At 44.1% G+C, this 71,102-nt stretch overlaps 2 protein-coding genes across 5 annotated transcripts in view; both read left to right on the top strand.

The window, feature by feature from the left end:
* The window catches only part of ZNF341 (zinc finger protein 341), a 30,847-nt gene extending 4,543 nt beyond the window's left edge, over positions 1-26,304 (top strand). Inside the window, exons 2-16 of one of the 3 annotated variants that reach the window (XR_006275374.1) lie at positions 5,680-5,790; positions 6,783-6,970; positions 10,376-10,528; positions 11,319-11,558; positions 12,701-12,896; positions 13,188-13,272; positions 14,158-14,348; positions 15,054-15,247; positions 17,122-17,330; positions 18,383-18,479; positions 20,659-20,791; positions 22,232-22,343; positions 23,417-23,631; positions 23,704-23,774; positions 25,255-25,297. Coding sequence is in view for 2 of the 3 variants with exons in the window: in XM_038370328.1 (XP_038226256.1) it covers positions 5,680-5,790; positions 6,783-6,970; positions 10,376-10,528; positions 11,319-11,558; positions 12,701-12,896; positions 13,188-13,272; positions 14,158-14,348; positions 15,054-15,247; positions 17,122-17,330; positions 18,383-18,479; positions 20,659-20,791; positions 22,232-22,343; positions 23,704-23,774; positions 25,255-25,766 (2,492 nt within the window). In the remaining variant the exon portion in view is untranslated. Of the gene's footprint in view, positions 1-5,679; positions 5,791-6,782; positions 6,971-10,375; positions 10,529-11,318; positions 11,559-12,700; positions 12,897-13,187; positions 13,273-14,157; positions 14,349-15,053; positions 15,248-17,121; positions 17,331-18,382; positions 18,480-20,658; positions 20,792-22,231; positions 22,344-23,416; positions 23,775-25,254 lie in introns of those variants that run through there. The other 2 variants (XM_038370328.1, XM_043495800.1) reach the window with 2 other exon arrangements.
* A 9,832-nt stretch (positions 26,305-36,136) lies between these two features.
* On the top strand, positions 36,137-70,148 carry CHMP4B (charged multivesicular body protein 4B). 2 transcript variants are annotated; one of them, XM_038370191.2, is made up of 5 exons: positions 36,137-36,560; positions 61,467-61,644; positions 64,033-64,147; positions 64,563-64,689; positions 69,327-70,148. In XM_038370191.2, exons 1-5 carry the CDS (start codon positions 36,371-36,373, stop codon positions 69,392-69,394), a joined length of 678 nt encoding a protein of 225 aa, XP_038226119.1. In that variant the 5' UTR covers positions 36,137-36,370; the 3' UTR covers positions 69,395-70,148. The 2 variants fall into 2 exon arrangements, with proteins under 2 accessions (XP_038226119.1, XP_038226120.1); XM_038370192.2 differs by having other exon boundaries at positions 36,142-36,560; positions 69,135-70,148.
* The last annotated feature ends 954 nt before the right edge of the window (positions 70,149-71,102 follow it).

The raw sequence follows: 71,102 nt of genomic DNA, 5'->3' as shown, positions 1-71,102 counted from the left end.
TGTGAACTGCCCCAACCATCTCAAATGGGTATTAATTCTTAAGATTATTGATTACATTTTCAGATAATTTAGGCAATTGTGTACCTAATTTGTGAAATTACAGCAATTATATTTGCGTAACTGGTAACTCCATGGGCAAAAGATCAGATTAATGAGGAGCAAAATGGTGGTCTTAAAATTGTCTTGCATCACTTTTCCCACTGAATGATGCTAATTGCAACTTTAACATTATTGTAGTCAATATTCTACTCTTGATCTCTGCTCGCTCTCCTTCTGTTTTCTCTGGGATCAAGGGTACTATGTGGCTCTAACCCAGAAGATCCGGCCACAGACTATCATTAAAAATTAGGTCTGTCAAGCAATTAAAAAAATTAATTATGCACACTGTTAAACAATAATAGAATACAATTTATTTAAATATATTTGGAAGTTTTCTACATTTTCAAATACATTAATTTCAATTACAACACACAATACAAAGTGCTCAGTTTATATTTTTATTAAAAATATTTGCACTGTAAAAAACAAAATATTTTTCGGTTTGCCTAATACAAGTACGGTAGTGCAATCTCTTGATCGTGAAAGTTGAACTTACAAATGTAGAATGATGTACAAAAAAACCTGCACTCAAAAATAAAACAATGTAAAACTTTAGAATCTACAAATCCACTCAGTCCTACTTCTTGTTCAGCCAATCGCTCAGACAAACAAATTTGTTCACATTTGCAGGAGAATAATGTTGCTCTCTTCTGATTTACGTCACCTGAAAGTGAGAACAGGCATTCACATGGCACTGTTGTAGCCAGTGTTGCAAGATATTTACGTGCCAGATGCGCTAAAGATTCATATGTCCCTTCATGCTTCAATGCGTCTATGCTGATGACAGGTTCTGGCTGATAACGATCCAAAGCAGTGCAGACTGATGCATGTTCATTTTCATCATCTGAGTCAGATGCCACCAGCAGAAGGTTGATTCTCTTTTTGGTGGTTCGGGTTCTATAGTTTCCACATCAGAGTGTTGTTCTTTTAAGCTTTCTGAAAGCATGCTCCACATCTCATCCCTCTCAGATTTTGGAAGGCACTTCATATACTTAAACCTTGGGTCGAGTGCTGTAGCTATCTTCAGAAATCTCACATTGGTACCTTTTTTGCATTTTGTCAAATCTGCAATGAAAATGTTCTTAAAATGAACAACATGTGCTGGGTCATCTCCGAGACTGCTATAACATAAAATATATGACAGAATGCAGATAAAAGACAGAGCAGGAGACATACAATTCTCCCCCAAAGAATTATCACAGATTTAATTAACTTATTATTTATTTAACAAGCGTCGTCAGCATGGAAACGTCCTCTGGATTGGTGGTTGAATCATGAAGGGGCATACAAATGTTTAGTATATCTAGCATGTAAATAATTTGCAATGCTGGCTACAGAAGTGCCATGTGAACACCTGTTCTTACTTTCAGGTGACGTAAATCAGGAGCGGGCAGCATTATCTCCTGTAATTGTAAACAAACTTGTTTGTCTTAGCGATTGGCTGAACAAGAAGTAGGACTGAGTGGACTTGTAGGCTCTAAAGTTTTCACTGTTTTGTTTTTGAGTGCAGTTATATAAATAAAAAAAATCTATATATGTAAGTTGCACTTTCACAATAAAGAGATCTCACTACTGTACTTGCATGAGGTGAATTGAAAAATATTTTTTATCATTTTTACAGTGCAAATAGTTGTAATAAAATAACAAAGTGCACAATGTACACTTTTATTCTGCCTTGTAATTGAAATTAATGTAATTGAAAATGTAGAAAAACATCCACAAATATTTAATAAATGTCAATTGGTATTCTATTGTTTGACAGTGTGATTAAAACTGCGATTAATTTTTTAAATCACTGTTAATTTTTTTGAGTTAATCGTGTGAGTTAACTGTGATTAATTGACAACCCTATTAAAAATGTAATCTGGCCCCCCTCACAGCCTGATCTTGGCATTCCTGGCATGAATATTAAGACAGGAATTAGGTTTTTAAAATTTTTGAGCTTCAGTAATTTAAGGTGTTTTAATTATCAACATAAACTATTAAAATAGAATTCTAGGTGTCTAATGCTCTTCTCACTATTCCTGCTGCTTGCTTATTTCCACTTGGACATTGCATTAGACTTGTAAGTTTCACACTCTGGTTCTGATGCAAATACTGCAGGGAAGAAAAGGAGTACTTGTGGCACTTCAGAGACTAACGAATTTATTTGAGCATAAGCTTTCGTGAGCTACAGCTCACTTCATCGGATGCATTAGCTCATGAAAGCTTATGCTCAAATAAATTTGTTAGTCTCTAAGGTGCCACAAGTACTCCTTTTCTTTTTGCGAATACAGACTAACACGGCTGCTACTCTGAAATACTGCAGGGGAATAATTGTAAATGTATGCGTGTATTTTAAAATATTGGTTTCTCTTGAAATAAAACAAAACAAAACATGCATTCTCCTGTAATATTCTGTTCCCTACAGTATGGAAAAGAACGAGTGGTGGGTTTGTAAAGGAGCATGAATTGAATAACAGCTGCTCTCCCCTCCCTTCCCTGGAGTTGCAGAGCCATGCTGTTCTCACGGTCTTCCCTCCTATGTGAATCTGATAGAGGGAGAAGAGTGTGCAGCATCTGCCACTGATGAGAAGAGGTGCAGCTGACACAATGACTTATAGATAAGGCTAAGATTTTGTCACAGATATTTTTAGTAAAAATCACGGCCAGGTCACGGGCAAAAAAAGGAAAATTCAGGGAAGCCGTGACTTGGCTGTGACTTTTACTAAAAATGTCTGGGACGATATTGGGATCTGCAGAGTCTCACACTGTCTGAAGCAGGGCAGCTGCACAGAGGCTAGGAGCCGCCTGCAGCAGCTGGGAGCTGCGGGGTACCCCCACCACCTGCAGCTTGCAGCTCCAAGGGCCCGTGGTGCCCGGGAGCTTGGGGGTACCCTGCACCTCTTGGCCCCCTGGGCGGTGGGGAACCCTGTAGCTCCTTACTGCTGAAGTCACGGATGCCGTGACTTCCGCTACCTCTGTGACTAAATTATAGGCTTACTTATAGATATGCTCCTCGATTGAGGAGTGAGGGAGGGGAAGGCGCTGCACCCACCCTTCTCACCTTTATTCATAGGGGTACTTCTGAAGCAAATTGCCCGGCTTCCAGCTGTGCTGTCTGCCCAGCAAGTGTAGGAGATTCTTCACCCTATATTCCGCCTACCCACATACAGCAACAGTACTGGGATTCTGGGGGTTCCCATGCTGCTCCCTACAAGCTGGCTTTTTAGAAGGGGAAATGAGGAAGAGAGACTGTATCTCATTACACGTACAGAATGGTGGCAGAACTTCTGGGACTCATCCTATCTGCTTCCTGATGGGAATGTGATGAATAAAACAGACCATGCCTCAAAATCAATTTCTGGGGCAAGGGCTACAAAATGGATGATCTCATCTCCTATTTAACAGTTAAAATAATTGTTTAGAAAGAACACCCCCAAGCTTCCATTGGGGTTGTTATTAGATATATTGTTATTTGTTGCAGTGCTATGAAGTGTGATGGGTACTTTACAGACACAAGTAAAGAAACAGCCCCTCCTCTGCAGAGCTTATGATATAAGGTCCCAGTCCTGCACGTGTCACTGAATGTAGTAGTGCTTGGGACTGTGAGTAATCCCATTGATGTCAATGGTGCTACCCCCAAGAGTGAGTCCTATGCTTGGCAGTAAATGTGTGTAAGATGGAGCCATAGGTTCAAATGAGACACAACAAGGAAGTTTAATAAAAGGAAAGGAAGGGGAGAAATTGAATGGGTCACAGACAGACTGATCAGGTTACTCAGTTAAGGCATCTTGATAGTTCTGTTACTTGAGTATATTAACTAGCTCCATATGGGTGATACAGGAGTAGTGAGTTCTTACCTAATCTTTAAAGTGCTGTGTATGTGTGCAGTTGGTGACAGTCCCTCTCTCTCCCTTGTGGAGGCCCCTTGGCACCTGGGATGTCACCGCGGCGGTCCTGGAGAAGTTATATCGTGCAGATCTAAATACTCTCCTTGCAGTTTCTGTTGCACATGATGTTCTTCACTTCCTACCCTAAACCCTGGTGTGGAGAGGATCTGTAGGAGGAAAGCAGAGCAGCTTCTCTGTGATGATTCCTTATGTCTTTGCAATCAGTTTCAGGATTTTCAAGCCTCTCCTCATGCTATTTACTAATTGGCTTCTCATCAGGATCTGCCCGTTAGCTGTACTGCTTGAAAATGATTTTACCTTGTAAGATTATTTGCTCTTTTTTATTGTGGTGCAGCAGTAGCATCACTATAGTTAAGACTGCATTAGGGTTCAGTATTAACAGGAGCTTTAAACCTTTAATTTGTAAAAATCTCATGGAAATGGCAAAAAGCCAAAACACAGAATATAAACTGAGTACTGTTTGAATTTTTCATGGTTTGATGAAAAACGAATTGAATCACACCCTTTTGGGCAGTTATTTCACCCCTTTTACAAGAAATCTAAACCACTCTGGGAACTGTCCTTTGGCTGCTTTTTGTTCCTAGAGTATCAGTTATACATCATTAGTGGTTGTCTACAGAGTTTTTAAATAAATAAAGCTTATGCTCAAATAAATTTGTTAGTCTCTAAGGTGCCACAAGTACTCCTTTTCTTTTTTTAAATAACATTGTAGCTGCAATGGAAAAAAATATATTTGTGCTAAGGTGAACCTGCCAATTTTTAATTGAATGGCAAATCTGCCTCAGTGTGAATGCCATCACTGGCTTCTGGGGAACGATAAAATGAGAAGGACACTAACTGAGGGATTCTTTATAAATGTTGCTGTAGCTGAAGGGAAAGTTCCTTGAGCTGGCAAAGCAGAGACCACAAGTTCAAATCTTACCTCTTCTAAGTGCTGTTTCAATTCCCTACCCTTATTATTGACTCGAGCCATGAACCTTGGCCTGGAAGACAGGGAAGAACCGCTGCACATTCCTTCCCTTTTTAAAAATTTGTTAGCAGAGAGTTTATGCAAGCTCACTGCAGTCCCAGAGCTCAGGTCTCTTAACAAACTCCAAATCTCAGCCACTGCAGCACATGGCTTGTGAGTAACTGTACTGGCCTGAGTTACCCTCTATGTGACAAAGTGACCTTAAACTAGTCTGAGCTTAAAATCTATGAAATTCCAAATGTTCCTGCACCTCCAAGTGGCACGTGCCACTGATCAGACCTCCTTCTGCAGCTAAAACTCTTCGCCCTCTCTGGGAATAGCTTCCCCAAAAACCAGCTCTCTCCTTCAGCTGTCAGATCTTCTTTTGCCTCTTCTTACCCACTCCTCCCATGACCATATAAAGAAAGATGAACTGGCTTTCTGCTCTTAGGATCTGGTTTCTCTCTTAGGATAACTAGCACACAGAATAGGTGGCGGGGTAGGGGGGAGCGGGAGCTCAGTGAAGGAAGAAGAGCTAAGCGGGAGACATGGGGCCCCTGAGAGGGAGCCACTTTTCAGTGTTACTCGTTTAAGTTAGGTTTACTGTAGGATACGTTCAGATGGTGCAGAGTGAGATTTCAGACTCAGTGAACCCATTCTTTTCCCGGAGGGCATGCTTGGATGTCCCAAGGTAGGGCTGTGCTTTCCTGCAAACGCTTGCTTCTGTTTCTCTTTCAGGAATGGATAATCAGACAGTGCTGGCTGTTCAGTCCCTGCTAGATGGTCAAGGAGCAGTGACAGATCCATCCGGTCAAAATGTCAACACCTCCACTACCATCCAGTCCATGGGTGAGCCCCTCTCTTCCTTGCATGTGCAAGCAGAAAGAGACTCTTGTGGGCTGCTTTTCCGGCTGTGCCCTCTCTCCCAGCAGCCATCAGAAATGGTATGGCAGAACAGTTGTCCGCAGATGGATGGTGGAGAGTCACTGCTATGTGCTAATTCCTAAGGGCTCATGGTCAGTTTAGCTAAACAAGGCAGAATGTAAGGGGAGAGAGGGACCCGACAGAACATTCTGTGTGCTGCCTGTCACAGACTTGGTGCGGGTGATCAGAGGAAGAGAGGATGGGTCACGTTTGGTCTCAGCAGCCGGTCCAGGCCGTGCACCTCAGTAAAGGCATGAAGGGAGGGGCACTTTCTGTATGTCACAAACACCCCTTGCTGCAATGAACACTCAGGTTGCTCAATTATTTGGGGACAAATCATTGTGTAGCTAATTTAGGTGAGCAAGCAGGGTAGTTGCTGGCTTAAATGCTTATGAAAGTCAGGCTTTTCACTTCAGCCCTTTATCAGCAACACCGGGCTCCAGAGCTGCTCTCCCCAAAACCAGAAGGTGTAGGCCAGACAGTGTTTTATCAGGGCTCAATTGGAAGATGCAGAATTATTCTGTGACCTTTCCTCAAACACACAAAAGTGAACACTGTGTAATCAGCCTCTCCCGCCTCCATGCATTGTGGCTGATTGTTCTATCTAAAGACAGCCCAGGGTGATCCATGTGAGCCTTTTTGACGTACTCGGAAGGAGCTAGAGGAATGCAAAGTTCAGTTACTTTTTTCTCATCCTCAGTAGGACATTCTGCAGCTAGAGCTCAGCTGACAAAATAGCTGAAGCCGCACAAGGCAAAAGAGAATTCAGCTCACCCCTCCCCTAGCTATGACTACAGGAAGGCACCAAATTGTATCGTCCCTTTTCCGACCCTAACCGTAGTTGAAGGTAGCTCCATAGTCTGAGGAGGAGAAGGATCTTGAAGCCAGATCAATGATCCGCTCCCTTCTGATTCCAGATGACGAGGACGTGTTCCTGTGTGGGAAGTGTAAGAAGCAATTCAACTCACTGCCGGCGTTCATGACCCACAAGAGGGAGCAATGCCAAGGAAACACCCCTTCACTGGCCACTGTCTCGTTGGCTACCAACAGCGTGTACACTCCGTCCATCACATCCGTGCAGCAGGCTCAGAGTGCCAATCGGCAGGTAGCTACACAGCATGCTTGGGGGTCTCTGCGCCACTGACTTTGGAGGGCAAGGGAACCCAGGGGTGAACATTTACTGAATCCAGTTACACCTGGCTAGTGATATCACCCTAGGGAGGCCGGGTTCGACCCACCTTGTTCTTATCTCTTGGAATCTATTCAAAAAGTCCATATAATCCCTTTACTATGGTCTTTCCTTCAGAACAGATTTGTCACTGCTCTTGAACAGCGGTCAATAAAGAGTTTAATCTTTTGTTATAGAATCACAGAAAGGTAGGGCTGTAAGGGTCCTTGAGAGGTCACCAAGTGCAGCCCCCTGCACTAAGGCTGGACCAAGTAAACCTAGAAGATCCCTGACAGGTGTTTGTCCCACCTGTTCTTAAAAACCTCCAACAATGGGGATTTCACAACCTCCTTCTGAAGCCTATTCCAGAGCTTAACTGCCCTTCTAGTTAGACTGTTGTTCCTATTATCTAGCCTAAAGCTCCCTTGCTGCAGATTAAGCCTATTACTTCTTGTTCTACCTTCAGTGCACTTGGAGAACAATTGAGCACAGTCCTATTTATATCAGCCTTTAAGATATTTGAGGACTGTTATCAAGTCATAGAATATCAGGGTTGGAAGGGACCTCAGGAGGTCATCTAGTCCAACCCTCCAAGTCCCCCCCTCTGTCTTCTTTTCTCAAGACTAAAAATGCCCAATTTTTTTAACCTTTCCTCATAGGTCAGGTTTTCTAAACCTTTTATGGGTCTTGTGCTCTCCTCTGGACTCTCTCCAATTTGTCCACATCTTTCCTAAAGTATGGCACCTAGAATTGGACACAGTACTCCAGCTGAGGTCTCACCAGAGCCAAGTAGAGCCAGACAGTTACCTCCCGAGCCTTACATACCCCAGAATATTCGCCTTTTTAGCAACTTTATCACATTGTTGACTCATATTGAATGTGTGATCCACCATAACCTCCAGACCCTTTTCAGCATTATGACCACCAAGTCAGTTACTCCCCATATTGTAACTGTGTATTTGATTTTTCCTTCCTAAATGTAGTACTTTGCATGTATCTTTATTTAATTTCATCTTACTGATTTCAGACCAATTCTCTGATTTATCCAACTCCTTTTGAATTCTCATCCTGTCCTCCAAAGTTCTTGCAACCCCTCCCACCTGGGTGTCATCCACAAATTTTATAAGCATACTCTCCACTCCAATGTCCAAGTCATTAATGAAAATATTGAATAGTACTGGACCCAAGACTGACCCCAGTGGGGACCCCACCAGATATGTTCTCCCAGTTTGACAGCAAACCATTGATAACTGCTCTTTCAGCCAGTTTTGCACCTACCCTATAGTAAATTCATCTAGATCACATTTCCCTGGTTTGCTTATGTGAATGTCATGTGGAGCTTGTCAAAAGCCTTACTAAAATTAAGATATATCACGTCTGCTGCTTCCCTCCTATCCACTAGGCCGGTAACCCTGTCAAAGAAGGGAATTACATTGGTTGGTATGATTTGTTCTTGACGACTCCATGCTGGCTATTTCTTATAACCCAGTTATCCTCTAGGTGCCTACAAACTGATTGTTTAATCATTTATTCCAGTATCTTTCCTGATATTGAAGTTAGGTTGACTGGTCTATAATTTCCCGGGTCCTCTTTGTTCCTTTTTAAAGATAGCTACTATGTTTGTCCTTTTACAGACCTCTGGGACCTCACCCATCCTCCCAGAGTTCTCAAAGAATATTGTTAATGGTTCTGAGATTGCTTCAGATAGTTTCTTAAGTACCCTATAATGAATTTATTCAGGCCCTGCTGACTTGAATACATGTAACTTATCTAAATATTCTTTAAACTGTTCTTTCCCTATTTTGGCTTTTATTCCTTCTCCCTTGTTTTTATTATTAATTGTGTATCTGGTCACCATTAACCTTTTTAATGAAGACAAGCAAAATAGGCATTAAAAACCTCAGCCTTCTTGACCTCAACAGTTTAGCTCTCCTTCCGCATAAGTAAAGGACTTACACTTTCCTTCATCTTTCTCTTGCTCCCAATATATTTAAAGAATATATATATAATATACGTCTTTTTATTCCTTTCATGTCCCTTGTGCCTTAGCCTTTCTGATTTTTTTCCCCACATGCTTGTGCTATTCTTTTGTTCTCTTCATTAGCCATTCATCCATGTTTCCACTTTTTCTAGGATTCCTTTTGTTGTAGGACTGTAGTTCTAGCTCGGGGTGCTAGTATTGTGGGTCTGTCTGGCCTGCTGCTTCCTACACGACTGGCTGCTGCTTTCCATATGTGGGGGTGGGGGTGGGCCTCACTCCCACCCTTTAGCTGCATCTAGCTCCCGTACATAGAGAGAGGGTGTTGGATGTGGCATCCTTATCTCTGGATCTGCCTCCTGGTTCCTTCAGCGCCCGGTCTCCACGCACGACTCCATATATCCCAGTGTGCCATGTGTGGGGAGAATTAAAAAAACAAAAATTGCTGGAATTAAAAAAAACAAACATCTTCTCTCTACCCCAAACCTACCTTTCACCGGAATTGAATCCATGCAGCTGTTCTTCTGCCACAGTGCTCCTGTATCCCCTCATACACACGGCATACTTTCTGCTCCTCAAATCAACCAAAAAGATGAATTCTCCAGTAATAAAAAAAATGTGTTTTTTTCCACCCTTAAAGTGAATCTAGTGCTGGGGAAAGGTGCTGCCGGCTCTGGAGGCATCAGTTCTCACCATAACCACAGAACAGGGACAGTGTGAGCAAAATCTTCCCCCATGCTGTCGCCCGCAATGTACCTCAATTGTGACCTGGTGGGACCACCTCTAGGAGTGAGAAGGAAGTACAGTCTTCCTGGCCATCTAGACCCTGGCTTTTCTGAATTCACCATGTCACCTGGTTAGTCAACATTCCGCTGAAGGTCTTAATGCAATTTGTTCCTCAGGTCACCTTTAATAACCATCATGGTTTGAACTGTAAACCCATAGCCAACTCCCTATCCCATCTCCAATCCGCTGAGCCATTAGGTCTCCCAGGATTGAGTCGTTCATAGATTCTGAGGCCTGAAGATACCACTGTGATCATCTAGTCTGATCTCCTGTATAGCACAGGCCAGAGAACTGCCCCCAGAATAATTCCTTTTGAACTAGAGTGTTAGAAGGTCTAGCTCTCGTTTTTCTGAACAGTGCCAGTGTGGTTCCCGATGGCAGAATAGACCCATAGGTGAAGAGACAAACAGTAGCAACCAGTAGATCTCTAGTGTGGCCAGTCGACTGAGGAGAGCTGGAGGTAGCAGAGACTCATCGGTTTAGTAAAGAGCACATCCTTGTTCCTTTCCTGGGCATTTCAGAGATTATTTCTCTTGTTCTAATGTTGAGCCCCACCACTCTTTTTCCCATTCTTTCAGCAAATTTCCACATACATCACAGTTCCTCCATCTCCGCTGATCCAGACGCTTGTGCAGGGGAATATCTTAGTCAGTGACGAGGTACTGATGTCAGCCATGTCCGCTTTTACATCCCTGGACCAACCAATGCCCACGGTGCAGCCCTCCGTGCAGGTAAGGGGAGTGCGTTTTCAAACAGACTGAGTCCCTGGCTGAATAGCAGATGCGGCCAAGAGTTCTGGCTAGCAGCGCCACCTGCACAATTCAGAGAGCTGCTTTGATGTTGGTGCCTGGGCATCTTCTCAAAAACAACAGCAGAGGTCAGGTTGGAAAACAACAAGTGATGGGCCTATGCCAAGATCTGCTCACTCACACTGCCTCTCACAGCAGATTGTGCCACTCTTCATAATACAGTCATCCCTGCTTCTTTCTTGAGTGCTATGATCCCCCATGAAATAATGTGCATGTTACCATGTAATAATCAGGGACCATCCATGTAACGACCAGGGAGATCAGTGGGACACCTCCCTCGGAGATGTTGTTTAATGCTGTCTGCAGACTTGGGCAGGTGTCCCTGCACTGATTACCCTCTTCGCATTCTGAGGGGTTTCCTTGAACCCAGAAGGACTACAAAGAAAATGAAGCAAATGCTTGGATTCTAGAGCACAAGATGACCATCAACAGGGAAAAGTGGCAGTACACTGAGCTGCTGCATACCCTCTCAATCTGACCCCTGCACGGTATATAGGTGGTTGTTGGATTGCTCATTCCTTCCTTAGAAACTAAAGACTGTATTCAGTAAGGTGCCCACATCTGTGTTAAAAAGGGCATTTTGCCCACAGTTGGCTTTGTCTGCTGATCTGACAGTGAATTATGAATGATGTCATGAGTGAGGCTTCTGCAACTCCAGACCTGTGCTGCATTTTCAATGTCTTCTCTGTCTGTCTCTTGTTCCGGTTTTCAGAGCAGCTTGAGTATGCACACTGGAGCTGGGTACCTTTCCCAGCCCCCACCTCCACCGCCACCCCCACCTCCTCCCCCACCTCAGCCCCCACCTCCTCCCGCTCAGACCCTGGGAGCACCGGGACAGCCTAGCACTGGCGGCAGCCGGGTGGTGGAAGTGTACAGCACACCTGCTCCTCTGGCAGGAAACGGCACAGTGGAAATACAGACGCTGGGGATGCAGCCCTATCCGCCCATAGAGGTAAAGCCATGTCCCTGGCCTCGTATTGAGAGCGTGGCCATGGGTCATCCCTCAGATGCCGCTCTACCTTCTGACCAATACGCGACACTTAAGGCTCCTGCAAGCTCATTTCACAAGTTGGGGAGAAGATGCTGCTCATGAGTCAGCTGGATTAGAAAGGCAATTTATCATAAAATTCATCAGGGAAAGATGTGTTAGGTTGTCTTGTAGTCAATGAGTATTTCCTCTGCGGGAAAGTCGTGATCAGAAAGATGTCAACAAGCTGAAGGGAATTGGGAGAACACGAGAACGATTAAGGGACTGGAGGGATTGACTTATGAGGAGAGATTAAAAGAGCTGAACACATGTAGATGTGTTTAAGGGGGGGATTTCCTATAACTGCCTGCGAGTATTGGAAAGGGTATCTGCTGGGAAGGCAGAGACTTTGCAAAGGGATTGAGCTAGGAGTAGTGGGCCGAAACTTAGCACAGGAAAGATTAGTCTGAATATCAGAAAAAATACCTTGACAGTGAGATTCCTCAGGCAGTTAAATAGTCTCCCAGGGAAAGTGGTGGCAGCCATGTTACTTGAGACCTTGAAATGGGACTGGGGAGTATGCGGTAGGAGATAACATGCCAAACTTCTCCAGAGGCCTTTTCAGAAAGGGCCTCAAACTGAGTTACTCAAGATTGATGACTCGGTCTGCTTTGCTAACTAAATCCTTCGCCTTCCCAATAATATTGTCAGTTTGTTTAACTGGAATCTGCACAGAAGAACTTCCTTCAGAAATCTTCATGGGGTTGGTAACAGGAGCTTGAGCTTTCCACCTTCAGGGTCACAGATTTGAATCCAGACCAGGCTGAGGGTGATCAGCTCTGGAGAGCAGAAAGGCAGTTGCAAGGGCTAATCAGGACTAGCTAGCTCTTTGTTTTGAGAGTTTATACTTTGGTGTCCAAGTCTTGCTAATAACTCCTGAATACTTGGCAAGGTCAGTCTGAGAGCTGCCCTTTGTGCATTGGTTTAGCCTCCCTTTGGTTAGAGAAACAGATTACTGGTTTGATCCAGTTAGGCAGGACCCTGGACTAGACAGACTAATGATTTAGTATGGCAACTTCTCCACGGATTTAGCAAACCTATTTTCACTGGTGATTGCATTATTCCAGGTGCCAAGCCAGTGTGTGGAAAGTCCTGTGTATCCCTCCCCTCCTGTGTACAGCCCAGGGAAGCAGGGCTTCAAATCCAAAAACACTAATATTGCTGCTTCTTTGACCAATGCATCTGGAGGAAACGTAGCCAGTTTTGATTCCACCTCGACCTCCAAAAATAGGCGTTCCAAAAATGACAGTGGGCTGCAAGAAGGTATGTCGCCTTATGGCCAGCTCCTGCTCTAACCCCATAGACCATCATGTCTCCATTGCATTGCGCTTTTAGACTGGAAGCTCTTGAGACTCTGTTAGCAAATGTACAACACAGTGTATTCTTGCTATGCTATACAAAAAATCCTATACAAAAAGTAGAATTGGCACCTATTATTGCCCCATGGGATAAACTCTTGTGTTGTGGCCAGTCATATCCAATCAAATGTTCTTTGGTCCTGAATGCAATTGAATTGGGGTAGCTAATTCCCATTATGCACTCTTTCTATTTCAGGGAAACCTAAGTCCCCCAAACTGAAGTGCACTTATTGTGACAAGGCCTTCACCAAGAACTTTGACTTGCAGCAGCACATCAGAAGGTAACAGTGAGATGCTAACCCAGATGTGGCAGGGATGGCCGAGTGGGGTGGGCTGTTGATTGCACAGGAGGCGTGAGCTGTAATTGCATCTTTTACTTTTTGAGTATGAGCTGGTTTTGGAGTCCTCTTTGCTCACTAGCTGATGAGAACGTCCACGGTTCCTGTTCCCTGAATGCCCAACCACCTTCACCTCCAGAGCTGCCCCTTGGGATTGAAAATCCAGAGCGATGCCTGAAGTGGAAGGATAAAAGCTCTAGTCTCAGCCCCTGAGCAAAGGTTTAAAAGCTTGATGGGCAGCTAGCAGGAGTCATTTAAACTCCAAGCCCATCCTGGGGCCCCTCACATGTTGAACACCAAGCATCAGAAGTGGCTTCTGGGCCTGGAACAGGAAGAGAGAGCAGAAAGATCTCCCTCCCTGTAATTTGGGGTGGGGGGAAGAGAGAGAGAGAAGAGGACAGGGTTCCCCTCTTCCTAGTCTGGAAGCAGAGTGGGGGGAAAAGAAGGGATCCCCTGACGCTGGAGCAGAAGAAAGGGGTTTTATTCTAAGCCAAGCAATGATGGTCAAGTGGCTTATTGGGGCAGTGCAGAAAAACATGATGATAAGTGTTCCGACTTCATTGCAGAGGTCCTCCCCACCCCCAGACTACTCCTGGGCTGTAACTCTGTGTTCTGTATGTAAGGCCTGTTTTTCCTGCTCCACCCACAAAATCCATTGACGCCAGTTGATCAGGTTCCCAGCCCTTTGCTGGGGATGCCCAGGGACTAATCTGCCAAGCAGCATGGTTCTCAGTTCACTCCTGGGACAGCTGTCCCCTGTGATCCATGCTTACAGACCACCATCTCCTGTCATGCATCTTCACTGATGTGCTGCGGTCTGCCCTGCAGCCACACAGGTGAGAAGCCATTCCAGTGCATCGTGTGCGGCCGAGCCTTTGCGCAGAAGTCCAATGTGAAGAAGCACATGCAGACCCATAAGGTGTGGCCGCCGGGGCTCGGGTGCACTATCTCCCGCAACTCCATCACGGTGCAGGTTATGGCACTGAACCCCAACCAGCAGGAGGACGAGGAGAACCCAGGTGTGCTACCCTTGGAAATTGCCTACTAGGAAGCAGAGCGACACTCCCAGGATCTCTGAACACTCCTCATTCCCAAAGCTCCTCCAACCCATGTATCCTTCATGTTAGCTTCCTCTGGAGTTAATGCCAGTGCTGCCACCATCTGGAGACCGAGCATTTAGCAGCATCTATTAGACTAATGCACAGATCAGACATGTGGGCTAATGCAACCCTGTGTGCTCTGGCTTGCCGTTCTGCACTGCTCAGGGTGGTGAAGTCTCGTCTAACAGGCCAGTCCAGAACTCTCTTGGTGTGGAGGAGCTCCCAGCTGGCATCCAGTGGTGTAGCCAATGTTTACACCAACCTCCTCCGAACACTGGCATGGAGGGTGGGGCAGAGCATGACTCAGCTCTGCTAGTTCTCAATGGGTATGTGCTCCTATAGGGCCATAACCAGATGGCATAAGTTACAGAAGTGTAGGGGCTGCTCTAATGTACACTGAAGCTAGGCAGCTAGTGAATCAGGGATGCGTAACTGGCTAGCTGATGCCTCTTGTCTCCTGCACTGAGCAAATCTTGATGGAGGAGTGAATATGGCCTTAGATCATCATAAGTGTCACATGGCAATGGAGGGCTGGGGCCTTAGTCAATTTTCAAAGCTGTTCAAAAACTGACCTCAGGAATGCTTCAATTTGTCTTCTCTCTGTGCCTCTGCCCGTTCCTCCAGGCTTAAGCCAGGCCTCTAGGAACTCTCCCCAGCAGCCTCAGGCCATGGCCCCCGCAGAAGAGAGTGAGGTTAGCAAACTGGAAGCCAAGCAGGTTGTCCTGATTGATAGCTCTTACCAGTGCCAGTTCTGCCCCAGCAAGTTTAACACCTACTTCCAGCTCAAATCGCACATGACGCAGCACAAGAATGAGCAGGTGGGTGACACATTGTGAGCACTCGTGTTTGTGGGGCCCGCATCGGTAATCAGACTGAGACGTTAGTTTGGCTCCAAGTGGCCTTGGTCTAATTATCAGTGAGGATCAGGTAGACGTGGAATGAACGTGGCAGGTTCTCCCCAGCACAAGGAGAGGCCTGTCTTTATAGAGTGCTCGTAGCTCTGTTATAATCAAGTGCATTCACATCATAAAACCGGCTGCTGCAGTGCTGCATTGTGCTTCTTGGCTCTTCTTTTGTGGGTCTGGATTGGAAAAGAGCAGCTTCAAGCAGAGCTCCAGCCCTGCTGTGTTGCTTGGAAGAAATCGGCCAAGGGGTGGGCTAGTTGGCAGCCAGGGAGAGCTGGAAAAACCAAATCCAGAACACTTGAAAATGGTCAGCAACCATTAAGTTGTGGACTAGTTGCCTATGGAATCATGTGATCTCATTTCTGTTACTCTTATCCTCCCTCTTCTGGCCTGTCCCACTCATTTGCTGTGTGTCTTAGGCAAAGACTGCAGCTTTTGGTGTTTACAACGCCCAGCATGCAGGGGCCTCGATCCTGACGGGGGACTCTGAATGCCACAACAATAGAACTGATCATAAAAAGAGGTGGACTTAGCCCAGCTCAGTGGGAGGGAGGGCGTTTGGATTTACCTGCTGGGGCTGCTGCCTTGCTCGTGGGTCCCCATTAGCCTCAGCGATGGTAATGTTGAGGCTGCATGTTCCCAGAGTCTTGGCTGCCCGTTGGGAGAAGATGCTATCAGGGAAGAGCTCCCCAGCATTTGGCTACCAGCTGGCATTCAGTGTGTGTGTGTTACTGAACAGCTCTAGTGTGTTTGGGCTAACTGGGCTTGGAGATGGCTGGTTTTCCTGCTGCGTGGGCACAGTCTGGCTGGAGCACCAACCCCATGAGTTACCTCTGGGGAAGAGTGAAATTAACTTTCACTCTTGCACTACTTGCTGGTAGGTGCTGTCAATTTCTTTAAATCTCAGATTTGACCCATAGTAACACTGGTAGTATGTGACTGTGACCATTATGTTGCAGAGCTGTTTTATTTAAAATCTTCTGCCACCATCTCCAAGAACTTCTGGACAGAAGGCAGTTAACACATTTAACAATGGCGTGTGCTCCTGCTGCTGGCACCAGGTGGGGGTTAGTGAATGGGTGCCACTTTTGCAGTGCTGCTCCCATAACTGATAGTGCATAAACAGCAGCTGTGGCATGATGAGACACTCTGGGGACTGAAATTGCTGCTTTTGTTCATAAACACAGCCAGGCTAATTTAGTGCTATCCAAAGTAGGGGAAAGTCCACGGGTCCAGCAAGAGAGGAGAAAATTAGTAGCAATAATAATTTGACAGTGTATAGTGTGGAGGAGATTTTCAAAGGCATGGAGGGAGGTAGGGCACCTAACGGCCAATGAAAGTCAGTGAGAATTAGGCACCTGACTGCTGTTTGAGGCTTTGGAATCTCCCCCTGTATCTTTAATTCATGGATCTCACAGTGATTTAATTAAACTCCCAGTGAGTAGATAAATATCACCATCCCCCTTTTACACATGGAGAAAGTTGAGGTTAAAGGTGGGATTTGCAAAAGAACTTTGGTGATTTAGGAGCATGGTTCCTAGTGGCTTTCAGTGAAAGTTGGGCTCCTAAATCACTTAGATGCTTTGGAAAATTGCCCACTCAATGACTTGCTGAAGGAGACAGTATCAGAGCCTGCAAGAGCATACAGGAGTCCTGAGTCTGAGTTTACGCCCTCACGCTTGAGTACACCACATCTGTTGGCAGGGGAATCGCATTGTTTTTATCGCCAATGTGCATCATTCTAGTAGCTCTCCCTTCCTCCCATAAACCCCTACCTCTTCCTCCAGGTGTACAAGTGCGTGGTGAAAAGCTGCGCTCAGACATTCCAGAAGCTGGAGTCCTTTCTTGAGCACATCAAAAACCACCAGGAGGAGCTGAGCTATCGCTGCCACCTGTGCAACAAGGACTTCCCCTCCCTGTATGAACTGAGCGTCCACCAGTACTCCCACAGCCTGCTGCCCCAGCACAGTCCCAAGAAGGACGTGGCCGTGTACAAGTACGGTAGCAATTCGAACAGTGGTTACCAGGCGCAGTAGGAGAGAGTGACAGCCTCGCGCTTCAGGCTGAGTGCGTGGGCGCTCAGACCAAGTGCTGAAAGGACACGAGGGGAAGCATGTGGGACCTTGTTTTCAGCTGCTGGGATTATATTGGGCTCACGTGGTGCATAGCTGCCTGGCGACTGTGGCCAAACACTTTGTGCACAGAATGTGAGTCTGAGGGCTTAGGTGCCACGGGTACAAATGTGGCTGTTGGTGTTCACTGTATTTACATATGGAGAGTGAGTGGGCTACCCGGGTGAATTAATCACAATCAACATCTACAGGAAAAGATGTCACTTATGTACCAGTGCAGTGGGCGTGGGAGCTGTGTCCAGGCAAACGTGGCCGTTCCACAACAGTCTCATTCTCTTTTTAAAGCATAGCGAGCTTTGTTGACCTGGAAAGCTGATAGATTGGTTGATGGAGGGAGCAAGTGAGACTCTTGTGCCTTGCTTTGTGTTCTGTGAACAGCACTTACAGTCCTATGGAAATGCTGATGGGAAGATTGCAAGTAGATTGAGGAGTACAGTGACTTTTTGGAATGCATCTGGGAGCCTTGTCTGGATTATATACCGTTATATTATGTGACTGCTGCTCCTTAGAAAGGCTTGTAATTTCTAGTTGTCCTTGCACCTGTAGAGAGGCTGGGGTTCATCTTGCATGAGTTAAGAGAAGAGTGATTTTCTCTGAGGGCTTGGCTCTGTTTAGGTTTGATTTTTCCCCTTGCACCTCCATTCTGTATTTCTTGTAATGGGGTAGGGGAAGGATTCTTAAATTAGCAGAAGCCTTGAAGTGGAAATCTGGGTTTGCAAACTCATGGGGTTAGGATGGGGGAGGGGGTTATTTCTGCTCTCCAAACACTTTGTGTTCTGTTCCTGTTTTTAACCAAACATTGGGAAAACTGAATAGAGAATGTACAGGGTGGATAACTGTCTGCAGAGAGAGGGTATGATATGGCTGCCATGGCTGGTCCTTGCTCACATGCTCTCTTCTGTCTCTCCTCATTCAGGTGTGTCAAGTGTGTCAATAAATACTCCACCCCAGAAGCGCTGGAGCACCATCTGCAGACGGCAACGCACAACTTCCCCTGCCCTCATTGCCAGAAGGTGGGTGGGGTTTTTTGCACGAGATGACCCTGGAGAGATGTTTGGGTTTCTGAGAGGGATGGGGAATTCGTCTCCCTTTCCTCTCCCTTTCTACCTCAGTACAGACTGGCAGGTCCTCTAGGACTTCTCAAGAGAGGGGGGAGTGTCCTAGCCCCCTTGTCTCTCTAGAGCAGAGTCCATTCCTCCCCACAGTGCCAGCTTTTCTGCTGCACCCCATTCACTGATCAATAAACTTTTCTCCAATTTCCTGCCATCCCCTCAACCCTGCAAAAAGAAAAGGAGTATTTGTGGCACCTTAGAGACTAACAAATTTATTTGAGCGTAAGCTTTCATGAGCTACAGCTCAGCTTATGCTCAAATAAATTTGTTAGTATCTAAGGTGCCACAAATACTCCTTTTCTTTTTGCGAATTCAGACTAACACGGCTGCTACTCTGAAACCTCAACCCTGCGTTATAGTGAGCCCCAATCCTGCAAGGGGTTGAGTGCCCCGAGCCCCAGATACTCTATTGACAGCGGAGGACACTCAGCACCTGACAGGATCTGACCCTTTTACGGTACAGGAATGCTGGATGTTATGCTGGCCTGCCTCGCCTCCCAGAGTCAGGGATGGCTAGAGGAACGAGGCCGGCTTTAGTGTGCTTTCCGTGGTTTCTTGGCTTCTTCAGCCCCAACGGTGACCATTAGCCTGTTCCCTCCTTCAACCACTAGGCACATCCTGCCTACAGGAAGAAGAATGTAGAGCCCCAGCCTTGCTAACCCATCGCTTGTCTCCCATCCAAATAACCCTCTATGGGCCCCTCCCGCTGTTGTCCTCTCCTCTTTTGGATGAATGCTGTGTGTCCTTGGAAAGGGCAAGCTTGTCCTGATAGCATGACTGGAGCTGGATGCCCAGGCAGCCTTTGGCTGGGGACGCTCCGATCGCATCCCCCCCCCGGGGGGTTGAGGGGCATCATTGTGGGCGTTGAATTCTAATACACTTTGTTTGAAAATCTAGACTAAAATATGGACCCTTGCTCCTCTGTTTATAGCTAAGGAGGTGAAAATCCTGCAGTGGGGGCAGGAACAATCTCAGAGGAATGACCACTTTGTACTGAGGTAGCTCGGGAAGGGGAAACGCACACCCGCCATGGTTAGTAACCCATCTTTCTTTATGTGTCGTCCTTTGTCCCTGAAAGAGACAGGTGCTCTCTGTGCAAGGCTGTGGCCATGTTAGGGTTAGCTTGCTGCTTTTAACATCTGCATGTAAGGCAGTCCATTCCCCCTCTCCCATTGATCCTTGGGGGACTTCCCAACACACAGGGACAGCAGCCTGTGACTCCTGCCATTGGAAAGCCCTTTAGCTGGGCAACTTTTTTTTGCTTCTGAGTTTGTGAGTTACTAAGATTGCTTCTGTGTGGAGGGAGTGTAGCGTAGTGGTGAGCATGCAGCACTGGGAGCTAGCAGTGCTGGGTTCTCTGCCTAGCCCTTGTGCGGACTGGTGGCATTGTCGTCAGCAAATCATTGGATTGGTGTGTTTTAGTTTTCCCGTGTGTGAAATGAACTGTTAATAATGTCGGCATGGCAAATGTCACCCGTTAATGGACAAGCACTTTGGAACCCTGTGATGGAAGATGATCGGGGGATGCACAATACTGTTAGTACGAAGTGCAACGGGCCCCTGCCACAGTTGGTCTCAGTACTACCCCCAGAAAGTGGGCAGAGTGGATGCTTCTCAAATATTCCCTTTCTTGTTATAAAAGCTGTTTCCAGGGGTTGCAGCCTGCACCGCTTTAGATCTGAAGCTGTTTTAAAACTGTATTTGTGTTTCCCTCGTGGAGTTCTGCAGGCCTCCCCTTGGGTTTTATCTAGGTGAAAATCCCTCACCCCTGGCACGTGCTCCCTCAGAGAGTGCTCCAGCCCCGTATGGGGAGCAGGCTTTGAGTCTGTGAGAGCTGCTGGGCTGGTCCCGCAGCCCAGGAGGGACTAATGCTATGCCCAGTCTGGTCAGGCCTTTTCTTCAGGGCACCATTGATTGGTGGCACTGACAATCTTCAGCAAACCCCAATATCTGACCCCTGACAAACTACCAGCCCCAACGCATTCTTAATGGGGCTGTGCTGAAGAACAGGGCTGTCTGGGTCCCTGGGTCTGACGGGCATACCATCCTGTTACAGTCCCCTCTTTTTCTGTGCTCACAGGTGTTCCCCTGTGAGAGGTACCTGCGACGGCACCTCCCCACACATGGAGGAGGGGGCAAATTCAAATGCCAGATCTGTAAGAAGTTCTTCCGCCGGGAGCACTACCTCAAGCTGCACGCCCACATACACTCAGGTACGTGCTTCCTCGTGTATCCTCTCCGCTGCGTCGGGCCTCCTTTCTCTCTCTGGGGAACCCCCCAAGGGGCAGAGCTGTCTGGATGGTATTTAGTGAGGATCAGTATTCAGTGCTCTTTTGATTCCGTTCCAGGCTAGCCAGAGTAAGTAGTGTATTACACAACCTTTGGTGCTGACTGCTTTTCAGAGTAATACCGTGCTGCTGAGACAGGATTAGCTGTTGATCCAGCTTGGCGATCTCACATCAGCACCAGCTGGGCTATAGGAGTGCAGCACACAGCCAGCCTCCTCCCTTCTCAGGCTTGCTGGTGCTAGCAGCGCCCTGGAGGAGGAGCACTCAATGGGAGGTGTAGCCATCCACCCATTGGCCAGCGGGAGCATTGCTGACGGGGCTTTCAGGGAGGAACTACAGCAGGGGTTCTCAAATTGGGGGTCGTGACCCCTCAGAGGTTATTATGTGGGGGGTCGCGAGCTCTCAGCCTCCACCCCAAACTCCACTTCACTGCCATCATTTATAATAATGTTAAATATAAAAAAGTGTTTTTAATTTATAAGGGGTGGGGGTGGAGGTGGAGGGGTCACAATCAGAGGCTTGCTGTGGGATGGGGTCACCAATACAAAAGTTGGAGAACCACTGAACTACAGAGATAGGTGTTGGAGTGGGAAGGAGTCACTTCTTTCTGTACTCACGATTCGGGCCTTCCTGTCCTGCTTTGAATCCGAGCAAACCCAAAGGCGCTTGGGCCTGATGGAGTGTGGGGGGTTCTCTCTCTGAGGCACAGTGCTTCACGAGGGCGGGCTGGAGGTGATTCACCTCTGGAGTCTTACCTCTGTTTTTATTGGGCTGGAAGATGATGCTTTCCTGTGATTCTTCTTCCTGCCCTGTCACAGCATGGGGAGCAAGTGACACTGACAGGCTAGAAAAGCTGTGCTGTCTTCAGAAAGTGGCAAAGGGACATGCTGTTTGGGGAGGGAAGTGGAGATTTGTCATAGTCTCCTGTGGCCCCTACCCTGAGTGTTGTTGCTTCATCACCTTTGGGCTTTCCACACAGCTATCTCCCTGGAACCTGCTGTTAACATGCTAGGGACTGGCCAGAGGTGATCTCCTGCAATCCCCTCCTCTGGGGCTGAGCACACTTGTCAGCCCAAGGGGTGAGGAAATACACTTGGCTCCATAACCAGCAGGGAATCCTTCTGCTCCTACAGCTCTGGGCTAGATGTAACTAGAGGAGAGGCCTTCGCACAGCATGGCTATCAAGTCTCTGTGCTGAAGTGGGTGACCCAGCTTGCAGGGAAAGCAGGGGACATCACAGAGCAGGAAGGTGGAGACTGACGCTGCTGCCCAAGTGGAGGGACTAAAGGGTTATTAGAACAATGATAAGCCCTGAGGCCCAGTGCAGCCTGTATGTCCCTGACAGTGTGTCTCTGTCCTGCGCAGGTGAAAAGCCCTTTAAGTGCTCTGTGTGCGACGCAGCCTTCAACCGGAAAGATAAACTGAAGCGACACATGCTGATCCATGAGCCTTTCAAGAAGTACAAATGTCCCTTCTCGTATGTACCAAGTGACCCCTGGCAGCCAGGAGCAGAGCTGGCTTTATTGTTCCTGAGATCCCACTGGGCTTTGGGAAGGAAGGTCTCCCTCAGTCTGCACAATGAAAGGGCTGTTATAGGCTCTCAGAGTGTGTGGATAGCCCATATTGTGTGGCACCAAACAACCCACTGCTTCTTGGGAAGGCTCCATGCTCTAGCAATTTTGAGCAGGGAGCTGGGAACCAGCAGGTTCTAACCCCAGTTCCTACTACTTGCTTGCCGCAGTCCCTTCATCTCTGCCTCATTTTCTCCCTGTGTAAGATGGGGCTGATCCTACTGCCTCCTGACGAGGTTGTGAGGTTTTATCACATCACACTGGTAGAGCACTTAAAAGTGCTATATATTATCGAGGGGTTGCCTGAATGTGTATAAATACCATGCGCTCCGCCCTCAAAGGCAGTGTTGCCTAATGCATGAGGCACTTGGGAAGGTTTCTTAGTTCCACTTCAAAATGTCTTTAAAACATTGACCGAGATATGCCCGTCCCACTCAGGGTTACATCGTGTTGGCAGGACAGGGTGGGAAAGATGCCCCTTGCTCTCTGCATGGATAGAGATCTTGGGGCACAGTCTGGTGCCTTTCACTGGCACTGTGTCCACTGAATGCATCTTCTGTTTAAAAAATGTGGAGCCTCTCAATAACTGTCCGTGGTCCCCAGGGGTGGGGGGGCGTCTGGCTTGGAATGTGGGAAATGGTTGCCCTCACTGCTTGGGCTGGAGGAGTCCCCTACCCTGAAGGGTAATTGAGAAGACATCAGTTACTATGACAGGCTGAATCTCTGTGTGCAGTCTCTTATCTCCCAGTTAATGTGGAGTAAGATGGCTTCAGAGCCTTGGTAATGCTGGGGCCAGAACTCCAGCCATAGGCCCTTACCCATTGGTGCTGGGAGGTGCATGTTTCAGATACCAGATACAAGAGAGAGGCCCCTGGCATAACATGGTCTTTCTTCAGAGGCCTCAATTCACTTGGCTTCTCCCCACTCCTCTCCCATCCCAATCAGTTTGCAACACTTTTGCCTCTGCTTCTGCCTGCAGCTGCTTTGAAGCCCTGTTAATACCTCTCTGTGAGGGGACCCATGACAGGCACCGCGTGACTTTCCAATGGAAGCCATGTGCATCCACATTGCAGCACTCATCTTATACCGCAGTCGGGAGGCTGAAATTGTGGGGCCCCTGTTGTAACATCCAGTGGATACACCCTGAGCTCTCCGCGGCACATGGGTGGTGAGGGATCGTGTCTGAAAGCTAATGTATGTATCTCTTTCTGTCCTTACCACCCCCAACCCAATTCAAGCTGGTTACTGGGATTTTTATTCTTACAGAAGCCACACAGGCTGTAATAAAGAGTTCAACAGGCCAGACAAGTTGAAAGCTCATATACTCTCCCATTCCGGTAAGTGGGACTGTAGCTCTCCCCCTGCTGCCCATAGCTGTGAATGAAAATGCTGCTTGAATTCAACCTAAGTGCTTAGAGAGCCTCTTAGGCAGGAGGCCAGTGTGCATATCTCCTGGCTTTATTTTTCAACCAGAGCAGTAGTAGGGGTAAGATGCGTACGAACTGTCAAGTGAGTGGATTACTAGTACCCTTTATAGCAGTGAATAGTAGGACTCTTACCCTTCTCGGCACTGTTCTGGATAACACTAGTCTACATTGTTTCCACCCACTAAATACATTGTCCTAGAATCCATAGAAGCAAGAGATGCCAAATCCCTTATGAAATCAGTCCGCTCCATTCCCCGACAATGCAGGATTCTTCCCTGAAGGATACTCTCCTGCTTTGTCCAGCTATGACTTGAGTGATGAGACATCCACCACCACTTCCTGCGGGAGATTTTCCGCAGTCTAATATAAGGAGTTTCCCATGCAGTAAAACTAATAGTGTCACTCACTGGTTCTGCAAGCAACCCCTGGCTTTGGGATTTCTACCTCTGCTCCTGCAGGCCTACTGGAAGAGCCCACGTTCCGTTTGCAGCTGTGTCTAAGATCCATGCACATTTGAGGCTATACAAATAATAAACAATGTGGCCAGCTTGGGATATAGGAATTCTGAAGCAGAGTCAGGATATTAGGTGTTCTTATTTGCATATTAATACACAGAATGCTCTTTCTGCCCCATACCCAATAATGTCCCCATGTCAAAAGTAATCTCTTGGGATTCAGATGAGCGTTTGTCTGAATTCCACATCCACTGCCAGACCCCTAGAAACAAGCTCCTAGGGAGCTCCGCAGTTCTTGCCTGACAAGTAGCACAACCGTAGATCTCTCCCTCTCTTGTCTCTGTCATGTCCAGAGCCCTGAACAGAGCAGCTGGATGGAGTATGCACTGAAGATGCAATTGATGGAGGGCATCAGTTTGTTCCTCCAATGAAATTAAGGAGTTTCAGAAAATCAGTTCATTTTCTTTACGGTTCCTAAACCAGAAAAATCTTAAGTTTAAGAGCATGTGTTTCACTTTTGACTATGCTCTTGTGAAATTGCTTTCATGGTATGTTGCTCAACTCCCTTTAGGGGCAGGAGCAATGCTGTCCTTATGATAAACCCTGAAATTAGGGTTCCAGATCACTTCAGGCTCCAACCTGCCATACACATTCTCTGCTTATGTGCATTTTTTTAAAAATAGAAAATGAAAAAATCTGATCTCTTTGCGGGAGGGGGTGATTGTTTTAAGCAGTAAAAGCACCAAATAAAAGTATTTTGGGGAGCTTTGGGTGGGGATTTTTGTCTTGTTTTTGCCAAGCAGTAGTTAAAAAATTACTCTGCTTTGAAGAATAGACACAACTATTGAGCCCCATTGCAGTGCAATTAATGGGTCCATCCACCCAGTAAGGAGGGTTCTGTAACTAAGCTCTTTCTCGTATTGTGCTTGGCTTAGGAATGAAGATCCACAAATGCCAGTACTGTAACAAGTCCTTCAGTCGACGGGCCCACATGGTGGAACATCAGCGCTCACACACTGGAAACTACAAGTACCGCTGCCCCACTTGCAGCAAGGGCTTCACACGCCAGAAGTATATGAAGGACCACAAGTGCCGGCTGAATTCACCCAAGGACAAAGAGCTTCAGATCAGGAAGGCCCAGAAGAAGCGGGGAGCTCGGCGGAAGGTGGGCCTTCCTCTTGCCGGCCAGCTGGCCCTGGCAGAGCTGAAAGACAGTGCAGAGGGGGAGAACCCCCGGGAGAGTAGCCCCAACAAAGAACAATTTCGGGAATCAGATGCAGTGCTGTCCATTGTGGTTGGTGGGTCGGCAGCTGCAGATTCGGACCTTGTAGTCCCTGGCCAGCCCAGCAGCATCGCGTCCAGTCTTGCCCTGGCAGAGTTGCAGACTGGCACAGACATGCCATGTGCCATGCTGGCTGTCCCCGTTTACATTCAGACTACGGACTGATAAAACTGTGACCTGAGTGTGCTTGGTGTGTGGTAGGGGATCCGCATTTTCTTCACCCACTGCTGGGGTTGCCAGACTCATGGTGAGATGGGCTGAAGTGTCTGGATCACAGTGATACAGAGACCAAAACTCTTAGGGATGGAGATGGGTAGGGGAGACAATGACTTTCATCTCCATCTACCAGGGTACATGACTCCATAGAAGCCAGTGATGGCCAGCAGGTCTGGAGAGGAATGGTTACATTTTCTTGTCCCCGTTCAGCACTTGTCAATGTGGGGGTGGGGTGATGAGGAGCCCTGAATCAGGGTGGGAAGAATGGTAAAGACCATGAGCAGAAAGCTTTGCAAATCACCATCTGCCCCATTTATGTTTTTATTGTAAAATCCGTATATATGGGGATATGTATCCGTATATATATGCCTATATATGGGGAGCGGCATGTCCAAGTGCAAATACATGATCCTTCCTCTGGAAGCAAGTGCATCCTGATATCCTTTGGGAACATTGTTCATAAATACCCTAATAGATACTGCCAGTATCTCTCTCATCTGTGTGTGTGTGTTAGCAGAAAGGCTGTATTATCTGTACTGGGTGTGTACAAACACGATGGCCCTGATTCTCCAGCTGCTCTGCATGAAGTCAGGGGATGGCCAGCAGCTGCGGCATTGAGCCCACAGTTGTGTGCCTGAGTGCATGTACATGTGTGTTTTTCTCTTCTGTTTGAAGTTCTCTTCAGGATGGTCACTGTATTTTAGCTCTTCTATGTCACTCTTTAGCCAAGGATCTCAAAATGCCTTAGACACAAATGAGTTAATCTTCACAACAGCTAAATATTCCTCCCATTGTCCAGCGGAGAATCACAGCATGGCAGGTAAGTGAACTATCCCAGCTGACACAGGAAGTGCAGAACTAGGGCTTGAAGCCAGATTGCCTGACTCCCAGTCTGCTGGTCTACATGCTACCCAGTGCTTCTCCACGCTTTCCCTCAGAGGTGCTGGAACTAGGGATGCTGGGGGTGCTGCTGCACCCTGTGACTTGAAGTGGTTTCCATCATATACAGAGTTTACAGTTTGGTTCAATGGTTCTCAGGACCTCCACTGTACAAATTGTTCCAGCATCATTGCTAGCTATTAGAATTGCAAGATTTGCTGCTGTTATCAGACTGGCCAACTCCACAATCAGCTCCAAGTCATGGGCAGCTTGTTGGAAACTAAGTGTGGCAGCCAGTGAAACCCTGGAGCAGGTGTGTCATCTCAGTGCCTTGTGTTACTGTGATTCAGCCTTCAGTCCAGCACTTGGTCATTGACTGCATGAACAGTGGTTCCTTCCCCACTCCCCTTCTTCCTCACCCCCCTGCATGTGACTGGAATAATCCTGACTTGGCAAATATATTTCTCCCCCAAACCCCTACCCTCTGCAAAAAGTCAAGTGGTTGTTGGAGGAAAACATCTATCCAAAATGAGAGGAAAGTAGGGGCCGTGGAACACATGGTGAATGAATGAGCCCAGAAATCTTCCTCTTCCTGCTAGGACCTTGTAAGGGAAGTGGAGATGTGGTTGTGGGCTGCTGTGTTTTGCATTAGTTTCACTGCTGTGAGCAGATGTGACAATGTGTTGATGGGGATAGCATGTCTATGGCAGAAGGTGTAAACTTCTGAGTAATGTGAGGCCAGCCCTGTTGTTAGTGCTCTGTATAGCCATCGGAGAGACCACATGCAGTTGCCCGCGCTGACTCCTGCTTCTTGCACCAGTGGAGCCCTTCACTCCATGGGGCAAGAGAGCTTCTCCCAACCCTCTGTCAGCTGCTCTGATTATGGATTTGGATTGATGAGCACCAGAGGGACTCCCCTGTCGATCCTTCCCTGACCCAGAGATGCTCAGTGCAGGCAGGTGGAAAATTAATTTAAAATGAACTTAAGTTAGTTCTGGTGAAAAGGGCCACATGGAGAGCACAGGAGACCAAAGTTCTGCCTCCACAGAGCAGGTAGGACATGGGCAGCAAGAGCTGCAACTCTTTCCCTCCCCGACCTGCTGGGATCCCCTCTGCAGATGAGTTTCCGTTGCCCAGCCGGTCTTCAGCCTCCTTGTTGTTCTGACAACAGCAGAGTATGCCTGAAACAGATACTTCACTTGCCACAGATAAGGCCCTGATCATTAGGAAGGGGAGCTTGACGAGAGCTCCCTCTCACCTCTTACCCCGTCCTCTTTGGGATTAGCTCCTACACTAGATTCTCCATTGTTTTGTCTAATGCCATTTTAGATTACTCCAGTGCTGGCACTTCCTTCTTGGATATCTTTTCTGTGCTGGCCCTGGATTCAGAGTAAAAGTCAATTGGACAACAATCAGCATTTCCAGCAGTAAGGCTTGGCCTTGTTAGTGCTGCAGAATGCCCAAGAGCCGGTAGGAAGGCTGTGGTGTTGCAGGCTCTCATTTTGGAGATGTCCAGTGTTCAGAAAAGCTCCTGGCAATGGCATTTCCTTCCCCAGCCTCCTTCTTGTCTTATACATGAGAAGAGCTTGTAGAAAATTTGCTGAAATGGTGCATAAGCTTCTGTATTATTACAGAAATTAAAACGTTAAAACCAGAGCAGTAATAATAATGTTACTGTGCAATGGTCTTCTGGACCTCACTGACCACAAGCATCCTGTCCTGTGTGCAGCAGCTCGCTCACAGCGAGTTGTTCAGGGATGTCCTTCTGTCTCCTTGTGATGTATTATGCTAAACTAGAAGCAGTAATGCACAGACATTATAGATTTAATAATTTTATTAAGATAATGTTGAAGTAAAAAGAAAACGGTACAGAGTTTAGGCATAGAAGTTTCTGGTTATCAGGGAATAAGGTACAGATTATCAAGGGTTGCGAAATTCAGTTTAGGAGCGGGTGGCGTAAGGAATACATAATCTGCAATCTCCCCGATTGGGGGGTAAAAGTTTAGCGGGTCAAAGTACAGACATTGAGATATGGGGGTATGTTATCCATATAATGGCTATGTTAATTATGGAGTATAATGAGTGGATACGATGATGGAGGATGGATCTACCCTCATTTGGTGGGATTTAATGTTCAGTGAGTTTATGGTTCCAGTTCATATGGTCCAATGGAAAAAGTCTCTCAGTCCCTTTCCCATAGTTGATGCACGATGTTGTACCGCTTCACACCTCCTGGTATTGTCAGTGGCCAGTGATGTGTTCGATGTAGATGTCCTTGGACCATCGGATTGTGTCCGAGACTATGAGGCGCCGCATGAGCCGTGCGTACCGTCGACCGATCCCGCAGGTCCGCAGCACGCGTTCATTGCAGGGGTCCCAAGTGCCCAGGGCTCCAACAATCAGGGCATCCCTCTGCACCTCGTAGCCCTTCGTTCTCAGGGTGTCGGCCAAGGGGGTGTATTTTTCCAGCTTACGAGCTTGGAATTCGCGGAAGGCCAGGGTCCTGTTCTCAAAGGAGATTGTGATGTCGACGAGGATGATCTTTTTCTGGTCCTTGTTGGTGACTATGTCAGGTCGCAACTGGCTGTCCGTCCCGGGGATGGCGGAGTTCATGGCAACCTCCCCCAGGCGTGGTGCGATGGCTTTCACCAGGCGATTCTGGATGGTGTTGTGGCGCAGCTACCAGGCTCTGGAGTGGGGCTTGCAGCTGCACAGGTCGTGGGGCAGGGTCTCGTTGGAGTAGCCGCACTTCCTGCAATGCTTGTCTCGGTTCCCATGGCGGATGGCTCCGTTGAGCTGGACGCAATTGAGCTGGGCGCGGTGGATGAACCGCCAGTCGGCAAAAGGGGTGAAGCTGCCCCCGGCGAGGAAGTGGTTGCTGGCGTCCCACTTGCTGGTCAGTTCGAAGACTTTACCCTGGTCCGGTTTACGTTTCAGGGTTTCCATGTACATCGAGCGGATGGCCGATAGAACATAGCTGTCTTGTCCATCCCAGGGCAGCCTGTGTAAGATTGTTCCCTCACAGCACATGCTCCAGGGCTGAGTAACGGGATTATGCAGCCTCTACCCCTTCCCTTGGGAGACTATTGCACAGTCTAATGCATCTCCTGTCAGGGTGTTTCCTGCTTCCCATCCTACAGGTTCCCTTTGCTCAGTTTCATCCTCCTGAAGTACTCCCAGTGCCCACACCACCTTTTCGGTATTTCCTGCTGCTTTTGTCCCACTGCCTTCAAGCATTTTGTATGAAAACTTTTCATCTGTTTCAGAGGAAAGATTTTATTTGCCTAAGAATTTGTTTGAAATACCCAGCTTTCCAAACAGAAGAACCACCACTAGGAAATGGTTTGCTAAATATACCTCTCCTGCTTTCCCTCTCTATCTGCCCACATTGTAAGGCGTAATTATGTGGCTGCTAGCACCTATTGCAGCATTACAATCATCCCTGGTTTGAGACTGGTATGCGGATGTCTCATTCTTCCTGTGTATATTATGGCAGCCCAGGGATGGCCTTCCATTCTAACCTCTGTTTTCAACAAGTTGTGATTGTAGGGTAGCCAGTCAAATGTTCAGCAAGATGCTAAAAGCAATTTTGCCCAGTCTGTCTGTATTGAAAGTAATGCAGGTCTTAGAGAGACAATACAAATAGGACTTCCAGTAACATAATTTTGAAAAGTCAGAAGCTGAGGGATTCTTCATGGTTTTCCACTCGTCTGTGTCTTGGAAAGCTGCCTTATTTTCAAAAAGAAAAGGAGTACTTGTGGCACCTTAGAGACTAACAAATTTATTAGAGCATAAGTTTTCGTGAGCTACAGCTCACTTCATCGGATGCATTTGGTGGAAAAAACAGAGGAGAGATTTATATACACTCACACAGAGAACATGAAACAATGGGTTTATCATACACACTGTAAGGAGAGTGATCACTTAAGATAAGCCATCACCAGCGGGGGGGGGGGGGCGGGGGGAGGAAAAACTTTCATGGTGACAAGCAAGGTAGGCTAATTCCAGCAGTTAACAAGAATATCAGAGGAACAGTGGGGGGTGGGGTGGGGGGGAGAAATACCATGGGGAAATAGTTTTACTTTGTGTAATGACTCATCCATTCCCAGTGCTTGTCTAGTTTTTGTAAAGTCCAGCCTTATTTTATTTTATTTTAAAGTACATGCCTTATTTTGTTACCCTTCCATCCAAAAACTAGCACTGACTTCCAAGTACCAGCTCTCCACCCAGCTTGGCTGGCATGCTTGCTCTTCTAGAGGGAAAATCTAAATGCTGAAATAGAGAACGGGGTTTATAGAGGCCTTGGAACAAGAGAGAAAATGAGCTGTATTTATGGTGGAGCTTCTGTCTCGGAAGCTCTGAGCATGTGAGTATCTTGCCTGGCTGGTGGAGGCTGCAAAATCCAATTACATCTGAGGAGAGATAATATGTGACTGTGTGTCAGAGCAGCAGGTTGTGCCATCTCTCAGGCTGCATAGTAGCAATCTGGAGCTGTGACAGCTGGTTCCACAAGCTGCTGTAATGTCCTGTTGAGAATCCCTCAAGAAATAGGTAGATAAAGGTGAACCCTATTTCCTTCTGCTGGACAGGGATAGAAAGATGATTGATTTGTAATTTTTTTTTAAAGACGTTCTCATGTGCCTGCAGCTCTGCTGCCTGAAATTTAAACTCAGATGTTGAAAGAGATCTGCCAGGAAGAGACCAGGGTTTACTTTAGAAAAAAGTATTCTAAAACATGTTATCTTTAATTGTCTTTATTTTTAATAATATTCTGCATATATGCAGAGGAGCAGTGAAGAGGGCACAGTGCAGTGTATTACTATAGGATTTTAAAGCCCTAGTCATGGCCAGGATCCCATTGTGCTAGGTGCTGTACAAACAGAACAAAAAGATCGTCCATGTTATACCAATAAAATAAAAAACCAGCAGGATCTTATTAAAGGGGAAAAGGCAAAATGCCACATTTATTGTGAATACAGAAAGAATCATAGTAAGCAGTTAGTTATAGCTATAACATTCCATTCAATTTCATATTTATTCACACATTCATTCACACAGACACACACATACGGAGGTTCTGCAAGGTTGTTATCATAATTACCAGCCTTAGAGTTGCTCATGCCAAGCCACTGGTCAGGTGGCCTGGACATGAGGAGGGAGCAGGGCCTTGTCAGAAGCTCATCTGATGCTCCTGGACGTTGGTTTGCAGAATAAGACCCCAAAGTTATCATTTTCTAGAGTCCACAAAAGCTTATGCTCAAATAAATTTGTTAGTCTCTAAGGTGCCACAAGTCCTCCTTTTCTTTTTGCGAATACAGACTAACACGGCTGCTACTCTGAAACCTGTCATTTTTATAGGAATTTCTTCCTATGCCAGTCTATGAGAATTGCTTCATCATGCTGTTGCTGAATCAATCAGCAGATGGCACATTCCTGACAGCTCCGTGCTGCCAGATGTTATCTTGTTCTTTGGTTCTCCCATCCTTGAGGCTGTTGAGTGGATTCCAGTCTGCCCTCCGGAGGTCCTCTGGTTATTTCCACTTGATGCCTTCTTCAGCTGATGGACACTGGATTCTTAGACTGGCACCTCCCTGATCATTCAGTTATTATCCACACCAATCATTCATCCACATACATCCTCTATCTCTATTTTAATCACAATTGTTAACAAAGCGAGATGAATACAACAAAAGGGTGGGGAGTCTCTGGGTGCTGTTTCTGTTGTTACACAGTATTGCTTTGAGTCTCTCTCTGTGTGTGTATCAGAGTAGCAGCCGTGTTAGTCTGTATTCGCAAAAAGAAAAGGAGTATCCGTGGCACCTTAGAGACTAACAAATTTATTAGAGCATAAGCTTTCGTGAGCTAAAGAATTGCTTTGAGAACAGACTCTGTCTTAGAATGTACTAACACAATTAGCAGCTTGCAAGTTTCACACAGAAAGGGAGAGAAACAGTACCAAAAACCAAGAGACCTCTTAATTAGTAATACCCTGGAATTTAAACTATGGGGAATCAAACTCATTTGTGATTTTAATACAGAACTTCTTTAATATGATCCATCCCTGTCTCCAGGAGCTTACAATCTAAGTATAAGACAAGAGATAACAGATGGCTACACACGGGATGATGGGGGAGTACAAGAAAACAGAGACAGTATTAGTCAACATGCTATGCAGAGGTCTCAGTTCCAGATCCCTCTTATTTCGTGTGTGACCTTGCTCAAAAAGAAAAGGAGTACTTGTGGCACCTTAGAGACTAACAAATTTATTAGAGCATAAGCTTTCGTGAGCTACAGCTCACTTCATCGGATGCATTTGGTGGAAAAAACAGAGGAGAGATTTATATACACACACACAGAGAACATGAAACAATGGGTTTATCATACACACTGTAAGGAGAGTGATCACTTAAGATAAGCCATCACCAGCAGCAGGGGGGGGAAAGGAGGAAAACCTTTCATGGTGACAAGCAAGGTAGGCTAATTCCAGCAGTTTACAAGAATATCAGAGGTTTCAGAGTAGCAGCCGTGTTAGTCTGTATTCGCAAAAAGAAAAGGAGTACTTGTGGCACCTTAGAGACTAACAAATTTATTAGAGCATAAGCTTTCGTGAGCTACAGCTCACTTCATCCGATGAAGTCTCTAAAGAATATCAGAGGAACAGTGGGGGGTGGGGTGGGAGGGAGAAATACCATGGGGAAATCAGACCTCAAGAATTATAACATTCAAAAACCAGTTGGAGAACACTTCAATCTCTCTGGTCACTCGATCACAGACCTAAGAATGGCTATACTTCAACAAAAAAGCTTCAAAAACAGACTCCAACGAGAGACTGCTGAATTGGAATTAATTTGCAAACTGGATACAATTAACTTAGGCTTGAATAGAGACTGGGAATGGATGAGTCATTACACAAAGTAAAACTATTTCCCCATGGTATTTCTCCCTCCCACCCCACCCCCCACTGTTCCTCTGATATTCTTAAAAAGAAAAGGAGTATTTGTGGCACCTTAGAGACTAACAAATTTATTAGAGCATAAGCTTTCGTATGCTCTAATAAATTTGTTAGTCTCTAAGGTGCCACAAATACTCCTTTTCTTTTTGCGAATACAGACTAACACGGCTGCTACTCTGAAATCTGATATTCTTGTTAACTGCTGGAATTAGCCTACCTTGCTTGTCACCATGAAAGGTTTTCCTCCTTTCCCCTCCCTGCTGCTGGTGATGGCTTATCTTAAGTGATCACTCTCCTTACAGTGTGTATGATAAACCCATTGTTTCATGTTCTCTGTGTGAGTGTATATAAATCTCTCCTCTGTTTTTTCCACCAAATGCATCCGATGAAGTGAGCTGTAGCTCACGAAAGCTTATGCTCTAATAAATTTGTTAGTCTCTAAGGTGCCACAAGTACTCCTTTTCTTTTTGCGAATACAGACTAACACGGCTGCTACTCTGAGACCTTGCTCAAGTTACTTAAACTGAACTTTCACACTTCACTGGAGTTAGCAGGGATGAATATGATCCATTCTGTCAACTTCCCATCTGCAAAATGGGTCTAATACTTACCTCACAGGCATTACATGAGGATCTGATTAATATCTTTATTGTGTAAGAACCAGGCAATTGCTAGTATTATTTACATTGTGCCTTTTGTCCCACACTAAACAAAGTGCAATGTTAATTCTACACAAGAATTGTGTCATCTGTAACTGAAATGCAGCTGCCTCTAGTGTGGAACATGACCACTTTTTAGCATTATAGTATAATTTAGGTAAGGCACTAAAAAGTATATACAGTGAATGTGTCAGGGGAGTTGAAGGACCCAGCAAAATTGAAACTAGATCACAAAACTAGTACTAGTGCCCCTCCTAGAAATGGGCACTGTAATGATTATACATATTCAAGGCATCAGTGTTATGTCACACCTGAAGGATGGTCCCTCCTACACTGCCAACACTCCCTAGCACCATTCTTGGACTCAATAGTGACTCCCAAAGAAGATCTTCCAGGACCACTTGCTGTAGCACCTGCATTTTTCTGTGAAGTTTCTCATGGCATTATTGACTTGGCCCTAATCTGTTGGGACAGCCAACATTACAGTTGTAGGTGGTCTAACTCTTGTATGTTTCCTATTATTATGGCAATATTAGAATGAAAGCTGGAATCTTTTATTTCCTGCTTCCTCCCCACCTGAAAGATGAATTAATAACTAGGGGGTGAACTCCCAGAGGTGGTGTGGTTTACCTCTCTCTCCTACCATTCAGTCTTTTCTGTTCTGCGGGGATAGGCTCCAAGCCTCTTTAGGGATAACTCTGTGCCATAATGGTGTTGCAAGATCAAGTCTATCCTTTCCTAATTCTCCTAGATTGGCTACTATGAAACAGTCCAGCATGGGTTGTCTAAGCATAATGCTCTGCTTTTTTTTTTCCCCCTCCAGCCACCAGTTATGAGGTCCTAGGCGAAGTGTGGTGGTGAGTGAGGAGATGCTATGACAACGGGAGCTCTAAGAATCTTTAAAAAAAGAAAAGAAGTACTTGTGGCACCTTAGAGCAAGTCCTCCTTTTCTTTTTGCGAATACAGACTAACACGGCTGCTACTCTGAAACCTAAGAATCTTTGTCATAGATGAGATCAGAGTGGAGAAACGGAAGTAGGAGGGAGTGAATTAAACAACCAAGAAGCGGCTCTTATTCGAAGCGTGACTAAACCCACCAAGTTTAGTGCTATTCTGGTTTACGGTTTGTCTAACCGTGGCCGCCAGGAGTCTGCGGCGAGCCCCAGGCAAAGAATGGGGGTGACGGGATGAGGGCAGAAGAAATTTGAGAGATGTCCAGTTATTGGTTTGGAGAGGAGACCCCTGGAGTTACAGCCTAGCCAGGGTCTGGTGGTCTCGGAGCCCCCTGGGCCCCGAGCAGCTCTGCCAGGGAGCTGGTCCGCGCTGTAACACGTGTTAAGCCGCCGCAGCCCGTGTAGACAGGTGAACGGGCTGCAGCCCAAGCCGGGGCGTGCGAGCGGGCTCTGGGTGTTCTGGATTCAGCGCCCCGACCCGCCGCAAGGGACCGAGGCTGGAGGCACCAGGCCCCGTCGGCCGCTTCCTCCTGCCGCCCGCGCCCGGCAAGCTGCGGAAGGGCGGGGCGTCTCGCGCCGGTCGCTATGGCCCTACCTCTGACGTCACGAAGTTTACTGCGGCGGGTTCATCACGTGATGATGACGTAATGGTGGGTGACGGGGCGGGGGGGGGTGGGGGTCAATGTGAATTTCAGCTCCCTCGGGGTAAAATGAGAGTTTGAGACTACAGCTCCCACCCTGCACTGCTGCCCTACAACGAGCGCAGAAGTGGGGACTGCAGCTCCCAGCATGCAACGCTCTCCTCAAGGCGAGAGCGGAGCTGGGGACTACAGCTCCCAGCATCCCTTGCTCGGCCCGGGCCCCGCGGTGGGGGCTGGGAGACGTGGCGTGGGCGGGGCGCCGCCGTTGCCGGGGTGCGGAGTGACGGCTGCGGGCGAGGCGGTGAGTCAGAGGAGGGCCGCCGCCGAGGCTGAGGTGCGGAGCGGAGCCGCCCACTGTCTTCCGCGCGGCGCCGGGCGGCTGTGGCGAGGTCTCGGCCGCGAGTCTCTCCGCCGTCCGTCTCCTTGTCCCCGCCGCGCGCTCTCCGCCTGCTCGCGGCCCGGCGCGGCCATGTCGGGGATGCTGGGGAAGCTGTTCGGGACGGGCGGCAAGGGCGCCGGCAAGGGCCCGACCCCGCAGGAGGCCATCCAGCGGCTCCGCGACACCGAGGAGATGCTCAGCAAGAAGCAGGAGTTCCTGGAGAAGAAGATCGAGCAGGAGCTGGTGGCGGCCCGCAAGCACGGCACCAAGAACAAGCGGGGTGAGGGGCAACCCGCGGGGGCTGATGGCGGGCGGCCCGCCGCGCAGCGGGGTGGAGCCGGCTGGCTGGGCCCCTGCTCCGGGCCTTCAGCCCCGAGCCGCGGCTGTGCTTCTCCTTCAGCACCCAGGCGGGAGCGCCCGGATGGACGGGCCTTGGAGCAGGCTGGGCTGGGGATACCTCGGGGTCCCAAGGCCCTGAGCCTGGCGCGAGAACCTGCCCAGAATATCACTTCCTTCTGACCCAGGCTCGGCCCTCTGCTCTCGCAGCCCTGGGCACAGCTGGCCCAGTTTTCTGATCTGCGGTGGGGAGGGAAAGTTGGCCGCCAAAGTAGCTTTCAGTCTGTTCTACTGATATCTCGTCCTAATTTGAATCTTGATTGCTTGAACAGTCTCTCTTGCGGGTGGGTTATAGGATGAAGTTCCACATGCTATTGGCATTGGCTGCCCTGTCAGGTGAACTATAGGATCATTTCTTTTTACATATACTGGAGAGAGATCCTATCAAATGGTGACGCGTAGGGGCCACTTTCCCAGGCCTTTGTTTTAGAAAGCTTCAATTTAAGTTCCATTTATACTGGTTGACTTACCGGCGACCAATGTCTGGAGACAGAACAAAACATACCATGGTCTAACCTCAGTTCATTGGACCTATTCTCTATACACTGTATGATGGAGTAAGTTGCTTAGATGTTCTTTACAGCAGAAACTCTATATGTCTTTCTGTACAACATCAAACACTGTGTGCATTTAGTAAACTTTAACTAGCATTCTGTATGTGCATGAACATTAGGGGAAATATTTAGGCTTATACTCTGACAGTGGACCTGTTGCTGACAGCGGGTCTCCCTGCACTTGATTCTGCAAACGTTATCCACTAGTGTGGATGAGACAAAATTGTCGTCAGCTTTAGTGCAGTGGGACTTAACCACGGATCTTCTAAAACTGGTCCATTTGAAAGTGTAAGCGTTCCTTTTTGATATGGTAGCTGTAAAACCCATTGGCGGTAGCATGATCTAGTGGTTCCACTGTGGGATAGGTTGTCAGGTCTAGATCCTAGACCTGATTCTGAGTGTATCTTGCTGTGTGATCCTGGGCAAGTAACTTCCCCTCTTTTTGCTTTGGTTTCCTGCCTGGAAAATCGGGATAAAACCTAATAGCATTGTGAAACTTAATTAACACTTGTGATTTGAGATCTTGTGATAGAAGGCACTATGTATGACCTTGAGTATTTATTGATCACTTTGTTTTAATAACTAGGAGCTTATAAAGCTGTAGAAGATCCCCAAATTGATTCTACGGGAGGGGAAGGAAGTTCTAAAGTATACACTTTATCACATGATTATGTCATGATGAGTGAGCGTGACTATTGGAATGTCAGAAAGATAATGCAGAGTTTGAGCTTGGGTGCATTACTGGCAGTGTCTTACAGTTGGGAAACTTAACTTCAAGTAACCAGAAAAATATAAAAGTATGCAGGTCCCTGCTGGTTTAGAGCAGACTTAAAAAAACAAACAAAAAAAAAAACAAAAAAAACCCCAACAGGTTAAATCAAATAATTTGAAGATATCTGTTCCAGGGTGGATTTGATTTAAATCAAATTTGATATAAATCATGATTTAAATCACTAGTCAGGAACAAACGATTTAATCATGGATTTCTACATAAAAGTGCATTCTTGTTGGTTGTTATAACCTTAATACATATTCTTCACAACTCAGAGATAGACGTAGGTTTCCTTTTTAGAAGGTACACACTATACATTTTTAAAGTGATTTATTTTGAAAACTTTTCAGATTAGTTTTACAGCTATATCAGAAAATGAATGATTGTTTGGTTATTTCATTTACCAAAGGTAATTGCAGCAGATAGTTCACCTCCCAATGACTTCATAAATATCTCCAATTCAACAGGTTAATCATTAATATTTGGAGGATTTTCTTGCCATGCTGTATTAGGAGGAGAACATCACCAGATAGACATTTAAATTGTTGTATTTAACTAAAACAATAATGTTATGTATTCTGGATTTTTTTCTTCAACAGCAAACATATAACATTTTAACAAAGGCATATGCATTTTTGAATCTAGTTAAACATTCAAGTTTTTTCAAATCAGGTTTGGTTTTGTTAAAATTGTTTTTAACTAAAATAGTTAAATGAAATATATATTTTTTTTTTAAAAAAACAAAAATTAAATAGACTGTCAGCCAGGTCAACATGAGAAACTTAAAATATTGGTTTCTGCAGATAACTCAGTCGTTTTCACCTTCATTTTCCTGTTTGCTCCTAAACTGGAAAAGAAGAACAAGTTTTCCTGCTTTTTCAGTTCCCAAACAATTTCTCAATTTGGAGTAAATTAGTCCGAAGTGAGAAAATATTCTTTCTACACCAGCAGATGCTACAGCTGTTAAAAGTGAGATTATCACTTCAACAGTCTCTGAATCCAAGTGCTTAAGTGACTTCCACCACCAGTTCACTGATGTGATTTTCTTTAAAACATCATCAGCAAACGTATATTTCTTGAATGGTTCTTATTCCCTAACTGGGTCTCTCTTATGTCCTGCTGCCATTACAGGTTTTCCCTTCTAGTGAGAGAATGGTATGGTAGATCTCAAATCAATGAAGGATACACTCAGAAAGACCTCAAGATTTCTGGAATATGCTGCTCAAACAGTTTCACTTTTGTTTCTGCTGCCTGTCCCTCCCTTCTCACATTTATCTCCAGATGACTTCTCCTTGTCCAGATCTATTCTGCCCCCAACAATCTTCTATTTATTGAACTTTTTGAAACTTTGCACTTTTAGAGAGAGGTAAGGGATTGACTCTATGCACATTTGCAGAGGGACAATAGTGTTGAGGTCTGTTATTTCTCATGTCTATATATTTTATTTATTTATTTAAAAATATTTTTGCTGTTAACAAGCATTATCATCTCTGGAGACACAAATCCACAGTTTGAGAACTGGAGAACTAAGCATCTCTGATGGTATCTTCTTGACTGAGCACTGAGTCCCATTGGGTAGATTAGCCCCTGGAACCCCTTAAGAACCCCATAAGATTGAGTCCCTAATCCATGAACTATTGGAACTCATTTACAAAACTTTTCTTAAACATTACGTGAATATATTGTATATTGAATATACAAGCTTCTGAGCTACAAAGAGCTGCTCTTCAAGTTTGGGAAAGGTGCTCAGAATCACAGCTAAATACAAGGGGGACATTGTTGAGCATAAGTAAACACATATTTTAAGGGACCCTTCAAGGTGAAGTGGCCCATTAATCCTGTTGCAGTCATAGGACAAAAAAGGGGGGTTAGTGGATTCCAGAGTGTTATAAGAAGTCATAAATCCAGTATCTTTATTAAAACCATGATTTTTAGTGTCTAGCAAAGTTATGAATTTAAGCTCCCAGGTTCATCTTTTGAAGATGGTATTCAGATTTCCTTTGAGGATGAGGACTGAGAGTCAGATATGGAGTGGTCATTTTGTTAAGTTTTCCCCTATGGGTGGTAGGGTGTTTTTGTTTTCATTTTTCGGTGCGAGTTTATTCGAAAACATGGCGATAGTCTGGTTTCACACACACCCCTGCCCCAACTCCCGGATTGCCTGCCAGCTCCTTGCCCGCCTTGTCCAGGGTTGTTAGGTGACCTTATTTCCCTAAACTAAAAACAGGATACATAGGGCTGGCCTGAGCCAGCTGGCCTTCCAGATGTTCCTCCATGCCTCATATTGATCCAAGTAGCAGAGATGGGGCAGGGAGAAAAGGAAATGAGCATGGGCTGGGATCTGGGCAGCAAAATGGTGTGAATGCGTGTGAGTACTTTTGAGCTTGGAGTCAGGCAGTGAAACTATTGGACTATGATCCATCTAGCGGTGAGATGCCCCTTTCAGGTATAGCAGAGGGGCAGGAAGGAGGTGCCAGGTAGTGGGAGGGACCAGGAAGACTCCAGATAGCAGCCTGGGGAGATGGTGGAGGCTAGGATGTGGCAGAAGCAGGTACCTGGAGGTGGACAGGGAAGGGAAAGAGGCTGGTTGGGGCAGGGAGCGGGGACTGGAGAGGGCTCTGGGAACTGGCCCCAAAGGACGGGGCATAGGGAGAACATGAGGCCAGGGTCGGGGGCTCTGGGGTCCGCTTGGGGGCAGGGGACATGAGACAGGGTTGGGTGGGCTCCAGGGACCGCTTGGGGGTATGAGGCCAGGGTGGGAGGTTGGGCTTTGGGGTGGGGAGCACGGGATGGGGACTGCTCGGATCACAAACATGGCTCTGCATGGCTCCAACTCAGCTTCAGCCCATATGCAGAGGCGACATGTAGTTGTGGCTAGCAGGGGGGCACGTGTCCCACCATTTCTTGGGACACCCAGAAGTGAGAAGGCAGGACTCCCCCTAGCAGCAGCACTCTCTTTGTGCCCATGCAGCCTGAGAAAGGAGGAAGCAGAAGGGTGGCAGGTTGAGCTCTGACTCCCCCATTCCCTGCTGCTGGAGTCCCATGCATTGCCTCTGCTTCCACCCCTGACTGGACTCGCCTCACTTCGGTGGATAGTCTGCAAAGCAGGCAGCAGTGCTGGGACTCCAGCAGCAAGGAAGGTGAAACAGCCCCTTGTAGGGGGGGTGGAGGAGGAGTTCAGCCAGCGGCCCTGCTCCCTCCTCGGGACTCGAGAGCACTGCTGCCAGGTGGAGTGCCCCTCCTCACTTCCCCTTCAGAAGTGCCTGGAGAAATGGTGGGGGGAGCATGTGACCTATGGATGTCCCGCCCATGCATCCCCTCTGCCCCATTGATACACTGAAAAGTGTCTGGCAGTCTGGATTCGGACCGGAGTCTGACTATTGACTACCCAGGTATAGACACTGGGTTGCTTACATTGGCTGTCAACCTGGTGCTGGGCTTACAGCTGGGGCCTCCCCTTACCCCGGCGCTGACAACCTGAGCTTTCAGCCAGTTAGTGGGTGAAAATCCACAGAAAAGCAGTTTTTCGTGGTGCAAACTGAGGACTTGATCTTATGAGGTGCTGAACACCTCCGTCTCTGTTGAAGTCAGAAGCTGAGGGTGTTCAGCACCTTGCCAGGCTTAAGCAGTGTGTGAACTTCACTCTTGAACGTGTGCGTGTTTTTTGTTGTTTTAGTGGATTTGTAGATCTGTATAGAATTCTGTTTTGTACACATGTAAAAGCACTATGTTAGCCAAGCCATGTGGGTGGTTTTATTTCAGTTATTTGACATCATTCATCAAAAGTAAAGCAGCTTAAATGTATGTATAGGAATTGAACCAGCCATTTGAGAGAGGACATGATCCTATGTGCTGTGACTGGTTTAGAGAATGCCAAAATGTCAACGTTTTGCTAGAATTATATTCCAACCATATCTGATGCATTAACAAGAATTATTCATTTTTATTTTTTTGTATTGCTAAATATGCTTTTAATACGGATATTTACTAGATTTTTCCATCCTCGCCCTGAATCCCCTTTAGGCATGTACACCAGAAGTCTGTTATGGAAAGGGAAAAACTGTTCTGTGGCTTAAATTTTTGTTATAGCAGGCAATCCGTTTTAGGATGTGTTATGTTTTAATGCAAGATTTAAAATATCAATACATACATCTTAAGAGTGTTCCATGGGGCCAGCATTTTCAGAGCATGGAACTGGAACCTAGGAAGTCCTGATTTCTGAACCCAGTGGTAACCACTGACATACTCGATGACCTGGTCAAGGCACTTAACATCTGCCTCTGTCTCCATTTTCCTTATCTGTGTAATGGGGATAATGCTCACTTTACTTCATAAGGATGTGAGGAGATTTAGTAAATTAATATTGGTATAGTGCTTGGTATAGCACAGACTCACAGTGCTACACTTAGATTATTTTTGTCAGAGATCCAGCATGAATACTTTCGTTCTCATTTTTTTCCAATGTGGGAAAATAATTAAAATTTGTGTTGGCCCACTCACCAAACATAAGTACACATTCTCTAAGCTGGAGGTGAGTTTGAGACATAGGCTAGCTTTAACTCTTGTGTACAGACTTCCTCGAAACACAGTAATTAAATGTTTGTGTAATTACGTTCTCTTCTTGTCTGTTTTTTTTCTTTGTGCATAAGAGCTTTCACTATATTTCGTCTGTTCATTTCTCAAAAAAAACTTTCCTGGGTTTGATCTGGAGATGTTCCAGTGGCAGACTGGATGAGAGGATTGACTTTGTTTTAGAGTGAACAAGAACTGAATTTTGATGCTGAAAGCTTTCCTCTGTGGTGAAAACTTCACATACAGTGCCCTATAGGCAGCTAGCCATAGTGGAAAAGATGATTCAATTTACTAATTTTAGGTTTTTGATTATATTACACTTCAGGCTGCAAAATGGCCTGGGTGGGCTAGTCACCAAATGTGTCAGGAATGAATAATAGCTGAATAATCACAATTTGTAGCCTTCAGGAACAACCTTACTGTGCTTGCTATGGAAATTGGTGGTTCAGTGCTTAACTGGGTGTGATAAGGAGATACAGTGTGATTGTGTTTACAGCTGCCTTGAAGCTAAGCTGGGAGCTATAAGCACCTGGATGCATCCAATGAAGTGAGCTGTAGCTCACGAAAGCTTATGCTCAAATAAATTTGTTAGTCTCTAAGGTGCCACAAGTACTCCTTTTCTTTTTGCGAATACAGACTAACACAGCTGCTACTTGAAACCTATAAGCACCTGTTGAACTGATGTCAGACAGCTGAGGATTTAACACTTCATACAGGAAGTCCAGGAAATATTGATTGATGTCTCAAATGATGTCTGCTTAGCTTAGAGCAGGGGCGGGCAAACTTTTTGGCCCGAGAGCCACATTGGGGTGCGAAACTGTATGGAGGGCCAGGTAGGGAAGGCTGTGCCTCCCCAAACAGTCTGCCCCCATCAGTCCCCTCCCACTTTCCATCCCCCTCAGAACCTGTCACCCATCCACCCCCCTGGCTCCTTGTCCCCGACCGCCCCCTCCCAGGACTCTGGGACTCCACCTCTGCCCTTTCCAACCGCCCCCCTGTTCCCTGTCCCCTAATTGCCCCACCCGGGATCCCACCCCCTATCCAACCGCCCCCTGGTCCCTGACTGCCCTCCAGGACCTCCTGCCCCTTATCGAACCCCCCCCCCCAGCCCCCTTACCATGCTGCTCAGAGCAGCATGTCTGGGAGCCGCACCGGAGCCATACACGCTACCGTGCTACCCTGCATGAGCGCGCAGCCCGGCCGCCCAGAGCGCTGCCTGCACGGTGGCATGGCTGCGGGGGAGCGGAGACGGCAAGGGAGGGACCGGGGGCTAGCCTCCCGGGCCAGGAGTTAGTTTGCCCACCTTTGCCTGTAGTTTGCCCACCTCTGGCTTTGAGGCAATTCTTGATTTAGTCCTAACTGGAGTACAGGATCTGGTCCTAGAGATGAATATAGCTGCATTACTTGGTAATAGTGACCATAACATAATAAAATGTAATATCCCTGGGGAGGCGGGGGATGAGACACCACAGCAGCACCCCATGGTAGTATTTAATTTCAGAAAGGGGAATTACACAAAAATGAGGAAGTTTCTTGTTTGTCAGCATTTCTGCCCACCCATGTGTCCAAGCTTTGATTCCTGTCACGGTACTTCATACATATATTTTTATACTGCTTTGCTGTTTTTCCATAGATTCATAGACATTAAGGCCAAAAGGGACCTCCTGCATAAGGCAGACCAAAGAACCTCACCCAGTAATTTCTGCATTAAGCCCATAACTTCAGTTGGGATTTAGCATATTTAATTTGCCTAAGGCAGTAGTAATAATCAGGATTAGAACCCAGCTCTCCATTTTCCCCATATCTGTTCTAATAGCCTCATTGTTTAGTTATGGGCAAGTTACTTAACTTTGAAATGAGGACATTGCCTACCTTACAAGGAAAGGTCTGTGGAAAACCTTACTAGGTTCTTATTAGATGGAGGCAGGAGTGAAAGATAAGTTGGAGCCCCATCACCGAATGCCATTAGCAGTTCCCTGGTGAAAGCTTTGCACCTAGCCACAGCTGCAAGGCGGAGAAGGATTGGTGCTTGGATTCTTACCAAAATGCTGTCCCAGGGCCCTGCAGAGGGGATTTTATCTCCTGAATTAGCCTCTGCCTAGGGATGATAGATAAATAGAAGCCCCTGCTGCTGGGAGGGAGGAGCTTTTTTCTCTCCCAGCCCCAATCCACTTGGCTGCTGTAAGGGAGTCTGGGCATCTATAGTTCTACTCCTACCCAGCCTCTTAGGTGGTGGTCCCCTCTGAATAGCCTCAATGACAACCTCTGCTATTTTCCTCTGGCAGGCTGCGAAATTGACATGATTCTAGTCAGTTGCACTGTTACCCATGGGACTCTCAAATGCAGTAGGGAACTGGCCAGACCTCTGTTAATTTCACACTCCAGCTGTATCCCAAGACTGGGAGCAACAGATGATGCTGGCTTGTCTTCTGCATACTTAGGAAAACACCACTTTATCAGGTCACTTTTGGAATGGTTTTACACCTTTTTGAGCAATTGTTGATGTCGCCCCCTCAAAATTGCCAGGGACAACTAGCAGATGAGTTTTTCAAGCCTTACACAAGAGCAGTGTTAGGTTTAATTAAATCCAGTGGTTTGAAATGCTTTGCAGACCTCAGATGGAAGGTATACAAATGTGAAGTATTAAAATTGTTGGCTTCAGTTTGTTGCCATCTGTTCTGACAAGTTTTTATAGGACTAATTTCAAAAAATTCTTTAACCATATACCAGGACTTCTCTTTAATTTGTACAGTAATTAACAGTCCACTCTGAGTTGGCAGTGAGGAAAGGAATATTTCTATCTAGTATCATAGCTGAGCAACCTGGTAATGTGGCTTTTTGGTGCTAGAGTTGTCTTCTATATTGTTAGGATTCATAGCTTTTTTTTCTAATTGGAAACTGATCAGTTGATCAGTCTGTGTACTGTTTAATTCAAATATCTGTATAGTAGTTTTAAACACGTGTGGTAGCTTTTTAAAATGGAAACAGTCCTACCTGTGTACTAGTTATAGTATGAAGCTTTTTGAGCTAGAAAAATCACTTACTATACATAGTTTAGCTTCAGAACTTCATCTGTTTGTCATTCTGAAACATTTGGGCTTGTATGTACATATTCGGAGCTCTGCACCTTGGTAAAGTGTTCATTTTTAGAGGAAAATTTTAGAGATTCTGTGTGTCCAGTATAAAGGTTTTAGGCATTCAGCTTTATTTCTAAACCAGACTCTGCAACTTCAGATGCTTAAAGCTGACTGTTGCTCCTCCTCACGCCGGAATTTAAGTTCCAGTCAGTGACCAATGAGGAATCATATTGTCATTGTCTTCTCTGACTCCTTCCTGGATTGTGTGCTGTCCCTTTCCTTCTCCTGCCAGCATACGAATGGTCTCGTGCTCTTTCTCTTCTGTGCAGGAAACTATCACAACAGCATTTCCTGAAAGCTTGGTTTTTATTTTTTATAATGTGGAAAACCACACAGTTAAAATGGAAGGTAAGTACTCTGTCTGCAGAAATGTCCTGCAGCCTACTGTGCTAGGCTCCAGGTGTTTGAGGATAACGTTTCAGTTACAAGTGCCCAAAAAGGAAAGCCTGCCTCAGTTAAAACTATAATATAGCTGCTATTGTGCCATAATCCAAGGAAGAGTTATGGCACTGATGTTGCAAGCTTCCTCCTATGTCCGAGAGGGACCGCCTCACCTCTGGGACTGAGTGGGGAGTTGAGGTGCTGGCTCTTGTATCATGTAAGCAGACTCTTGTCTAATAGAAACTGGACTTGGGCTGAGATAAGCACTGCTTGGTACATGCCACTGAATGACCAATTATGCAGAGGTGAGTGTTCTGTATCTCTGTTACTAATCCCCTGAGCCATCTGGTGCCCTACAAAATCATATTTAAACAAGGATTGTGCTCAGTGGGTGAGATTAAAATCAACCATCTTATCCGATTACTTTGTGTATAACTTGTTGCTGTAGGGCTTTTATACTATTTTAGGGAAGTTCTATGGCCTGTGTTGAACAGGAGGTCAGGCTACGTGATTACAGTGGTCCCCTCTGGCCTCGAAATATATGCTTTGTTTGTAATGTATACATGTAGTGTTGGAGAGCATGTCAAGATTTGTTTTAATTAGAATCTCGTCTCAGGAGTTTCTTGACATGTTGAAGATAAATTGCTGGGTGTTGCTAGATTGAGAGATCCAGAATAGTTACCTGAGATTTTAAAATATGCTCTAACGCTGCCAAACCCCGAGTCTGAGGCGCTCGCTGTTTGTCCTTGCTGCCTTTGAAATGGGATTCTGTTGATGATTCAGACTCTTGTCTGTGATGTGAGCACCAGGAGTATGGACTCAAATGTGTACAGAACAGCTAAATTAATGCATGCTTTGTTTCAGTTGTCTAAGTTATATTAAGTATCTGTGTAGAAGACAGTTATACAGTAGTAATCTACATCTTTTAGATATTTTTAAGTATTCATTACTCTGGTGTTTAGGGTTATGATGTGGATGATAGAAAACAGTTGGATCTGTCCAGAAGAGAGAGGCAAATGGGATAGATGGGTTTAATAAATTAGTCCATTTTATATTCTTTCTGTATGGTTGACAGTTGGTATACCCTTATTTTGAGGTTGCTTTTAGAGGTTTTTTCCTTTCAAATATATACATTTGCCTCCTCTGTTTGTTTTAGTGGGATGCCTGCTTCTGAAAGAAATTTCTTGATTGAAAGAATCAATCCTGAAGCACTTAGAGGAGAGGAAAGTGATCAGGAACAGTCAGCATGGATTCACCAAGGGAAGGTCATGCCTGACTAATCTAATCGCCTTTTATGATGAGATTACTGGTTCTGTGGATGAAGGGAAAGCAGTGGATGTATTGTTTCTTGACTTTAGCAAAGCTTTTGACACGGTCTCCCACAGCATTCTTGTCAGCAAGTTAAGGAAGTATGGGCCGGATGAATGCACTATAAGGTGGGTAGAAAGCTGGCTAGATTGTCGGGCTCAACGGGTAGTGATCAATGGCTCCATGTCTAGTTGGCAGCCGGTGTCAAGTGGAGTGCCCCAGGGGTCGGTCCTGGGGCCCGTTTTGTTCAATATCTTCATAAATGATCTGGAGGATGGTGTGGATTGCACTCTCAGCAAATTTGCGGATGATACTAAACTGGGAGGAGTGGTAGATACGCTGGAGGGGAGGGATAGGATACAGAAGGACCTAGACAAATTGGAAGATTGGGCCAAAAGAAATCTAATGAGGTTCAATAAGGATAAGTGCAGGGTCCTGCACTTAGGATGGAAGAATCCAATGCACCGCTACAGACTAGGGACCGAATGGCTCGGCAGCAGTTCTGCGGAAAAGGACCTAGGGGTGACAGTGGACGAGAAGCTGGATATGAGTCAGCAGTGTGCCCTTGTTGCCAAGAAGGCCAATGGCATTTTGGGATGTATAAGTAGGGGCATAGCGAGCAGATCGAGGGACGTGATCGTTCCCCTCTATTCGACACTGGTGAGGCCTCATCTGGAGTACTGTGTCCAGTTTTGGGCCCCACACTACAAGAAGGATGTGGATAAATTGGAAAGAGTACAGCGAAGGGCAACAAAAATGATTAGGGGTCTAGAGCACATGACTTATGAGGAGAGGCTGAGGGAGCTGGGATTGTTTAGTCTGCAGAAGAGAAGAATGAGGGGGGATTTGATAGCTGCTTTCAACTACCTGAAAGGGGGTTTCAAAGAGGATGGCTCTAGACTGTTCTCAATGGTAGCAGATGACAGAACGAGGAGTAATGGTCTCAAGTTGCAATGGGGGAGGTTTAGATTGGATATTAGGAAAAACTTTTTCACTAAGAGGGTGGTGAAACACTGGAATGCGTTACCTAGGGAGGTGGTAGAATCTCCTTCCTTAGAGGTTTTTAAGGTCAGGCTTGACAAAGCCCTGGCTAGGATGATTTAACTGGGACTTGGTCCTGCTTTGAGCAGGGGGTTGGACTAGATGACCTTCTGGGGTCCCTTCCAACCCTGATATTCTATGATTCTATGATTCTATGATAAGATACTGCCTCAAGTTGTCATACTTTCTAGAGTGAAGCAATGAGTAGGTTTTAAGTTTAAATTTCTCCTCAGTCTTACAGACCAGAGATGTTATACCTTGAGTTTCCACTGGGCCAGATGTCTTTCAGTATTTTTGTATCAAGTATGTGATCCTGTTTTCTGTGGTAAAGAATGGTAGCTGCAGGACAACAGAGATAGAAGCTGGGTAGGTAGTGGATAGATAAAATCATGAAGGTCAGGCTCGGGATGGGGGGAATCCTGTAAGTTCACTTATGTGCAGATCTTTACAGCGTGTCTGTTTCTGTATTAAATAAAATAACAGAACTTCAGATTCTTCACAGTACTTTTTAATGCAGACAGTTCTTCTGTTTTCCTCAAACCAGACACATTTTTCTCTTCAGATATCAAAATTGGATTTGTGGGTATATGAAACCCTATATAGTCTTAGGGGTTTTTTTTGTAAATTCTAATATACCACCAATAGAGGCGTTTCATAAAATTCAAATAAGGTACTTTTAAAACTGCTATAAGCAAAAGATAAAATGTAAAATGCTAAGGTCCTGAGTCAACAAGCACTAAAGCAGGTCCCTAACTTCACGCACAATGAAACTACTCAATCATGTAAAGGGAAGCTTTGTGGATAAGTGTTTGCAGCATCTGGGGCTAAAATAGTATTTTTATTAAAATCTTTTCTTTTTCACTTTAAAAATTGTGGAGGTGTTTATAATGAAAACTTCAGATTTCTATTACATTAATAAAAAGCTATTGTGAACTTTTTTTATATACAGGCCAAAATTTTCAAACATGAATCTAAAATTCTGTTTTTGAAAATCCCACTTTAAGAATACCTACATGACTTGTTGCATTGACTTCAGACTGCAAACCATGGTAGGGGAGGCTAGCCTGACTGAAGCATTTCCCGTTTTCTTCCCTTGTGGAAGCTCCTGAATTGAAAGGTGGTGGTGGCTGCAGAGATAGAACGACTATTTTGTTATCAATCTTGTCTTTTGAATCTGTGGCGTTATCACTGTAAGGTTGTTAATGAGGCCCTGGATTCCACTTTTTCATCATAGTGGAGTATTTTAGTAGAAAAAATTTCTCTGTAAAAACTGAATTTCTGCTAAAAAGTGGGGAAAATAAAGAAACAATGTACTATCCACTTTGCAATTGAAGATCTGAAAAAGGAAAGAACTAGCAACATGTTAATAAGTCTGACTTTAAATTTAAAAATCTCCCTCTTTTTTTTTAAAATGACTTTTCTTTCAAGCAATTGAAGCTGACATTCCAAATCTAGCTGCCTCTGATCCAGCTGCTTTTTATTGGTCTTGTCTTCCCTCTGGGAGAGCAGTAAAGAGGCCCTTGGGAATAAAAAACAGGCCCCAGGTCTACTTAGTTTGGAATGGTAACAGGATGACAGATGTATTAAAATAATGATACTGAGAAGTTAGTGCTCCTGGTTACAGTGTCACATAATAATAGGGTGACCAGATGTCCCAATTTTATAGGGACAGTCCCGATTTTTGGGTCTTATTCTTATATAGGCTCCTATTACCCCCGCACCCTTGTCCCAATTTTTCACACTTAATGTCTGGTCACCGTACATAATAAGAGCCTGGGATCAGCCAATTAAATTAAAGGCAATATATTTAAAACTAATACAAGGAAATGCTTTCTTTTAGTGCATATTAACTGATGGCATTTGCTGCTATAAAGTTTTACTGAACCAAAATTTAGTAAAATTCAAAATAATTAGATATGAATGACAAGATTTAGTTGAATTCTATCCACCATTACATTGTATAGGATAACTTTATAATGGACAGAAATCCTCCTGCTTCAGGTCAAAAGCCAAACCGCAAACTGCCAAAGGTTAGGAAGAAATATATCCTGTAAGCTTGTTGGTGCATAATTAATTATGGAGGCTGTAAAACTTTTCTCTAGTATCTGCCACTATCTGAAATAAGATATTGATCTAGATGTACTGTTGGTATGGTCCTGTATGATAGTTCTTGTGTGATGGTGCATAAGAATATTTTTGCTGTTCTTTGGTTTAATTCTCTCAGTGAAGAGGGACCATCATGGTCTTGTGAATGCTCTAGTGATGAATCTTTGACTTCAGTCGATTTTTGTTGTTTTGTGTAAATGGCAAAATTCTAAACCCATTGGTAAATGTCTCTTCTTGTATCAGACGACCTCTTTTTCAGGAAGTGGATATGGAAATCTGTCAGAGCTTTCTACATGATCCTGCTACAGTGAGCTAACAATCCTTTAAAATGAGTACTGAACAAACTCGTGGCTTAGCATCTTTCTAAGCCTGTATCCAGGGTCCTTCCATGCACAGAGCTTCTGTTGAAGTCAAGGGGAGCTCTGTATGCAGAGGGACTGAAGGATTGGGCTGTTAGTAAATGCAAATATCTATTTTCTTCAGAATTTTCTTTGCACAGAAGCAAAACTACTTTGGGTAATCCTGTAATAGACACACCCTCTGCCCCAATAGCTGCTTCCCAAAACCAGCTGGATTTACAACCCTATTAAATATTACAGCAATGTCTGCAGGCCCAGGTGCTGTACTAACACAGTTACGCGCTCACAAGTATATACTGTGCATAACAATGTCTTTATTCCACATGCTCTAATCTCCAAAGGAAATGTTAGGTTCTATAAAAATAGGTAATACTAGGTGTACTAAGCACTTCCTAGAAAACCCATCAGGTCCCTGCCCCAAAGACCTTATCAAATACAGCCTCTTAATCTAAAAGAGTGAGAATATTTGAAGAAATTGATGCATTGACAAGAAAACTTAAATCTGTGTTCCCTTCGTGTAACTGTACTGAGGATTACTTTAGCATCAAATAATTTTTTGTCTTGTGTGGAAATTTGTCTGGTTAGTCTAGAGAATAAATGTTTAAACATAATATGTGGTTACAGTTGTTTCTGCTTGAGCAATTCCACTGTAAATTAAATTGGGTATTAGGTTATGTTGTCTGCTACTGTAATTACTATCCTGGAAATAGCAAGGCTTAATTAAATATGCAGATCCCAAGGGTGGGCTGCCTCTTTCATAGCTGCCTAATGTAATAGCAATCTTCATAAAGAATAAAGATGGCTGTGTTTATATTTTGACTTCATACATGCTTCTTTATTTTGTGTGTGTGAAATAATGAGATGCTAGAGGAAAAAATTCATAGCTGTCTGTTTTTTATGCACTTGTATGAAGTGATTGTAGTGGATTTGGGGGGAAGAGGAGGTACTGTCATTACTTCCTGATAAAATATTTATAGCTTTGGCTTCACTGTGAATTTTTTAATACAATTATATTATTTACCATGACAACGATTCACAGCTTAAAATGTATATATGCAGATAGCAAGGACTGTTCCACAGGCTTTAGAAAAAGATGGCAGAACTGCTCGTCAGTTTTCAGAATTAAACACTGTAGTTAAGTTCATATATAGAATAGCTGTAGATCAGAACAAAAACATCTTGAATACACACCTCGGCATAAATCCTGTGGTGATCCTAAAGCATTGATTGCAATATATAAAAGATCGGCTACCACAACAATAGTTGTAGTAAAGACTATAATTAGTTTCCTATTTTAAGTTGAATTTTCCCCTCACGTTAACGGTATTTTCCCCATTCCCTTCAGGTTTCTTGGGTGGGGTGTTTGCCAGATGTCCTGATTTTATAGGAACAGTCCCAGTATTTGGGGCTTTCTCTTATGTAGGCACTTATTACCCCCACCCCCGTCCCTATTTTTCACACTTGCTATCTGGTCACCCTATTGCTAGAGGATATTTTTTTCACAATTTCTGGTTAGCCACCCAAGACGCTGGTAGATATGAGAAATTAGGTTTTTCACTGTTGGACATTTCATAAATTAAAATACTCCAATCTAAGACAGCTTATTCTTTTGATTTGAAGTTTTGTTCTGTGCTCAAGTGAAATGGTGCATTAAAATATGAGAGAGTTGCTTTCCTAATTTGGTGTTTTTAACTGAAGTGGCAGCTCTCTGCAGAACTTCATGAATTAGGACAAGCAGAATGCTTGGAGGACTTTTGGAAGTGTGTGAGAACAGCTTAGAATCAATTCTGCACACTTCAAGTTAAATGTGGCCTGTAAAGAGGATACACTTTCTGGCTTTGTACCGTTTTGTTTTGGATCATGTGTAAAGGAGCTTTGAAATGTGGGCGCCAATTCCATGCGAGCTCCAGGGCTGAAGCACCCACAGAAAGAAAGAAGTGAGTGCTTAGCACCCACTGGCAGCCCCGCCAATCAGCTCCTCCCCTCTCTCCCTCCCAGTTCCTTCTGCCGTGGATCAGCTGTTCAGTGGCAAGCAGGAGGTGCTGGGGAAGGAGGAAGTGGAGTGGGGGCAGGAAGAGGAGGGGCAAGGGTGGGGGCTTGGGGTAGAGTGGGGGAGGGGCCTTGGGTAGAGGAGGGCAGGTAGGGGTGGAGTGGGGATGGGGCCTTAGGCGGAGTTGGGGTTGAATATTCCCCAAGATCTGAGTAAGACGGCACCTGTGGTCTGAAAGACTCCACCTCTCCCCTTCCTTCTCCACCCCAAACATAGAGAAATACACACCATTTATTTTTACAGTAGAAAGTCACTGCCCAAAATTTTGTTAATTCGGTTAAGGCTGCATGGCAGTTTCTCATACCCTTCCAAAACATTGAGTGCATCTACAATAAAAGCCTCTAAGAACCTGTCCTTAATTGAATGGGTGGAGTGTGGCTTCATATAACTTTGTTTGGCATTTAGTGGTGGTTAAAAAAATAAGTTTTTAATCATCTGAATAAAAATCACTTACTCTCCCAATCAGGTTTCACTTCTTTCTATCTGATGTCATAAACCTTAAACAAGACTTGGATTTTTTTGATGTAAAGAAAAAGTGGGGGAATTAAAAACAGCCTCCTCCCACTTTTCAGGCCTCCTTTGTATATCACAGAAATCTTTTCAATTTTCATCCTTCGATGGTCACCTTTAGCACAGCTGTCACCTCAGATCTAGTTTAGTCTACATATTTGGGTTCCAGTCCTGCAGTTGAATCGTTATGGTGGACCTTTGCTAATCCGCTATGCATCTGTTTGATAATCTTGGAGAAATACCGACCGTGTCATCGTTATAAACCAATTTACTTGTGGTTACAAGTGAATAAACTCATGGTGTGGTTTCTTCATTCTTTCAGAGAGTTACAAGTATGAAAATTGCCAGTGCAGCAGTTTCTGAACCATGTAAAAAGTGAAAAAGAGGAGGAACTGAGGGGTATCAGGGCTAGATCCACAATGGGATTTAGGTGCCTAAATCTAAAACTTGGATCCTCAAAACCCCTGCTCAGCTCCTGCTTAATCCTGTAGGCAGCTAAATTCCCTAGGCACTTAAGTTTCCAGTGGTAAAGTCTCCTAGTCACCAAAAAATCTGCCACTGTGCATGCATGCAGCTGCTTCAGTCTGGTTACCTAGCTCATGCCTGAGCTCCAGTGGGATCTTCAAACTGGGCATTGCCCCATCTATCTCACCAGCAGAGCCCATGTATGCTCAGAGGCTGCCTAACAGATCAGGCCCCATACAGAGCAGTGCTGTCAGAAGAAGAGGTGTGGTGCCCCTTTACAGCTTTTAGCCAGTGATTAGAGAATTTGCCTGGGTTGTGGGAGACCAGGGTTCAGTTCTTCCATCTGCCTGATGTGGAGCGGGGATTTGAACCCACATCTCCCGAGAGTGCCGTGAACACTGGGTTCTGGGATATTCTGCAGTAGAGCGCTCAGTCCTTCCTTTGTAATCGTTCCACTTAGTATAATAGTCACTGGAATGGGGACTTGAATTTGGGCCTCCCACTTCCCAGGTTAGTTCCATAATCACTGAGGTAGAGAGTCATGGTCTTTCTTTCTCTGGCTCCACAACTATTTATTCAGACAAAGTGGAGCAATTTCAACAGGAGGGACCGAGTCCTGCCCCAGAATGCCCCGTAGCTCAGCAGTTTGGGCTCTTTATCCCAACATGCCCTCAGAGTTAATAGCATTAACATGAAACGCTTTTAAACAAAGTTTGATGTATGGAGATCTCAGACAGTTTAATACCATGGCAATACATCAGGAAATTTATGCCAAAAATGAGAAATTTATTGATTGAATACAAACAAGGCAAAAATACTGAAACAAATTGAGTGATTATGCAAAATAAACATAATCGAAACCAGAATCCTTTTTGGAGAGGCTGAATGTTGGTTACAGTCTTTTATTCTGTCAAACAGCCTTCGTTGGTGGGGAAGAAAGGGTTAGTTCTGTTCAGTTTTTGAGTTGGGAACGCTATTTTTTCCTTTAGACAAAACAGACAGAAGGGAGAGAAGAGGAAGAATAGTAAATGTGGGGGAAATGCAGCATTTGTTGATCTTCTCAGGATATAGGGCAGTTGGTCAGTCACAGATGGATAGTTTGGGCTGGGCAGGTCAGCTATGACAGCTGTTTCTCTGGACCCCAGCTTGCCTCTCTAATTAGGGACCTTATCTGTTTGGTTTGGCCATGTCCCCCTCCATCATTGGTAGTACTTAGGCCTATCAGAGCTGGATGGGCCATTTCATCTTGTGCAGTTCATTTCAGGATCAGGTGAAAAGCCAACAGAGGGAGATGGGAGAGGAGGAAGACAGTGGGGGACAGAAAGGGACACGAGCCAGGAAGACAGAACAGGAGCTCATATGTACCTCCTTGGTTGTCTTAGGCAGCTCCCTGTTCAGCATGCTGGCTTTTGTGGATCCCTTTATTAGGTGCCTATCTCTTCCATGCATTGTGTGAGGAGCCTGGGCTGAGTATTCCACTAGGCAGCAGGATGTGTAAAGTTAGGTGTTGCAACACTGAATCTAAGTCCCCTTTGTGGGGGTCTAGCCTCTAAAGCCACAATACGCTGTAAAGATTGAATGAAGTAATTTTTGCTCTCTTGCTTAGAGTGGAGTGGTGGCTTGGGAATGTATCTGACAGATCAGATTTGAAATGTTATGGAGTCTCACTCTGTGGTATGACAAGTGGAGGAGAGCTTGTGGTGTTTATGGTCAGTAGTAGTTCATAGACCTGTAGCTGCAGAAAGGGGGCTGCAGGTTAGTAGTCCCTATTAGAAATGGAGAAGAGGAACTGATACATCAGTGGATAGGTAGTGGACAGTCACTGATGAAGCAGAAAAGACTAGTTAAAACTGTTTAGTCCATTCCCTTACTGATGTAGGATTGTCCCTTACTGCACACTTTCCTGTATTTTATCTAATCTAGTTTTACGTCTCCCAAATGAAAGGACTTCTATTACTTCCCTTGGGAAGCTCCACCACAGGTCTGTAGACCTTAAGGTCAGGAAACTTTTCTGATATTCAGATTACTCATGGTTGTATCCTAACTTTACTAGTCTTAACAAGTCGTCTCCTTTCTTGGTGTTTCTACCCTTTTAAATATATGTACGACGTTACAGTGACATGACTTAGAGGCCACAATTGCTTGGCTTTGTTGCCCTAATCATTTGCTGTCTATCACTTCTAAGTCAGGTAGTCCTGTTTACAATACACAAGCTTCTGAGTGGATTCAGAGCAGAGGCTAGTGGATTTGATTGCAGGGTAGAACTCTAGTGGGTCTGGGAATTAGACTCGAGTTTTGTCTGCCACTGAGTCTGGCCTATTAAAGCAGCCTGCAAACATCCTGGGAGTGTGCATTTTTCAAGGGCAAACAATTAGTCTCACTTGTATCTTGATGGTTATTTTATATGTTATAGGTCAAAAGTAAAAAGATCTAGATATAGATTAGAGTTAATAAGGATATTTTAATTCCATCTGAGTTTTGGTTCAGTACCTAACATAAATACTGGTTGGGTATGTCTGTTTGGAAGATATAATGTTCTAATGTGAAAGATCTGGTGGGGATGTTCTTGTGTAGCACAGAATGTTCTCTTCACTTGTATTCACGGTTTCACTTCTGTGCCTTGGTTTATCTGTGAAAACAAAGCCATGAAAAGGCAGAGCTCATTACTGCAAAAAAAGAAAAATCCTGAATGTGAAATGCATCATATTGTAGGGGGAAAAATGAATTAATAGAGCTCACAGGAGAAAATGAATGTAAATGACCCAAATTAGCCTTTCAGAGTCTCATAATCTCTTCAATTTAATAAAAGATTCCAGTTGTAAATAGTATAAATTCTAAATTGGATTAAAGCATAGTTGTGGAAATGTAGCTGCTATTAAATGACCTCTAAATAAAGTACAGTAAGGTGCATTCCTCTGAATTGGAGACATTTCAGTGTCTTGTTTGACCTTTTTAGTACACTTTTTTTTTTAATGCCAGGTGCAGAGATATTTAATCAGTTGTATAATGTCTCTTTTCACTTCAAAAAAGTGGTTTACATCTAGATGTTAATTGACTGGGTAAATATCCTGAATTGTCCCAGTGTTGAAGGGTGTGGTACATGTGTATATGAGTAAGATAGCACATATTTGCTCTTACATTCCTATTTGTGTTCCTTCCCACCTCAACATCACTGAAACATAGAAGTCTTTTCTACCATTTTCTCATTGTGTAATCCTGCAGCAGGCAAAAATGGAAGAGACTATGGAAAACTTGAGTAGTGAGACCTTTAAATCAAGGTCATGACCACTACTGGTATAAGGACATTCTTGCTGTTAGAAAAAATGTCAGGGGATAACATGGGAAAGTAGGGCTAATGCTGGGGCATGGACTGTCCCGGATCAGGACACTACAGATTGACTGGAGAACCAGGGTTGCAGAGAACTTAAGTGTGAACTAAAGCTTACCTGAGACATAACACGGAGCTTTTCATATGCAGGAGCCTGACTTATTAAACCAGAGATTTACATCCAAACAAAAAAAAAAAAAAGGGAAATTACAAAACAAAAAAATCTCAAATGATTTAAGATTAGTAAGTGCAATTAGAGTGAAATACGCTGAACAGACACTCCTGTGGTGGGAAGGGTGGGCAAGAGAAGAAAATAGAAATAAATGGAATGGAAATAGAAAGATACGGTTACAAAATTCTGGTTAGTACCCTGACATCTAGTTCATCCAAACACACAATGAAAAACACATTCTCAATGTTTAGTGCCCACATAGCCTGAGTTCTGCCCTTGTAACAAAATACTCCCAGTAAATACAAAGTCTAAACGAAGCTTATGTATTTATCCCATAGCTTTCATTAAGAACTGTACATAAACTATAATACCGTACTTCTGTTTATACAACAGTTGTAAGACCTCTGGCCTTGCAGTCTACGTATTCCACAAAAGCAACAGTTCTGAACTTCCTACCTTTGTTTCTCGGTTTTCTTTCTAGTGCCATCACCACTGAATACAAACACGTCCAAATAGCAGGCTTTTCCTTCTGAGCAAGATAATTTTATCATTCCCAAATTAAATTGTACTTAGTTTATTATCATCTCTAATATTTGTTTAATGTATTGCACATAATTGTATGATATGGCATAAAGCAGTCACCAATAGCATCCAGCATGATACTGAAGAACAAATACTAGATGCTTTTATTATTTGAAAGCCCAGTCAAACTCCCATTCATATCAAAGGAAAGACTACTGCTATTGTCAATAGAATTTGGATTGGTCCTAAAATAGGGACACCTGTCAAGTGGGGGAGCAGGTCACAGAAATATTTGTTTTAGCAGTGTGTGCATGAATTGTGCAAAGCTGGACTCAAAATGGGCAATGTGACCTCTGTTTGATTTTCGTACTGGCTGTTTAGATTGTTTCAATGGATGTGATCAATGGTACTTTTGATTTGTGCTTGGCAGCTTTTAATCGTACCTAGTTTTCTGTTTTGTAATGTGTTGCAGAGTAATGCTGTAATCCAAGGGTTACAAGACTAAAGGACTGTGTAGTGTGGAGCCACCCAGAAGCCTTGTCTTGATGGGCTAAAAAGGTGTGTGTTTTCAACTGAACACAATTGGATAACTCTCCTTTTACCCATCAAGACAGGACCCAACAGTACATATGAGGCCCCTGTAAATGCACAGTCAGCTTCTAGGAGATCAGCCCTGTCGTCTGTGTTGCAGCCACTCATTCATCATGTCGCTTGAAACTGTCAGTATTCTAGAAAAGGTGACAAGGGAGTCTGTCTCTCTTCCGGAAGGCTATAATTTTGGGGTAAGGGCGGGGGAATCTCCCCCTCAATTCAGTTCCAGCACTACAGCGAGGAAAGGCAAATTCTGAAATAGCATTTTTAGGGGATGGGTTTTAGAACTGGATTTTGGAAATTCTGTTTTTTCTTCACTTTTAATAAACACGTGTAACCGACAAGTTCGCTGTCACAAACTGGCCCTCAACAGAATTGTGTGTGCGTGTGTGTCTGAGACTTCTCAATTATTCATTTCCTACACCTTTCCCCAGTAAACTTCTTTTGAGCCAACTTTCACAGAGGCTAGAGACTTGAACAAAAAGGACATGCATGGAATAAAATGCAACACAGGTCTGAATTCAAATGTTAACCTGTATCTTGGAGCAAAGAACTGCAGTCATCGGGTTAGAGTATGAGTAGATGTCCAAGTTGATTCTATTTCTTAAGCAGATGAATGTTCTTATTAAGTTACCACGTCTATTGTATATTGAAGAACTGGATTATTGATCTCTTTGGCAGAGGTAGCTGGAAATAACATTTAGGGTAAATAATTGTTTTATCCAAACAATAACTCTGTCAAGGAGGTTGTGTTGTATCTGTCAGCTGAAGCACAGGTTGGTTGGTTGGAAATAGATAGAAAAGAACACGGATGGAGGGAGATGTAATACTTGGTCATGGAGGGGCAAGAGGCACTTGTTTCTAATGTAGATTTTTTTTTTTGTAATGTATATTTAAGGGGATAGGTATAGTAGGAATATGCCTATGCGGTTGTGCCCAATATTTTACTATGTTTGTTCCTTTCTTGTTCATGTGATGATACCCAACCAATCTGTCCTTTAGTAGGCCTTGTTCACACTACAGCCTGTAATCAAATTTGTAACTACTTACAGGCACTTTATATCCACACTACAGTTGGTCATACTTTTTTTTTTTATTATTGTAATGATTTTCAACAAAAAATGTCCTTTGCAAAACCAAAATTTTCTGTGGGAAAACTTTCAGTTTTGCATGCGCGCACACACAAAATTAGTTTTGAGCAGGGAATCAAAATGATGGTTTCCCAGTTGCCTGCTTGGAAGGTCTCTCTTGACAAAAGCTTTGCAGGTGGCTGCCATCACTGAACGCCTGACTCTGCCTCCCTGATACTCAGCTTAGCTCCCCGGGTGCATGGGCACTCTGCCTGTCCTGCCGCTGGGCTGCAAGGCTCTTGTCAATGTCACTTTTTCAGAAAAATTAAAAATTCCATGTTGGTTCACCTGAAACAGAGATTTCCAAAAATCCCTTTCTGGGAAAATGTCGCTTTTTTGCCATTTTGTCTCAGTTTGGGATTCCAATTTTTTATTTTTTTTTAAATTTTTTTGAGAACATGTAATTTTTAATAGGGAGGGATTTCCATTTTCCAGCCAGGTCTAATCCACATACATCATGAATGATTGATCCAGAGCAGCTAGTTGAGTTTCACTTTTGCCAGTGATCTAATCGGGTGGTATTATCTTCCTGTAACTGGTTGTGCGCACATGTGCGCATGCACTGGGAGTGGAGGAGTGGAATGCTTAGTGTTAACTGAAAACCCTGATCTGGTTTGTGTATCCAGTTTGACTGGTTCTCCTTCCTCCCAGCTCTCTGTACAGCAGTACATTCCAGACTACTCAGACCCATGTGTTAGTGTCACTCTGTGGATTTCGTGCAAAGGCATTGTGGGATAGCTCATCTGCCCTTACTTTCATTGACAGCACTTAGTGATGTCTGTTCATGTTTGTGTAGATCTAGAAACAAACACTTACAGCAGGAAAGCTGCTGTGCAGGCTCAAACTGAACAGGGTTACAGATAAGGAGACAGCACCTCTATTGGTTACAAAAATCATGTTTAGAAGGTTCCGTGTGGGTGGGTCCTTACACCAGGGGAGATGTGAAGAGGGTTTATACAAGATGAGCTTTCCTTGACCACTGCTCTTATTCAAATAGGAGCGGGACCAGGACGTGACGTACAGTAGAACCTCAGTTACAAACGCCTCGGAAATGGAGGTTGTTCGTAACTCTGAAATGTCTGTAACTTTGAACAAAACGTTATGGTGGATAACATGGGGGAGTAAGGGGGGTTGGATGGGTTGGGGGTTCTGTGAGGGGCAGTCAGGGGAAAGGGAACGGGGGGTTGGATAGGTGTGGGAGTCCCAGGAGGCCTGTCAGGGGTCAGGGTGTGTGGATAGGGGTTGGGGCAGTCAGGGGACAGGGAGAAGGGGGGTGGTTGGATAGGGTGTGGGGTCCCGGGGGGCAGTTAGGGGTGGGAGTCCCAGGAGGGGGCGGTCAGGGGACAAGGAGCGGGGGGAGGGTTGGATGGATGAGTCAGGGATTCTGAGAGGGGAAGTGGGGGGGCAGATGGGGGCGGGGACCAGGCTGTTTGGGGAGGCACAGCCTACCCTACCCAGACCTCCATATAGTTTTGCAACCCTGATGTGGCCCTCGGGCCAAAAAGTTTGCCCACCCCTGCTGTAGCATCATCCATGCTGAGCATCTAGACTACCAATGTTGTAATTGCTGGTTTATAGTCTGAATTTGACATGAAGTGGACATCAGAGGCTTGGCTAGCATGACATTTGTTTAGGCAGAAACAACTACGTAACAAATTTTAATTAAACTAGAAAGATGAGCAATAGAATGAATTAAACATTGTTCTGTTTTGTGAATGGAATTTTGTACACATTTGAATGGCTATTTTGGACACAAATAACATACATCCTGTTTTGGTTTTGTTTCGTCTAGCTGCTCTTCAAGCCCTAAAACGCAAGAAGAGGTACGAGAAGCAGCTTGCACAGATAGATGGCACGTTATCAACAATTGAATTCCAGAGGGAAGCCCTTGAAAATGCCAACACCAATACTGAAGTGCTCAAGAATATGGGCTTGGCTGCTAAAGCTATGAAAGCTGCTCATGACAACATGTAAGAAATTTCATATTGTATCCTTGAATGAATGTCCACTCTATCAAAAGCAAACCAGAAATTATAGAAAGAGAATAATGAACCGGGTCCCACGCAGTCTGCTAAAATGATCTGCATCATCTTGGCATGAAATAACTAATTTTTGCAGAGATTACAGACAATGTAGTAAAGTATCTTTAAAAAGTTTAAAATATAATACTAGATGCATTCGCTTATTGATCGAGCTACAAAAGACTGGGATTTTTCAACCCACAAACATTTTATGGGGTGTGAGGCCTTTAATAGTGCGCACGCAATTTTTGTTTAGCTAAAGGATAGTGTCAATAATAGTCTGAAGTGGTTTCAGAGATGTACCGGTCACAGATCCATCTAATACCTGAACACTTTTTGAAAGTCTTGTTTAAAAGGGGTGTGTAGTCTGTTCCTTTTTTCCTCTGCTCAGTATAATTTGCAGACAAAAATGACTGAGATGGAGTTATGGTTGAGAGTATATATTAGTAACTAAGGGTAAAGTACATTACAGAGATGTTGTAATTAACACAAAGCCAATATTAGCAAACCCAGGAAACTCTCAACTAAGGTTAAATTTAAAAGAAAGCCAAATCTGTTCAGATATAGGAATGTAAATAGTAAATAGTCTTTATTCAGCCATATAGTGACCTCATGTGATCAGGGCATTTTATTGTTTGTGGTCCTAGATTAAATTACTGATTTTTAAAGACATGAGATTGTTGAAGAGTGCCTCAGATTTCTCTTCTCTCCTTTACGCTCTACAATCTTCTGCATGCATACCCTCCATTTCCTCTCTCTCTTGAGCAACTCTGGTGCAACAGGGTAACGTTGTAAAATTTTTCGCTGTTTTTCACAACAGAAAAGCTTTCAGTTAGAAGAGGCTGGTGTGTAAAATATTCTCCAGAGAAACGTATGAAGAATTGTAATCTTTCAAAATGGCTGGCATCCCCCATTTTTTTTGCAATGACAATGAGGCCAGGTGCTGAGCTCAGTTAATATGCCCTATTTCCAAATGCCACCACATTCCATTGCCCCCAGTGGGAGTGAAGGTAAACTGACCTCAGGAAAGATGATAGCCCCCTATGCTGTCAGGAGGCGGAGAAGAACACTGAGGAATAGGTGAATAGATGCAATGGCTATTTTTGCTAAGAGCCATCTGTTGCTTCAGTTCCATTGAGAACAATGGGGAAAAGCGGCTATTTTGGAAGAGGTCAGTTCTTCGTGGAATTCTCTGAAGTGTATTGAGTTCCTGCCCCTGAATAAACTTGAATATGGAGAATGGGGTGGGTGTGTGTGTGTGTGTGTGTGTGGAGAATGACAATTCTAAAAAACAAGAAAACCCTTTAAATGTAATCCATGCACAAGATTTCAGTGAGATAAGTGTATGGAAAGTTGTAAAAGTCTGCATTATTCCATTATGGTCGTTGGGGACATAAGTATGACAAAACAGGTGCCAGGTTTCTTAAAGGACCCATTTTTAATTTAATTAAAACTAATTAATGAATTTGCTTTTAAATTTTTAGAAGTCATTCTATTGCCCTGAGACTAAGGAGTAGAATCTTGGGGAGGACATCTTGTATTTTTCATACATAAGAGGTTGAATCCCAGTTTCAAGTGCAAAACTCAACTCGTCCTTAACTGTGGACTTGGCGCTGATGATGATGATTTTTTGTCCTGTGAAGGCACTTTTTTTCTTCCAGCCTTGACTAAAGCAAATAGATCTGAGTTACACTAAGAATTAGAGATCAAAACAAACTGATAATTGGATCTTGATGGCTAAAAGGATTGATAATAGGATAACGGAGCCTTTCACCCCTGACAAGTTGAAGCTAACCTAGATCTGTAGTAGTAACCAAAAGTAATTGCCAGCCAATGGGCTGCTTGGCTACCTATGTGAAAGGATTTTGTGGGATCAGTCCATCTTGCCATGTGTTTATATCTTTTCTGAGGGCAAATGGAAGCTTTTGTCCTCCAGGGCTCTCAGTCCATCTTTCAGCACTAAATTTCTGCCAAAGAGAAAAATTTAAGAACAGCAAACCGGTGACTTCTAGAATCATTAGGGAGGTAATCTGCTAGGAATGAGCACCTCCTCCTGTCCAATCCACACAGCAGAAATGGCATGTGCTCTAGAGGAAGCTTCATACCTTTCTGCAATGGGTAAAAATGCCAAGATGTAGGCAGGGAGTAGGGACTGGAGATTACTCAGGGTGGAGCAGTTGAGGGAAGAAGAGCTGGAGTGACTGGAGATGTGAGAACATGCACAGCTGAAATGCCATCACATTGTGGAATTAGCATTGCCACAGAATTAGCAAATGTAGTCAGTGGGCAGTGCAAACCAGGTTAATGACCTAACATGTTGTACTCTTCTCTTTACAGGGATATTGATAAAGTAGATGAATTGATGCAGGATATTGCAGAACAACAGGAGCTGGCAGATGAAATTTCAACAGCTATTTCAAAGCCTGTAGGATTTGGGGAAGATTTTGATGAGGTAAAACAGCTCAAGAGTTGCACTGTTTTAAATTAAAACCCATCTCTTAGTGATCTGAGTTCTGCATGCATTCAGAAAACAATGTAAATTCTAGAATATAAAATTTCTCTTAGCAAGTGGTCTCTTCCACCTCAGAAAATTGGGCGCATGGCAGCTACAAAACTTGGATGGGACTTCAACCCCCCAACATCTTGGAGGCTTTTGGATCAGATAATTCTGTGCCCAATAGAAAGTGAAGCCATAAATTCAGATCGGGGTTGAGACTCAGACCTGCCCTCAGAGTTTGAGGGTCATGTGCTAGAGGGTCATTTAGGCCATCCCCTGTAATAATATACCTAGCTGAGTCTGTCTGTCTGTTTGTGCTACTTAGTGGCAAGTGTGATCTGAATCATTCTTTTTCCCTTTACAATACTAGGATGAACTGATGGCAGAATTGGAGGAACTAGAACAGGAAGAATTAGACAAAAACCTGCTGGAGATCAGTGGTCCCGAGACAGTACCACTACCAAACGTGCCCTCAATAGCAATACCATCAAAGCCAGGTAATTGTCTCCTTTGCCAAAGTCAGCTTGGTTCATTAACATGTGCATTCATCAAATCAGCAACTCTTAATAAGGATTTGAATTTTGAATTTTCTGGCTACAAGCAGCTTGTAGAGTTAATATGGGATTCATGAATCACATGATGTGTTTATTCTCAAGGAATCCTTCATCTCCTTTCATTAGAGCTGTGAAAATTAATAGCTGTAACAGAAGCAGTTAGCATGTATTCCTGCACTTCCAGTTTATCCTATAATATGTTAAAAAATAAGGCTCAAGGCAGAATGGAGATGGAGGAGGAGGAATGGCAAGCTGGCAGTCTTGTACTAATGGCAGCTAATTTAATGGGAAGCAATCCTGACAAGACCAAACACAGAGGTAAAATCAAGGGAGACTAGAGTGAGAAATAGCCCTTGGAATTTAGTCTTCCAAATTGGTCTCAGTGCTCTGATTGACCCATGCTTGCAGGTCCTTGAGTCTGCCTCTCATCCCTGTACTGGGATGCTGTAGTTTTACATAGCTGGCCCCTTGGTTTTCATAGCACCTGGTTTTGGGGGAATACTGCTGACTCCTGATTACCCAAGGTGCATGGAGTCCCTACCTTAGGGGTGGCACTCAAATCAGATGAGACCAAACTGAGTCTTGTGCAAAACCTTGGAGCAAAAGTCTCTGGGGAGGCAAATTACAAGGACAAATCCTGGTTGGTGCAGGTGCATTACTGGTACACAGAGAAGCTCCACACTAACCTGATTCTGCTGTGGTGAGGTTCTTCGTTAGTTCTGCCATTGGGTCCAGCCCTCCATGGTTCTTGTCTGTGCAGCGACCACTGTTGAATGGTGATGTGATGCATTTCTTGTTTATCAGGTGTTTGTTTTTTTTTTAAACCTGGGATTTGTGGCAAGCTGCATTTGGATGGCAATTAGGAGTCCATTAGAAGTACCAAAATAACATTTAAAATTTTTGTATTTAACTAATAAAAACATCTTAAATATGCTGTATACATTAAAAAAAAAAAAGTTACTTTTTTTTGCATTTAAAACTGATCTATTAAACAAAGGAAGTACTTAGTGTAGTTAGTGAATTGATGGATTGTTTCTGGTCACCATGAGCCAGATTTTTCAAAGATATTTAAGGGCCTAGCAGTATTTCTGAAATTATCTAAGCAGGCTAAGGTGGCTAACTCCCATTGAAATCAAATCCCTTTGAAAATCTGGCCCTATGTCCTTCAAGTTTTTAGAATTAAAAGATCTAAATCAGAAGTTAGGAATTGTAGGAAATGGATAACAGAAGCAAAGTGACACAAGGAGAAATCTATGGCCAGCATTGTTAAGGACAATAAAGAGTTTTTTAACAATGTGTTATAACAGGACGAATCTTGACAATGGTATTGGTTTATTAGTAGATTGAAATAGTAGAATTAGCAATAGTAATGTAGAAAAGGCAGAAGTGTTCAATAAATATTTCTGTTCTATATTTGGGAGAAAAACATGATGTAGTCCCATCATATAGTGATAACACTCTTCCATTCCATTAATATCTCTGGAGAATGTTAAACAGAAGTTATTAAAGTTAATACTTTTAAATCAACAGGTCCAATTAATGTGCATCCAGATCTTTTTAAAAGAGCTGGCTGAGGAGCTTGCTGGAGAGTTAATGTTGATTTTCAATTAGTCTCAGGGCACTGGAGAAGTTTCAGAAGACTAGAAGAAAGCTAATGTGCTAATTTTTAAAGAGTAAACAGGATGACCTGGGTAATTCTAGATCTGATATAGGTCCCAGGCAAGATAATGGAGTGGCTGATATGGGAATCAGTTAATAAAGAATTAAAGGAGGGTAATGTAATTAATGCCAATCAACATGGGTATATGGAAAATAGATCCTGTCAAACTAACTTGGTAGCTTTTTAAATGAGATTATAAATTTAGTTGATTGATTTCTGAAAGGTGTTTGGCTTGGTGCCACACAACATTTTGATTAAAAAAAAAAAAGAACGTTGCATATTAAATGGATTAAAAACTGGCTAACTGATAAGTCTCAACATGTAGTTGTAAACGGGGAATGTTCATCAAGTGGGTGTGTTTCTAGTGGAGTCCTGCAGGGATCAGTCCTCGGCCCTATACTATTTAACATTTTTTTTATCCGTTACCTGGGAAAAAAACATAAAATCATCACTGATAAAGTTTGCAGATGTTACTAAAATTGGGAGAGAGGTAAATATTGAGGCAGACAGGTCACTAATACAGAGTGATCTGGATCGCTTGGCTAACTGGGTGCAATCAAACAATGTGTTTTAATGCAGTTAAATATAAATGTATACATCCCAAAACAAAGAGCGTAGGCCATACTTACAGAATGGGGAACTCTATCCTGGGAAGCAGTGACTCTGAAAAAGACTAGAGGGGATCATGATGGATTATCAGCTGAACATGAGCTCCCAATGGGACACTCTGGCCAAAAGAGGTAATGTGACCTAGGGATGCATAAAGACAAGAATCTCAAATAGAAGTAGAGAGGTTATTTGACCTGTATATTTGGCACGGGTGCGACCACAGCTTGAACATTGTGTCTAGTTCTGCTTCCCACTATTCAAGAAAGATGTTGTTAAATTGGAGAGGGTTCAGAGAAGAGCCACAAGAATGATTAAAGGATTAGAAAACATGCCATATGGTGATAGACTCAAAGAACTCAACCTATTTAGTTTGACAGAAGGTTAAGGGTAACTTAATTAGTCTACAAGTACCTATATATAGAAAACAAATATTTAATAATGGGATCTTCAGTCTAGGAGAGAAAGTTGTGATACGATCCAATGTCTGGAAGTTGAAGGTAGGACAAATCCAGGCAGGAAATAAGGCATACATTTTTGACCGTGAGGGTAATTAACCATTGGAACAATTTACCAAGGACTGTGGTGGATTTTCCATCGCTGATAATTTTTAAATCAAAATTGTTTTTTTGTTTTTTGTTTTTTTTTTCTAAAAGATCTGCTCCAGGAATTATTTTAGGGAAGCTCTCTGGCCTGTGTAATTCTGGAGGTCAGACTAGGTGATCACAATGGTCCCTTCTGGCTTTAGAATCTGTGAATCCTCTTCCCACCTGGTGGTGGTTCATAGATTGAAAGAAGAAATCAAGGTTTTCTTCTTTTTCAGCTCAGTTAGCTTTTCCACTTTAAATGAACTAGCCCAAATGAAAAAAATATTTTCTCTGCACCTCCTAACTAACCTGAAACCAAAAGTAATTAAGGCAAAAGCTTTTCTGCACAACAGAAACTAAAAGTACAGACATCTGATAAATTTAAATACCAGCATTTGCTCCATTATCAAAACTGTCTTACATTGCATTAACTATCTGTATTTTCAATGTGCCATATTTATAAAGCTTCAGTTGAGCTTAAAAGTTAGTTTCCCACAGTTCTGTATATAATAAAAAAAGGCATCCTTAATTTATTAAAATTTGAGTGCTGACTGATGTATTATTTTTCATTTAAATGATTTTTAATAATTATAACAAATGTAAGGCTCTGCATATTGTCATAATTTCACATTTAATCTTTACAGGCTTATTTTAAACAGAAAATATTTAAATACAAAAATTCAATTTGATATTTTTAAAAATCAGTTTTTATTTATCCTGATTTCTAATCTTCCATGCCTGTTTAATTTGGGGGGCCCTGCCAAAGAAGAGAAACCTTAAAACAGACTTACCATCCCTTGACTTCTCTCCTTTCATGGGTTGTACTTCAGGAATTTCCCATTTGTGCCAGCTTTGTATTACAAATTACGCGCATATACGCACGCACACACATACACACACAAACAACATACTGTAAGCTACTGTCTGGATTCATTACAGGGAGAGAATGGATATCTTTAAAATTAAAAATAGTTCTCTATCTTGCTGCATTAGGAATTTCTTTGGGGAAAGTGTAGTATTTGGAAATTTTTAAGGTGAGACTTAGTGTTCTACATCTTCAAAGCACTATACAGTTTTTAACTAACCTTCCCAATATTTCTGTAAGGTAGCTATTGCCTTCATTTTCAGAGAGGGAAACTGAGACACAGGTGAAAACAGCACAGGAAATCTGAGAGATCCTAGGCCAGGACTTGGTATTTCCTGGCTCCCAACTCCATCTGTTCTTCCAGCTAGTGCTGCGCTCAAATCAGTCTAAGACCAATAGCCCCAAATTCATAGTGGTTGGTTTAAGCATGCTGAGCAACAAGAAACCAAAAGGTATTGGCATCCATTGGCAAATGGCTACTGCTTAGCTAAATAAACTTTACATGGCTCCAAAGGAGTTCCTAAAATAAACAGGTCTACATCTTCCCATGTTTTGAGATTTGGTGACTATGACAAATATGGGCAATGCTTGTGTATCACTCTGATTAAAATGCACATTTTCATTCTTCTCACAAACCATTTTCTTTTCTCTTTTTGAAATATGGCCTCAGGAAGTTTAACTCTGGCTGGCTTTTAAAATGGCACATAAGTCTTGTAACTGAAAACCACATGTGGCATATTTGCTCTTCTATGGGACCTAGTGCCTTGTGCAGTCCAGAGCAACATGTCCAGGTGAAGCAGGACATTATGGGGTTACATCAAGGTATCTGCTCCTCACTCTTCACACTCTCTTTATGCTACAGCCAAGAAGAAAGAAGAGGAGGATGATGATGACATGAAAGAGTTGGAAGCATGGGCTGGAAACATGTAACTACAACAGCAACGATTTGGAAAAACAAAATAGACTTTGGCCACCTGTTCTGGGTGCACATGTAGTGTGATGGGGACAAAACATTCAGCAAAATGTCTTTTATCTCTTTAATCTTAACCCAAAGCAGTGGGCACTGCATCGCTGTACTCTGCATAGCATGGTCTGCACAAAGAAAACAAAGGGGGTCGGGGAAAGTTGCTTGCAGTTGATGTTGAATTTCTGTAAAATAAAATGTATTTGCAAAATCCAACGTTCAGCTTCTGGACTATGCTAATGCCACTGCTGAATCTTCATCTTCTAGAGTTTTGGGAGTATTGAATCTAAATGACCTGAAATGCAGCCTGTAATTTTAAGTCAGTTGAAAGTGTGTCTAGAAGTCTTGTAAGGCATTTAAAAAGGAAAAGTTATAAGCCACCATCGGCTTCTCATGTTTAGGTATAAGAATGCATTAGGTTTTTAGTTCTTTGCACTCTGTATTTATTTCTTTTGACTGTGTGATCACCTTCTATCACTGCACTGACCTAGTCACTGTTCCCATTTTTAATTAGTGAAACTGATTTGAAATTGATAAACGCGACCTTGGAAGGAAGGGAGATTTACACTTAAAACCCAGCTGTACATTTTTTTTTCTATGTAGCAGTGCAGTGTTCATTGCTATTTGTGATAACTGATAACCCATTCAGATACATGCATACATCTATTTTACTTAAGAAGCTATGGTTTGCACTGTATTAAATATCTTGATTAATTTTCATTCTCGACTAGTGTCGTCAATTATCTATTTTTATTAGATTTAAAGACATTTAATTTACATCAAATTTGGTTTCTGCTCTTGCCTGATAGAGGAATAAACAGACTCTTTGACATCAGTTTATCTCTGAGTCCATAATTGTAGCTATGGCAGTATTGTGACAGATACAGAGTCAGGTCATTTATCATACAAACTCCAATCTTAGCTGAGCAAAATGGTTGGGCGTGTTCCTGTAACTCAGTTACTCTTGACTGTTTTAGTGTAATGATATGCTAGAACAAGATTGAGACTCCAGTCAGAGGTCCCTAGGAGCTGCTGTATTCGAGGTAGAAGCAACTGAAGGCTTAACACATAGTTTTAGCTTTGTTTCTCTGCCTACCCTGCTGTAAATTATCATAAGAATTTGACATTCGTGATTTGTTGCATATTCTGAGCTAGTAAAAAGATGTTGTATTTTACAGCACTAATATTTCTATTAGGAATTATGCTTTGACCACTAAATGCAGTGAGACTTCTTGCTGGAAATTTGCAAGCCTACCTGAAGGTAAGTAGTTACCTTAACATCAGTATTGTTACCTCCGTTACTGACACCCAAGTCCAGAAACCCTGAATGGAAAGAAGGCAAAGAGGCCCAGGTGGCAGAACCGCTAACTGCTCCCAAGGTTGTGGAGGGTGGAGCTGAGTCAGTAATATGTTCCTATCTGTACCATCACCCTATTTCTTCAGACAAGAAGAGAATGAAACTCCTTCAGTAAAAAATGACTGCAAAAATTGGAACTGAACACCATAACTCCTGTGTGGTGGTGGTTTTTCTGTTGCTCAGGCAGCTGGAACAATTCAGTGTTCTCTCTTACAGCCCTGCACTTTTACCTTCACCTTAAGAAGTCTCCTCTGAAGACTTATTTTGGTCAATACTATGCGTCTATCTAGCACGTGAGGTTTTTTTAATTACTTGTC

This window comes from Dermochelys coriacea, chromosome 13 (genome assembly GCF_009764565.3).
Source record: "Dermochelys coriacea isolate rDerCor1 chromosome 13, rDerCor1.pri.v4, whole genome shotgun sequence".
NCBI classification, from domain to species: Eukaryota; Metazoa; Chordata; order Testudines; family Dermochelyidae; genus Dermochelys; species Dermochelys coriacea.
This window is presented reverse-complemented; position numbering and strand designations above follow the sequence as displayed.

Excerpts from the sequence above, each read along its gene's own strand:
- CHMP4B (XM_038370191.2), top strand. The coding sequence starts at position 36,371 with ATGTCGGGGATGCTGGGGAAGCTGTTCGGGACGGGCGGCAAGGGCGCC. Across the intron at positions 61,645-64,032 it reads AAAGCTGCTCATGACAACAT|GGATATTGATAAAGTAGATG; the intron begins GTAAGAAATTTC and ends TTCTCTTTACAG. Across the intron at positions 64,690-69,326 it reads AGCAATACCATCAAAGCCAG|CCAAGAAGAAAGAAGAGGAG; the intron begins GTAATTGTCTCC and ends TTTATGCTACAG.